Genomic DNA, 72,089 nt, shown 5'->3' on the forward strand with positions numbered 1-72,089 from the left:
AAAAGCAGCCAGCACAGGCACAAAAGGAGCTGAAGCTTCCAGAGCATGCACTGAACACTGAGTGCCCCACAAGGTGGGGATCAAGGCCGGCAATGATAGCAAGAGTCCTGGAGCAGCAGAGGCCCAACTGATCCCCACGTTGAGGCTGCGGAGGATGCACCCAGCACTTCAAAGAAAAAGAAGACATTGGGGAGCTTCTTCAAGACCGCTAGGGGAACCACACCAAGATTCTCTCCGCACCAGGAACAACAAGCTGTAGCCTCTGAGCTACAGTCTTACATAGTGTGCCAACCGTGACAGTGAGGAGGACCCGCTGGACTGGTGGAGGGAACACCAGAGAATCTACCCACGACTCTCAAAGCTGGCAAAAAAATACTTGTGCATTCCGGCCACAAGTTCCCCCTCAGAGAGGGTCTTTAGCACTGTGGGAACTGTAGTGACCTGCCTTCGCTCATCTCTCAAGCCAGAAAATGTCGACAGGCTGGTGTTTCTTGCCAAAAACCTGTAGGCCTACCACCTCGTTATTGCCTTTTCTGCATAGGCCTGAATTGTTTTCATTTGGTTGCATTCTGTGGTGGCATATTTATTTTTAGTCAGCCCTTTATTTTGGATAAAAGTTGTATTTATATTTTGCTTCAGGTGAATAAGAACTGTATAAGTTTTATTTTGATGCAAAGATTTGCACATTAGCCGGAATGTAGCACAACAATGGAAGTGGAAGCAGTGTTCTTGTTCATTTAAACGTGAAAGTGCAATAAAAACATGTTGTCGCTAAAATTAATGAATAATCGTGATCTCAATATTGATCAAAATAATCGTGATTATGATTTTGGCCATAATCGTGCAGCCCCACTTTTGAATAAAGACAGGAAAAAAAGCACCATATTTCTTCCCCTGCGTTATGTGCCATGTGGTGTGTCAGATTTACCTTTTGTATACAAACAGAACCACTAAAGCCGGTTGTCTACGAGTAATTATGTGCAACTTCAGAGCCGACCTGTGCTGAAAGGTTTCTCTCCTGTGTGGATTCTCATGTGTCTCTTAAAATTTGAGCCCCGGTTAAACGATTTCTGACAAACTGAGCAGCTGAAAGGTTTCTCTCCTGTGTGGGTTCTAATGTGTGTCTTTAAAGTTGAACCCTGGTTAAAAGATTTCTTACAGACTGAGCAGCTGTAAGGTTTCTCTCCTGTGTGGGTTCTCATGTGTTTCTTTAAAGTTGAACCATGGTTAAAAGATTTCTTACAAACTTTGCAGCTGAAAGGTTTCTCTCCTGTGTGGATTATCATGTGTGTCTGTAAATGTGAACGCCGGTTAAAAGATTTCTTACAAACTTTGCAGCTGAAAGATTTCTCTCCTGTGTGGATTATCATGTGTGTCTGTAAATGTGAACACTGGTTAAAAGATTTCTTACAGACTGAGCAGCTGTAAGGTTTCTCTCCTGTGTGGGTTCTAATGTGTGTCTTTAAAGTTGAACCCTGGTTAAAAGATTTCTTACAGACTGAGCAGCTGTAAGGTTTCTCTCCTGTGTGGGTTCTCATGTGTGTCTTCAGATCTCCACTTCTGCTAGTTGTTTTCCCACACTCAGAGCATGTAAATAGTTTCTCACCAGCACTACATCTTGAATCACTGACATGGACTTCATCAGGTTTCAAAGAGTTTAAACCTGACTGAGGTTCATCACTGACATCAGTGTCAGAAGAGTCTCCAGTCTTCTCATCAGTATCTGGTTCCATCTGTTCAGTTTGTCTTTGATGACGCTGTGAGGACTGAGCTTCCTCTTCAGTCTTCACAGGAGTGAATGAGAACTTGACATCAGCCTCCTCCAGACCTTGAAGCTGCTCTCCCTGTCCAGAGTTCTTCCTGTTCCTCTTTAATGTGTGGGGGCTCTGGGTCCTCCTGTTCCTCTTTAATGTGTGGGGGTTCTGGGTCCACCTGTTCCTCTTTAATGTGTGGGGGTTCTGGGTCCACCTGTTCCTCTTTAATGTGTGGGGGTTCTGGGTCCTCCTGCTCCTCTTTAATGTGTCGGGGCTCTTGGTCCTCCTGTTCCTCTTTAATGTGTGGGGGCTCTGGGTCCTCTTGTTCCTCTTTAATTTGTCGGGGCTCTGGGTCCTCTTGTTCCTCTTTAATTTGTCGGGGCTCTGGGTCCTCCTGTTCCTCTTTAATGTGTGGGGGCTCTGTGTCCTCTTGTTCCTCTTTAATGTGTGGGGGCTCTGGGTCCTCCTGGTCCAGACTGGAGCTCCACTCCTGCTGCTCAGGGGGAACCTCTTCTTGAACCACTAACAGCTGCTGGACGTCTGCAGGAAAACAGTAAACACACACAGAGACGTTGCGAAGAAATATTCGTATTGAACAAATAGTCTCCTGTAGATACACTTTATTTCCTGCCATCATTCCCTCTTACACTCCCTGAGCAGTTACCAAACAAACATGCCGACACAAATTGTAAAGGCAATGCACCAGCAGCAATGAGGTCATCAATAGTTTAAGTGGCAAAAAAGTGAGATACTACCAACATTGTTAAAGTATTCAACGAACCTGCATCCTCCATAAAGTGATAGATAGATATGTACTTTATTTATCCACAGGGGGAAATTTGTATCAAAGTGCGGCTGAGATGTGATCATGTGGGCAGTTCTAGTTGACTAATGTACGTAAACCTGCCACCGTAGAAACAGTGGCTAGAACCTTCAGAAGCAGCCACAACGTAACCGTGGACGTGAATCATCGGTGCGCTCCGTTTCTGAACCAATAGCACTCCACCTTGGTAGTCAGCCGTAGAGAACATCCACGTAAAGATGAAACTGAAATGTGACAATAACAACAATGACACAATCTGTACAAACAAATTTTGTCTAGAGACTGCTGTGTCATGATAACAAGGAATATCTATGTTGTATGATTGTTTAATTCAGTGTGGGTTTGTAGCACAAAGGCAGTAAAACTGCTTGTGCCAAAGCACACTGCATATAATCCATCGGGCTTAATCATACTAATAATAATAATAATAATCATCTTAATCCAAAAATTTGGCGAGCTTCTCCTCACACAGCATTGCCAACAGCGGCAATACATCAAACGTGCGGCCTGATCGGGAATCGTGTGCTATCTATTTTTTTAGACAGATTTGCCCAGCGGCTTTCCCAAAAATCGGAGCAAAATTTCCCATTTCACTTGAATGGGGTTTCGGCGTGAAGAGAGCAAAAAAAAAAAAAAAAACTTAACTTCGGGCCCATATTGACGAGCCGTACATTAACGTAGAAACATGATTCAAAGTTTAAAACGTAGACAAAACGCTGCACTTTATTGAGCCAAACGGACATTTTGATAGCTATCAGTTTTCATGAAGTCACAGATTAAGTTTCAGGAAAATTTTGGGTCCGTTTCAGATTTTATAATGGGTGTGTATTGCACGGCTCGTTAAGAGCTAGAGTGAGGGCATAACTGTCAGAGTGGAGCAGAGCAGGAACATCTTCTGTGATTCTTCCAAACAAATTGCTGCAGCTCCCACAATGTTTACTCTTTATACAACATTTTTGGCACAAAAGCTTGGAAATGTTGTGCTGCTCGCAGTCAACTGTCTGTGGAATCCAACGGACTAATGCTGCGTTCACACCGTTCGCGTTGATTTTTTGACGCGCGTCGAGATTACATACAAAGTCTATGCACAGACGCGATGAGACTGGCGCGCCGCGATTTTGCGATGGCGCGTTGGACGCGTTATTGCAGTGCGGTGGACGCGGTGGACGCCGCAAAATCGCGAACGCGCGAGTTGAAATTTTTCAACTTCAGCGACATAATCGCGTGACGCTGTGGCGCGATAGCCTATCAGCATTGAGTTGCTCCCCCTGTCATCACTGGCTTCCTGCCGTTGTTGAATCAGGAAATAAATCCTGTAGCCGTCTGTGTTCACCCAGAGCTCTACGATACCTCATATCAACAGAGACCGGACCAAACTATGTGTATGCATGTGTGTGTGTAAACCATACGGTACAAACAATGAATAGACGCTGCCGTATTTACATCTACGTGACGTTATTGAGTGCTGGTGGAGCTGCTACGATGTTAGCATAGCCTAGCACCGATCCATCAGAGCTCCATTGAGAAGACAAGTAGCCTACAAATCGGGATCATTACGTAGTTATTTCGGAGTCCCTTTTTGTCAGTTTATTGCCGTTGAATCACAGCCAAATCAGTTTATTTAGTGTTCCTACAGCTGTAGTAAACAGCGACCGGTGGCTTGCTAGACACAGTGAATACAGCTCGATACAATCCACGGAGCTCCTCTGAACAATATTATGAACCAGACATGACGGCGTTTGGCATTCCGATGTTTGAGGGACTTCAACAACACGTACAAAGCAGCAATTGTCCTTATTCCTTTCACGGTTGACAGCGGAAATAAATGGCGGCCATGTGAACGGCTTCCAGGACGATAAACCACGCCCCCTCTCCGGCACTACGAGATTTTGCGGCGTTTGGTGTGAACACGACCGGCGGCGCGTTGGACGCGATTGAGCAGTGCGTTGGACGCTTTTTTGCAGTGCGTCAAAAAATTAACGCGACCGGTGTGAACGCAGCATTACTCCTCGGTTACTCCTCCTGCAAAAGTCCAGCAACATGAGTCTGTTTTCGCTTGTTACATGCATACTGTCTTTTCAAAATAAACTTCCATCTTCACAGGAAACAACTAAGGTTTATGCTTCATTTACTTGCATAGTGAGTTTGATGTTTTCACTTTATATTTCATCTTAATTCATGGATTAATTATTTATCCATAACTAAAAATAATTAGCTCAAGATCCACCCTCAGGCTCCACCAGCATGTAGCCATTTTGCATCAATTGTGTTTCATTTAGTGCACGTTTGTCTGCATTGTGACCTAGGGCTGGGCGATAAATCGATTTAATCGATTAATTCGAATGTGTGCTTTAAGGCGATGTGTTTTATTGAAAATCGAGAAAATCGCCCCCACCCCTCCCCCCGTTGGGTTCCCGTAGTAGAGTGCGCGCGCATTGTTTACAAACTAAAACAATGGCGGCCAGCAGCTTCACTGCTGGCCGCCGCCGCCGCCACCTCACAACAACAACCCAGCATTTTGGAGCCATTCACCAACTGTACTCCGCATGAGAAGAAGAGTGCCCGGTGGAAAGCCATCACGGATGCAGTCGCGATGTATATCGCAAAAGATATGGTGCCCATATACACCGTGGAAAAGCCGGGGTTTATTCACCGTCTCAAAGCTTTGGACCCCAGGTACGTGCTACCAAGCCGTAAACATTTTTCTGACGTTGCCTTGCCTCGGCTGTACAATAGTACACGCCAAAGGATCTCTGTGGAGCTGGAGGGGATGTCATTCTACTCCGCAACAACTGACCTGTGGTCCAGCAGGTTGACCCAGACACCGATCCACTTGACTGGTGGAAGCGTCACCAACTTAACTTTCCAAGGATAAGTACTTTAGCAAAGAAATACCTCTCTGTGCCAGCTACAAGTGCCCCCTCTGAGAGGCTTTTCAGTGTGTGGGGGGGGCATTGTTACATGCCACCGTGCATGCCTGAAGCCAGAGGTAGTAGACAGGCTTGTCTTCCTGGCAAAAAATATTTAGAAAAAACATGCACTACTGTTTAATACTGTTGGTTATGTTGTGAATGCACTTGATTTTGTTTACATGCACTTATTTACTGTGCAAAATATGTTATGTTGATGTTAGATCAGATGTTGCACTTTTGAAAATGTGAATGTTAAAGGGTCACATACATTTTATTTCATGCTGTGTTTGTATCAGTGTATTCAGTTAGAAAAGCTTACTGTAAAAAGTTACATTTGCACAGTTGTTTACAATGGAAGGCTACTATTTAATGCCATTTAATGTTATGTTTAATTTAATTTTATATTTAAATGATTCAGGCAAACAAAAGAGTGACCAAATACTTTTTGTATACTACAGGCACCTTTCTACAATGTTCAGGTTTTGTTTGCACTTTATTTTTATCAACCTACTTGGGAAAATCATCACAAAATAAAAGAACAAATTGTTTTCAACAGCTTCTGTCATCTGCAAAAAATTTTGGGGGAAAAAAATCGATTTAAATCGTGAATCGGATTTTTTGTAAAAAAATCGGAGATTTTTTTTTTAGGCCATATCGCCCAGCCCTATTGTGACCTCATGATCATATAGGCTTGTTGTCAAACTAGGCTACGGCTACTCGTGTTAGCTGTCGATGGGTGAGCTTGGGGGTGTTCATGTTTATAATCACATTTGCTTACCTGTCGTTCTTTGAACTCTCAAATAAACTCTTGTGTGACATGAACATATGAATCAGTTCACAGTTTTTGCTTCGTAAAATATCTTAATTGACTGTCTGTCAGGTATTATTAATTTCCAGCAACGCTCAAGTCAAAGAATAAAGACACTTTAGGCACAATTTAGGTGTATTTTGCCTTTAACTCACGAGATGCAGGTAGCATGTTTTATACTTCATGTGAATACAATTAATTTGATCTCATTTCCATTATGCAATATGTATACTTTGTTGGCATCTTATTCTGAAAAATGTTCGTCTGAAGAAACCGGATGCTGTCTCGCGTTAATATTTCAGCTAACTTTCCTTCCTTCGCGCGCTCCCGATCTGTGCAGTTTGAATGAGTTTACCGTGAATTTATTTATGTATTTCTTGGTTTATTTGAACGGGACAGTGCACACTAATAAAAACATTTCTGCAAATGTGCCAGAGTTAGCCAAAAGGCTATTTTTCATCTGTAGTCCCAAGAGGCAGATTTTACACAATAAACCTAAAAACAATGTAAGATTAAAGTTAAAAGGTTAAACAATATTGACACTTAACAATGCGTGGACAAACAATGAAAAAAGAGAATAACTATGTTAAAACATGGACTAAAAACAGTATTATGCTGTAGTTGTTTAGATGCTAAAAAACATCCACGTGAGAGGCACAAAACATAAAAGCATACAGAGTATGTGAACTACATAAATCACTCAGACACAGCTAAACAACAATAAAAGACATGCATGCAGGTAGAGGACGGTCCACCGGCAATTTCAGCACATAGATCCACTAAAATGTAAGTGTCTGCTGACTTGAACGCAGTCTGATGTGACCATGAACATATTCATCATTTTAGAATTCAACACGCTGCAAAACCCACGTGGTGTTATCAAAGCGAAACTTTACTTTAAGTGTAAATATTTCTGTCATCTAGAAGCTGAGAGAACAGATCAGAAGAAGAAAAAGATTCATTGAATCAACAGAGTCTCACTCCAAACTACATAGAAACGTTATCAGCCGGAGCATGAACAGAAGAAATAAAGTGAACCAACCTGCTCTGTGTAACCGCAGCTGAGGGTTGAAAACAGCGTCCAGCAGTTTACGTTGTCGCTCGTTCTGCTCTTTTAAAGCAGAAACTTCCTCCTCGTACTCTGCTATCGTTCTTTCAAACACACCAAATATCTCTTCATCAGCAGCAGTTAGTCGCTGGTTGAGTAAACATCTCAGCATTTGGACTTCAGACATCTTCACTAAACCACAGACACGTTTCTTCCAGACAAACTCCGGAAGATATACCGAGACGGACTGTTGTGCGTTAATAAAAGGTCCGAGTAGCACCAACAAGCTTGTGAACATTTAGTTCCACATGGAAATTTAAAAAGTATGTGAATACCGAAACAGTTGTACTTGTATGATACAATTGATCAAATATATACTATTACAACGAAGCATAATGACCATTTAAACATTGATATTCCGTTTGTCTTTTCCATATCTACACCACCTTCTGCTCCAGAGAGTGGATCAGACAACAGACTGACAATATTTCACAGGTTTGTACTTTATTCACTCAATTAAAAACATCTGCTCAGGTGATACAAGCATCCACAAAAGCGCATGTCCTCTTTGGATGTGACCTTAATTTGACCTAAATTAGAAACAAATATCCCGGTGAAGGAGGTGAGCAGCATCCTCCACCTTCTCTTTAACTACCTCCACCTGGACATGGCGCACTGCGGCCTGAAGGGGGCAGTAGATGGCAGTGGTGGAAGAAGGACTCTGGTCTATTTCTTGTATGAAAGAAGTAATGCACCAGTGTGTAGAAATACTCAAAATCCTTCTTACAAAAAAAGTTCAACTGTATCAGCAATAAAATGTACTGAACGTACCAAAAGTAAAAGTACGCATTATGCAGAATGGCCCAAATCAGAATATGAGTAAAACTATTATGAGTAAAACTATTACATTCACATGATATTCAAATGCACTTACCAAATCAACTTCATATTTTTCTTTCCTTTTCAACCTCTAACAAATACCAGTCTATGTCAGGCCACACAAGCGTCCATGGAGCCACCACCGGGTAACCTGCTTAGGTGCTTATCCGTAATTTGCCATCAGTTGCTTTCTCCTTAAATCCAGCGGTGTGTCTCCCATTTCTACCTGCAGGCCAGGTTATGCTGCAACTTGGTGGGTAACCTACAAAATAAAAGCCTCTATAAATTATTCCCATCTTCAGTTACAATGCCCTCCAGAATCATTGACACCCTTCGTGAATATGAGCAAAACAGGCTGTGAAAACAATTCTTTGCTGTTTATCCTCTTGGTCTTTCACTCAAAATATTCACAAAAATCTTTTCATTGAAGTAAAATTATTGAAAGAAAAAATAAATAAATAAATATTTTTCTCCAAAACATGTGTGCCACAATTATTGGCACCCCTAGAAAATCTCATGATTAAACTCTAACTGAAGTATAATTCCAGTCATATTTTACATTTTTAAGTTCACCTGTTTGATTAGGAACTCTTAAGTCAACCATGACTTCCTGTTTCACTGGGGTATAAATATGAGGTGACACAGGCCAAATTCCCTTTGTCATTCATCACCATGGGAAAGACCCGAGAACACAGTGACGATGTGCGACGAAAAGTTGTTGAGCTGCACAAATCAGGAAAAGGATATAAGAAAATCTCTAAACAGTTGAAAAATACCCATTTCCAATATCAGGGCAATAATTAAGAAGTTTAAAGCAACAGGAGATGTGAAGAATCAGCCTGGAAGAGGACGTGTGTGTACATTGACCCCACGCACCGTGAGGAGGATGGTTCGACTGGCAAAAGAATCTCCAAGGATCACAGCTGGAGAATTGCAGAGGTTAGTTGAGTCTTGGGGTCAGAAAGTCTCCTAAACTACGAACAGACGCCACCTACATCACCACAAGTCTCTGCTGTCAATCAACAACAAACTAAAGCGCCTACAGTTTGCCAAACGTTACTGGGACTTTCAATGGGACCGGGTTATATGGTCAGATGAGACCAAAATAAAGCTTTTTGGCAACAAACATCAAAGGTGGTTTGGCGTAGACAGGAAGATAGCCATACAGAGAAGCACCTCATACCCACTGTGAAGTATGGTGCTGGATCTTTGATGTTGTCGGGCTGTTTTTCTTCCAAAGGCCCTGGACATCTTGTTAGGATACACGGTATCGTGGACTCCATCAAATACCAGCAGATATTAAATGAAAACCTAACAGCCTCTGCCAGGAAGCTTAAAATGGGCCGTGGTTGGAGCTTCCAGCAGGACAATGATCCGAAGCACACCTCAAAATCTACACAAAAATGGTTCACCGACCACAGAATAAAGGTTTTGCCACGGCCATGAATGAATGAATGAATGAATTTTATTTATATAGCGCTTTTCACAGACAGTACTATCACAAAGTGCTTAACAGAGCAGACATTTAAAAGCATAAAAAACACAATGTGACCCTACGGTCAATAAATTACATACACAGAGTGAATAAAAAATGTTAAAGAATAAAATAAAAATAAAATAAAAATGTAAAACAAATGTTAAGAGCAGGTCTAGGACATGGGTTTACTTTTACACAAACGCCAGCCTAAACAGGTGGGTTTTTAGCTGGCTTTTAAAAGTATCCACAGTATCTGCGAGGCGTAGAGTTGCAGGCAGAGCATTCCAGAGCCTCGGGGCCACTGCCTCAAAGGCTCGGTCACCACGGGTCTTAAATCGTGTGCGTGGGACTGACAGAAGACCTAGAGCATTTGACCTGAGAGTGCGGGCGGGTGAATAGGGGCGAAGTAGATCAGCTACATAAGTCGGAGCCTGACCATGAAGTGCTCTGTAAGTGATGGTGAGAATTTTGAAGTGTATCCGAGATGCTACAGGAAGCCAGTGGAGAGATCGGAGTACGGGGGTGATGTGAGACCGTCGGTTTGTCCTGGTGAGTAATCTGGCGGCCATCACAGTCCCCCGACCTAAACCCCATAGAACATATGTGGGATGAGCTGAAGAGGAGAGTCCAGCGTCGACCTCGGAATCTGAAGAGATTCTGCATGGAGGAATGGACTCATATCCAGTGTCATGTGTTCACCAACCTCATCACGCATTATAGGAGAAGACTCAGAGCTGTTATCTTGGCAAAGGGAGGCGGCACAAAATATTAAATGAACGGGTGCCAATAATTGTGGCACATATATTTTTGAGAAATATATTTGTTTCAAGGTAAGAATTTAATGTTTCTTTCAATTATCTTACTTCAGTTAAAGGTTCGTTTTTGTGAATATTTTGAATGAAAGATCATGAGGATAAACAATAAAGACATTTTTCCACATCTCGTTTTGCTAATTTAATAACGGGTGCCAATAACTCTGGAGGGCACTGTACCTTCCATCTTTTCCACATGTAATGGGTGTGGGTTGGACATGGAAAAAAGAAAACTCAATTGATTGTTTTCAAACATTTATTTACTTCTGCAGAAGACAAAATTCAACCCATTAACTGCCTTCTGATCTTTTTCTGCTCCCTCAGCAATAAGTCAAATGACAATGTGTGACTTCATTCTTGTTTTTTTTTTACATTTAGATCCATTATTTTGATATTGCAGTATGTACTAAGCTCAGGATGCACATTACTAGAAAAGGGATATTAAAATTACCAGGAAAACATCGAACCTAAATCATAACACATTTCCTAAAAACCATTAACAACAATATATACAAGAGGAAAAACAGGGACACCTGGTGGGTAAAGTGAAAAGGTGCGTAGGACTGGCTGACTAAACAGACAACAGAAACTATAACATTACACAACACAACGGAAAACACACACTTAGAGAAGTCAATGCATCAACACATTAATTGTCTTCTGGTATTTTTCTATAGTTCTGGATCTAAACATGCAAAATAACTTTATACAAGAAGATATTTACATCAGCAAAAGTTTTATTCGAACGGTAAAAACAACACGATGAAGTTGGGTACCGTTAAAATATTAACAGAAAGCAACGTGTCTTAAATGTTAAACCCTTCCAATAAATCACCTCAACGTGGTTTAGGGCCGTGTGTGTGACCTGTGACCTGTGTTCTCAGACCAAGAATTCACTCAACATCTGAAAAGAGTTGTGGCAGCTGGGCCGAAAAAAGGGAAACCGGGGCCCCTTTCTGGAGCCAGACCTGGGGGTGGAGCTTGCTGGTGAGGGTCTGGTTTCCGGGACGTGAGATATATGGTTCGACCAGGAACAACCCGAAAAATCTACATTGAGCCGCCGCCCTATTGGTCACTGATAACCGCTCGAAGGGATATGCGGAGGGGTGATTGGGTAGAAGAGCTAAAGGGGATTCTTTCCTGTGTGAGTTTTCATGTGTAGCTTTAGATCTGCGTTGCGCATAAATCTTTTATCACAAACTGAGCAGCTGAAAGGTTTCTCTCCTGTGTGGATTCTCATGTGTTTCTTAAAACTTTTGTTATGAATTACAAACTCAGACCAAATGTATGATTGAAGGATTGCCTCTGCACGGCTCGCAACATGGGTGCGACAGTTCACAACAATATTTTCTTCCAGGTGAGCGTGTCACGGACCCCTCTAGAAAACCAACACTAAATAGAAAATAAAAACTCAATCAGTCTACTGGATCAAACTAAAGACAGTACTAAGCTCCCTGCCAACGTGAGGAGGCGTCACCTTAAACAAAGCATGGATCTCTCAGAGCAATCAAGGTTTATTGTGTCACTAATCGTAAGCGGGGGCTAATTGTGTGTGAGGACATGGTTTTGAGGGAAACAATTGAAAATCTGAACGTGGAATCAATAAGCAACGCTCTCAAATTAAAACATGCTTTTGAATAAAGATAGAAAAAAAGCACCATATTTCTTCTCTTGCATTATGTGCCATGTGGTGTGTCAGATTTACCTTTTGTATACAAACAGAACCACTAAAGCCGGTTCTCTCTTGTATGAGTAATTATGTGTGACTTCAGAGCTGACTTGTGCCGATATCTTTTATCACAAACTGAGCAGCTGAAAGGTTTCTCTCCTGTGTGGATTCTCATGTGTATCTGTAAATGTGAACGATCGCTAAAAGAGTTCTTACAAACTTTGCAGCTGTAAGGTTTCTCTCCTGTGTGGGTTCTCATGTGTGTCTTTAAATTTGAACGATCGCTAAAAGATTTCTTACAAACTTTGCAGCTGTAAGGTTTCTCTCCTGTGTGGGTTCTCATGTGTATCTTTAAATTTGAACAATTGTGAAACGATTTCTTACAAACTTTACAATTGAAAGGTTTATCTCCTGTGTGGTTTCTCATGTGTCTCTTTAAATTTGAACAATTGTTAAAAGAATTCTTACAAACTGAGCAGCTGTAAGATTTCTCTCCTGTGTGGATTATCATGCGTCTCTTTAAATGTGAATCCCGGTTAAAAGATTTCTTACAAACTGAGCAGCTGTAAGGTTTCTCTCCTGTGTGGGTTCTCATGTGTCTCTTCAGATCTCCACTCTTGCCAAATGTTTTCCCACACTCAGAGCATGTAAACAGTTTCTCACCAGCACTACATCTTGAATCACTGACATGGACTTCATCAGGTTTCAAAGAGTTTAAACCTGACTGAGGTTCTCTGGTCTTCTTCCAATCACCACTGTCATCAGTGTCAGAAGATTCTCCAGTCTTCTCATCAGTATCTGGTTCTGGATGTATATCCGGATCTGAGTTCCTGTCTGGTTCTGGTCCTCCACAGTCCTCTCCATCAGCATCTGTTTCCATCTGTTCAGTTTGTCTTTGATGAAGCTGTGAGGACTGAGCTTCCTCTTCATCATCTTCACTCTTCACAGGAGTGAATGACAACTTGACATCAGCCTCCTCCAGACCTTGAAGCTGCTCTCCCTCCTGACTGGTCCAGTGTTCCTCCTGTTCCACTTTAATGTGTGGGGTTCTGGGTCCTCCTGTTCCTCTTTCATGTTTGGGGGCTCTGGGTCCTCCTGTTCCACTTTAATGTGTGGGGGTTCTGGGTCCTCCTGTTCCTCTTTCATGTTTGGGGGCTCTGGGTCCTCCTGTTCCTCTTTAATGTGTGGGAGCTCTGGGTCCTCCTGTTCATCTTTAATGTGTGGGGGTTCTGGGTCCTCCTGTTCCATGTGTGGGGGCTCTGGGTTCTCCTGGTCCAGACTGGAGCTCCCCTCCTGCTGCTCAGGGGGAACCTCTTCTTTAACCACCAACAGCTGCTGGACGTCTGCAGGAAAACAGTAAACACACACAGAGACGTGACAAATAAATATTCGTATTGAGCAAATAGTCTCCTGTAGATACACTTTATTTCCTGCCATCATTCCCTCTTACACGCCCTGTGCACAGTTACCAAACAGACATGCTGACACAAAATGTAAAGACACAACGCACCAGCAACATTGTTAAGAAGCCAACGAACCTGCATCCTCCATAAAGTGATAGATAGATATGTACTTTATTTATCCACAGGGGGAAATTTGTATCAAAGTGCGGCTGAGATGTGATCATGTGGGCAGTTATAGTTGACTAATGTACGTAAACCTGCCACCGTAGAAACAGTGGATAGAACCTTCAGAAGCAGCCAGAACGTAACTGTGGACGTGCATCATCGGTGCGCTCCGTTTCTGAACCAATAGCACTCCACCATGGTAGTCAGCCGTAGAGAACATCCACGTAAAGATGATGGAACTGAAATGTGACAACAACAATGACACAATCTGAACTAATAAACTAATAAACTAATAAACAGCGGCAATACATCAAGCGTACAGCCTGATCGGGAATCGTGTGCCATCTATTTTTTTAGACAGATTTGCCCAGCGGCTTTCCCAAAAATCGGAGCAAAATTTCCCATTTCACTTGAATGGGGTTTCGGCGTGAAGAGAGCAAAAAAAACAAAACACTTAACTTCGGGCCCATATTGACGAGCCGTACATTAACGTAGAAACATGATTCAAAGTTTAAAACGTAGACAAAACGCTGCACTTTATTGAGCCAAACGGACATTTTGATAGCTATCAGTTTTCATGAAGTCACAGATTAAGTTTCAGGAAAATTTTGGGTCTGTTTCAGATTTTATAATGGTGTATATTGCACAGCTCATTAAGAGCTAGAGTGAGAGCATAACTGTCAGAGTGGAGCAGAGCAGGAACATCTTCTGTGATTCTTCCAAACAAATTGCTCCAGCTCCCACAATGTTTACTCTTTATACAACATTTTTGGCACAAAAGCTTGGAAATGTTGTGCTGGTCGCAGTCAAGTGTCTATGGAATCCAACGGACTTACACATTTGGCTCAAAGAGCCGCAGAGAGACGAACTCCAACCAACTGCTCCATTAGACCCCATGTTAAATCTCACCACTAATTTCTCAAAGAAAGCAGACGGTACCAGTTTTGTATATTGCTCTGGAGCTCACATTTTTAACAACCACAAACATAAAAATCACATTACCGCGTTTGGCAGAGTCTTATCTTTCTCACGGTATACATATTATGGAACTCAGACTCCTGCTAATTTGTTAAAATGAGGTTTTGTTCAAAATCACTGTAATGTGTCTTAAATCAGTCTGCCTCTAACACCAGGCCTCACCATGGCAACCAGTTACACACACACACTCTCCGTCTCTCTACACGCACACACACACACACACACATGACTTGGAGATATTCAGTCAAAGGCATTGTTAAACCTCCTGTGTCTGTCTCTCTCTCTATCATACAGTAATTCAGGTATTAGATATTTTTAGAGAACACCCCCCCCCCCCCCCCATTTCAAAATAAAAGCCCCAGAGAGTGAATTCTAACTGGAATGCTTGTGATGAAGCTCCTCACTTTTCCTGCAAAAGTCCAGCAACATGAGTCTGTTTTCGCTTGTTACATGCATACTGTCTTTTCAAAATAAACTTCCATCTTCACAGGAAACAACTAAGGTTTATGCTTCATTTACTTGCATAGTGAGTTTGATGTTTTCACTTCATATTTTATCTTAATTCATGGAATAATAATTTATCCATAACTAAAAATAATTAGCTCAAGATCCACCCTCAGGCTCCACCAGCATGTAGCCATTTTGCATCAATTGTGTTTCATTTAGTGCACGTTTGTGTGCATTGTGACCTCATGATCATATAGGCTTGTTGTCAAACTAGGCTAAGGCTACTCGTGTTAGCTGTCGATGGGTGAGCTTGGGGGTGTTCATGTTTATAGTCACATTTGCTTACCTGTCGTTCTTTGAACTCTCAAATAAACTCTTGTGTGACATGAACATATGAATCAGTTCACAGTTTTTGCTTCATAAAACATCTTAATTGACTGTCTGTCAGGTATTATTAATTTCCAGCAACCCTCAAGTCAAAGAACAAAAACACTTTACGCACAATTTAGGTGTATTTTGCCTTTAACTCACGAGATGCAGGTAGCATGTTTTATACTTCATGTGAATACAATTAATTTTATCTCATTGCCATTATGCAATATGTATACTTTGTTGGCATCTTATTCTGAAAAATGTTCGTCTGAAGAAACCGGATGCTGTCTCGCGTTAATATTTCAGCTAACTTTCCTTCCTTCGCGCGCTCCCGATCTGTGCAGTTTGAATGAGTTTACCGTGAATTTATTTATGTATTTCTTGGTTTATTTGAACGGGACAGTGCACACTAATAAAAACATTTCTGCAAATGTGCCAGAGTTAGCCAAAAGGCTATTTTTCATCTGTAGTCCCAAGAGGCAGATTTTACACAATAAACCTAAAAACAATGTAAGATTAAAGTTAAAAGGTTCAACAATATTGACACTTAACAATGCGTGGACAAACAATGAAAAAAAGAGAATAACTATGTTAAAACATGGACTAAAAACAGTATTATGCTGTAGTTGTTTAGATGCTAAAAAACATCCACATGAGAGGCACAAAACATAAAAGCATACAGAGTATGTGAACTACATGAATCACTCAGACACAGCTAAACAACAATAAAAGACATGCATGCAGGTAGAGGACGGTCCACCGGCAATTTCAGCACATAGATCCACTAAAATGTAAGTGTCTGCTGACTTGAACGCAGTCTGATGTGACCATGAACATATTCATCATTTTAGAATTCAACACGCTGCAAAACCCACGTGGTGTTATCAAAGCGAAACTTTACTTTAAGTGTAAATATTTCTGTCATCTAGAAGCTGAGAGAACAGATCAGAAGAAGAAAAAGATTCATTGAATCAACCGAGTCTCACTCCAAACTACATAGAAACGTTATCAGCCGGAGCATGAACAGAATAAATAAAGTGAACCAACCTGCTCTGTGTAGCCGCAGCTGAGGGTTGAAAACAGCGTCCAGCAGTTTCCGTTGTCGCTCGTTCTGCTCTTTTAAAGCAGAAACTTCCTCCTCGTACTCTGCTATCGTTCTTTCAAACATATCAAATATCTCTTCATCAGCAGCAGTTAGTCGCTGGTTGAGTAAACATCTCAGCATTTGGACTTCAGACATCTTCACTGAACCACAGACACGTTTCTTCCAGACAAACTCCGGAAGATATACCGAGACGGACTGTTGTGCGTTAATAAAAGGTCCGAGTAGCACCAACAAACTTGTGAACATATAGTTCCACATGGAAATTTAAAAAGTATGTGAATACCGAAACAGTTGTACTTGTATGATACAATTGATCAAATATATACTATTACAACGAAGCATAATGAACATTTAAACATTGACATTCCGTTTGTCTTTTCCATATCTACGCCACCTTCTGCTCCAGAGAGTGGATCAGACAACAGACTGACAATATTTCACACAAAACAAAACAAACATAAAAAACATCTCCACACATACCACATTGACCTATATTTTATCCTCCATGTTTTACATTATAGTATGTGGAGTCATAGTACAGTATGTCCAAATAATTGAAATATAAGTCATAATATAGTATGTCGAAGAAAGTCATTGTAGACTACACCTATAAAGTCTAAGACTCAGTGCTCCAGACTGTCCTGCTTTCTGCCAACGACGACATTCCTGCTGCACAGTCACTGGATTCTTTACATAGCTTAAGGTGAGTATGTATTCACACAGTTATGTGTTGTGTAGTGAGATTTCCATTCGTGAAGGTTTGTACTTTATTCACTCAATTAAAAACATCTGCTCAGGTGATACAAGCATCCACAAAAGCGCATGTCCTCTTTGGATGTGACCTTAATTTGATTCCAGTCATATTTTACATTTTTAAGTTCACCTGTTTGATTAGGAACTCTTAAGTCAACCATGACTTCCTGTTTCACTGGGGTATAAATATGAGGTGACACAGGCCAAATTCCCTTTGTCATTCATCACCATGGGAAAGACCCGAGAACACAGTGACGATGTGCGACGAAAAGTTGTTGAGCTGCACAAATCAGGAAAAGGATATAAGAAAATCTCTAAACAGTTGAAAAATACCCATTTCCAATATCAGGGCAATAATTAAGAAGTTTAAAGCAACAGGAGATGTGAAGAATCAGCCTGGAAGAGGACGTGTGTGTACATTGACCCCACGCACCGTGAGGAGGATGGTTCGACTGGCAAAAGAATCTCCGAGGATCACAGCTGGAGAATTGCAGAGGTTAGTTGAGTCTTGGGGTCAGAAAGTCTCCTAAACTACGAACAGACGCCACCTACATCACCACAAGTCTCTGCTGTCAATCAACAACAAACTAAAGCGCCTACAGTTTGCCAAACGTTACTGGGACTTTCAATGGGACCGGGTTATATGGTCAGATGAGACCAAAATAAAGCTTTTTGGCAACAAACATCAAAGGTGGTTTGGCGTAGACAGGAAGATAGCCATACAGAGAAGCACCTCATACCCACTGTGAAGTATGGTGCTGGATCTTTGATGTTGTCGGGCTGTTTTTCTTCCAAAGGCCCTGGACATCTTGTTAGGATACATGGTATCGTGGACTCCATCAAATACCAGCAGATATTAAATGAAAAGCTAACAGCCTCTGCCAGGAAGCTTAAAATGGGCCGTGGTTGGACCTTCCAGCAGGACAATGATCCGAAGCACACCTCAAAATCTTCACAAAAATGGTTCACCGACCACAGAATAAAGGTTTTGCCACGGCCATCACAGTCCCCCGACCTAAACCCCATAGAACATATGTGGGATGAGCTGAAGAGGAGAGTCCAGCGTCGACCTCGGAATCTGAAGAGATTCTGCATGGAGGAATGGACTCAGATCCAGTGCCATGTGTTCACCAACCTCACCACGCATTATAGGAGAAGACTCAGAGCTGTTATCTTGGCAAAGGGAGGCGGCACAAAATATTAAATGAACGGGTGCCAATAATTGTGGCACATATATTTTTGAGAAAAATATTTGTTTCAAGGTAAGAATTTAATGTTTCTTTCAATTATGTTACTTCAGTTAAAGGTTCGATTTTTGTGAATATTTTGAATGAAAGATCATGAGGATAAACAATAAAGACATTTTTCCACATCTCGTTTTGCTCATTTTTACTAACGGGTGCCAATAATTCTGGAGGGCACTGTACCTTCCATCTTTTCCACATGTAATGGGTGTGGGTTGGACATGGAAAAAGAAAACTCAATTGAATGTTTTCAAACATTTATTTACTTCTGCAGAAGACAAAATTCAACCCATTAACTGCCTTCTGATCTTTTTCTGCTCCCTCAGCAATAAGTCAAATGACAATGTGTGACTTCATTCTTGTTTATTTTTTACATTTAGATCCATTATTTTGATATTGCAGTATGTACTAAGCTCAGGATGCACATTACTAGAAAAGGGATATTAAAATTACCAGGAAAACATCGAACCTAAATCATAACACATTTCCTAAAAACCATTAACAACAATATATACAAGAGGAAAAACAGGGACACCTGGTGGGTAAAGTGAAAAGGTGCGTAGGACTGGCTGACTAAACAGACAACAGAAACTATAACATTACACAACACAACGGAAAACACACACTTAGAGAAGTCAATGCATCAACACATTAATTGTCTTCTGGTATTTTTCTATAGTTCTGGATCTAAACATGCAAAATAACTTTATACAAGAAGATATTTACATCAGCAAAACTGGGCTGAAAAAAGGGAAACCGGGGCCCCTTTCTGGAGCCAGACCTGGGGGTGGAGCTTGCTGGTGAGGGTCTGGTTTCCGGGACGTGAGATATATGGTTCGACCAGGAACAACCCGAAAAATCTACATTGAGCCGCCGCCCTATTGGTCACTGATAACCGCTCGAAGGGATATGCGGAGGGGTGATTGGGTAGAAGAGCTAAAGGGGATTCTTTCCTGTGTGAGTTTTCATGTGTAGCTTTAGGTCTGCGTTGCGCATAAATCTTTTATCACAAACTGAGCAGCTGAAAGGTTTCTCTCCTGTGTGGATTCTCATGTGTTTCTTAAAACTTTTGTTATGAATTACAAACTCAGACCAAATGTATGATTGAAGGATTGCCTCTGCACGGCTCGCAACATGGGTGCGACAGTTCACAACAATATTTTCTTCCAGGTGAGTCTGTCCCGGACCCCTCTAGAAAACCAACACTAAATAGAAAATAAAAACTCAATAAGTCTACTGGATCAAACTAAAGACAGTACTAAGCTCCCTGCCAACGTGAGGAGGCGTCACCTTAAACAAAGCATGGATCTCTCAGAGCAATCAAGGCTTATTGTGTCACTAATCGCAAGCGGGGGCTAATTGTGTGTGAGGACAAGGTTTTGAGGGAAACAATTGAAAATCTGAACGTGGAATCAATAAGCAACGCTCTCAAATTAAAACATGCTTTTGAATAAAGATAGAAAAAAAGCACCATATTTCTTCTCTTGCATTATGTGCCATGTGGTGTGTCAGATTTACCTTTTGTATACAAACAGAACCACTAAAGCCGGTTCTCTCATGTATGAGTAATTATGTGTGACTTCAGAGCTGACTTGTGCCGATATCTTTTATCACAAACTGAGCAGCTGAAAGGTTTCTCTCCTGTGTGGATTCTCATGTGTATCTGTAAATGTGAACGATCGCTAAAAGATTTCTTACAAACGTTGCAGCTGTAAGGTTTCTCTCCTGTGTGGGTTCTCATGTGTGTCTTTAAATTTGAACGATCGCTAAAAGATTTCTTACAAACTTTGCAGCTGTAAGGTTTCTCTCCTGTGTGGGTTCTCATGTGCGTCTGTACAGTTGAACAATCGTAAAAAGATTTCTTACAAACTGAGCAGCTGAACGGTTTATCTCCTGTGTGGTTTCTCATGTGTATCTTTAAATTTGAACAATTGTTAAACGATTTCTTACAAACTTTACAATTGAAAGGTTTATCTCCTGTGTGGATTCTCATGTGTCTCTTTAAATTTGAACAATTGTTAAAAGATTTCTTACAAACTTTGCAGCTGAAAGGTTTCTCTCCTGTGTGGGTTCTCATGTGTGTCTTCAGATCTCCACTTGTGTCAGTTGTTTTCCCACACGCCGAGCATGTAAACAGTTTCTCACCAGCACTACATCTTGAATCCCTGACATGGACTTCATCAGGTTTCAAAGAGTTTAAACCTGACTGAGGTTCTCTGGTCTTCTTCCAATCACCACTGTCATCAGTGTCAGAAGATTCTCCAGTCTTCTCATCAGTATCTGGTTCTGGATGTCTATCTGGATCCGAGTTCCTGTCTGGTTCTGGTCCTCCACAGTCCTCTCCATCAGCATCTGTTTCCATCTGTTCAGTTTGTCTTTGATGAAGCTGTGAGGACTGAGCTTCCTCTTCATCATCTTCACTCTTCACATGAGTGAATGAGAACTTGACATCAGCCTCCTCCAGCCCCTGAAGCTGCTCTCCCTCCTGACTGGTCCAGTGTTCCTCTTTAATGTGTGGGGGCTCTGGGTCCTCCTGTTCCTCTTTAATGTGTGGGGGCCCTGGGTCATCCTGTTCCTCTTTAATGTGTGGGGGCTCTGGGTCCTCCTGTTCCTCTTTAATGTGTGGGGGATCTGGGTCCTCCTGTTCCTCTTTAATGTGTGGGGGCTCTGGGTCATCCTGTTCCTCTTTAATGTGTGGGGGCTCTGGGTCATCCTGTTCCTCTTTAATGTGTGGGGGCTCTGGGTCATCCTGTTCCTCTTTAATGTGTGGGGGCTCTGGGTCCTCCTGTTCCTCTTTAATGTGTGGGGGCTCTGGGTACTCCTGTTCCTCTTTAATGTGTGGGGACTCTGGGTCCTCCTGTTCCTCTTTCATGTGTGGGGGCTCTCGGTCCTCCTGTTCCTCTTTCATGTGTGGGGACTCTGGGTCCTCCTGATCCAGACTGGAGCTCCACTCCTGCTGCTCAGGGACATCTGCAGGAAACCAGTAAACACACAGAGATGTTACAAATAAATATTAGTATTGAGCAAATAGTCTCCTGTAGATACACTTTATTTCCTGCCATCATTCCCTCTTACACTCCCTGAGCAGTTACCAAACAAACATGCCGACACAAATTGTAAAGACAACGCACCAGCAGCAATGAGGTCATCAATAGTTTACATGGCAAAAAAGTGAGATACTACCAACATTGTTAAAGTATTCAACGAACCTGCATCCTCCATAAAGTGATAGATAGATATGTACTTTATTTATCCACAGGGGGAAATTTGTATCAAAGTGCGGCTGAGATGTGATCATGTGGGCAGTTATAGTTGACTAATGTACGTAAACCTGCCACCGTAGAAACAGTGGATAGAACCTTCAGAAGCAGCCACAACGTAACTGTGGACGTGCATCATCTGTGCGCTCCGTTTCTGAACCAATAGCACTCCACCTTGGTAGTCAGCCATAGAGAACATCCACGTAAAGATGATGGAACTGAAATGTGACAATAACAACAATGACACAATCTGTACAAATAAACTTTGTCTAGAGACTGCTCTCAGGAACCTGGAGGTCAAGGTTGAACCTCCCCACCCTCCTGGTCCCAGGGTGGTCCCTGTTATTATTGATATATTTTAAATCATCCTATCGATGTTCATATTTCTATGATTATCAATAATTTAATTTTCATACTTGCAAGTAACCAGGTCTGTATGTGTCATGATAACAAGGTATATCTATGTTGTATGATTGTTTAATTCAGTGTGGGTTTGTAGCACAAAGGCAGTAAAACTGCCTGTGCCAAAGCACACTGTATATAATCCATCGGGCTTAATCATACTAATAATAATAATAATAATCATCTTAATCCAAAAGTTTGGCGCGCTTCTCCTCACACAGCATTGCCTACAGCGGCAATACATCAAACGTGCGGCCTGATCGGGAATCGTGTGCTATCTATTTTTTTAGACAGATTTGCCCAGCGGCTTTCCCAAAAATCGGAGCAAAATTTCCCATTTCACTTGAATGGGGTTTCGGCGTGAAGAGAGCAAAAAAAACAAAACACTTAACTTCGGGCCCATATTGATGAGCCGTACATTAACGTAGAAACATGATTCAAAGTTTAAAATGTAGACAAAACGCTGCACTTTATTGAGCCAAACGGACATTTTGATAGCTATCAGTTTTCATGAAGTCACAGATTAAGTTTCAGGAAAATTTTGGGTCTGTTTCAGATTTTATAATGGTGTATATTGCACAGCTCATTAAGAGCTAGAGTGAGGGCATAACTGTCAGAGTGGAGCAGAGCAAACTCCAACCAACTGCTCCATTAGACCCCATGTTAAATCTCACCACTAATTTCTCAAAGAAAGCAGACGGTACCAGTTTTGTATATTGCTCTGGAGCTCACATTTTTAACAACCACAAACATAAAAATCACATTACCGCGTTTGGCAGAGTCTTATCTTTCTCACGGTATCCATATTATGGAACTCAGACTCCTGCTAATTTGTTAAAAGGAGGTTTTGTTCAAAATCACTGTAATGTTTCTTAAATCAGTCTGCCTCTAACACCAGGCCTCACCGTGGCAACCAGTTACACACACGCACTCTCCGTCTCTCTACACACACACACACACACACATGACTTGGAGATATTCAGTCAAAGGCATTGTTAAACCTCCTGTGTCTGTCTCTCTCTCTATCATACAGTAATTCAGGTATTAGATATTTTTAGAGAACACCCCCCCCCCCCCATTTCAAAATAAAAGCCCCAGAGAGTGAATTCTAACTGGAATGCTTGTGATGAAGCTCCTCACTTTTCCTGCAAAAGTCCAGCAACATGAGTCTGTTTTCGCTTGTTACATGCATACTGTCTTTTCAAAATAAACTTCCATCTTCACAGGAAACAACTAAGGTTTATGCTTCATTTTCTTGCATAGTGAGTTTGATGTTTTCACTTTATATTTCATCTTAATTCATGGAATAATAATTTATCCATAACTAAAAATAATTAGCTCAAGATCCACCCTCAGGCTCCACCAGCATGTAGCCATTTTGCATCAATTGTGTTTCATTTAGTGCACGTTTGTGTGCATTGTGACCTCATGATCATATAGGCTTGTTGTCAAACTAGGCTACGGCTACTCGTGTTAGCTGTCGATGGGTGAGCTTGGGGGTGTTCATGTTTATAATCACATTTGCTTACCTGTCGTTCTTTGAACTCTCAAATAAACTCTTGTGTGACATGAACATATGAATCAGTTCACAGTTTTTGCTTCGTAAAATATCTTAATTGACTGTCTGTCAGGTATTATTAATTTCCAGCAACGCTCAAGTCAAAGAATAAAGACACTTTACGCACAATTTAGGTGTATTTTGCCTTTAACTCACGAGATGCAGGTAGCATGTTTTATACTTCATGTGAATACAATTAATTTGATCTCATTTCCATTATGCAATATGTATACTTTGTTGGCATCTTATTCTGAAAAATGTTCGTCTGAAGAAACCGGATGCTGTCTCGCGTTAATATTTCAGCTAACTTTCCTTCCTTAGCGCGCTCCCGATCTGTGCAGTTTGAATGAGTTTACCGTGAATTTATTTATTTATTTCTTGGTTTATTTGAACGGGACAGTGCACATTAATAAAAACATTTCTGCAAATGTGCCAGAGTTAGCCAAAAGGCTATTTTTCATCTGTAGTCCCAAGAGGCAGATTTTACACAATAAACCTAAAAACAATGTAAGATTAAAGTTAAAAGGTTAAACAATATTGACACTTAACAATGCGTGGACAAACAATGAAAAAAAGAGAATAACTATGTTAAAACATGGACTAAAAACAGTATTATGCTGTAGTTGTTTAGATGCTAAAAAACATCCACGTGAGAGGCACAAAACATAAAAGCATACAGAGTATGTGAACTACATAAATCACTCAGACACAGCTAAACAACAATAAAAGACATGCATGCAGGTAGAGGACGGTCCACCGGCAATTTCAGCACATAGATCCACTAAAATGTAAGTGTCTGCTGACTTGAACGCAGTCTGATGTGACCATGAACATATTCATCATTTTAGAATTCAACACGCTGCAAAACCCACGTGGTGTTATCAAAGCGAAACTTTACTTTAAGTGTAAATATTTTCTGTCATCTAGAAGCTGAGAGAACAGATCAGAAGAAGAAAAAGATTCATTGAATCAACAGAGTCTCACTCCAAACTACATAGAAACGTTATCAGCCGGAGCATGAACAGAAGAAATAAAGTGAACAAACCTGCTCTGTGTAACCGCAGCTGAGGGTTGAAAACAGCGTCCAGCAGTTTCCGTTGTCGCTCGTTCTGCTCTTTTAAAGCAGAAAGTGCCTCCTCGTACTCTGCTATCGTTCTTTCAAACATATCAAATATCTCTCCATCAGCAGCAGTTAGTCGCTGGTTGAGTAAACATCTCAGCATTTGGACTTCAGACATCTTCACTCAACCACAGACACGTTTCTTCCAGACAAACTCCGGAAGATATACCGAGACGGACTGTTGTGCGTTAATAAAAGGTCCGAGTAGCACCAACAAGCTTGTGAACATATAGTTCCACATGGAAATTTAAAAAGTATGTGAATACCGAAACAGTTGTGCTTGTATGATACAATTGATCAAATATATACTATTACAATGAAGCATAATGACTATTTAAACATTGACATTCCGTTTGTCTTTTCCATATCTACACCACCTTCTGCTCCAGAGAGAGGATCAGACAACAGACTGACAATATTTCACACAAAACAAAACAAACATAAAAAACATCTCCACACATACCACATTGACCTATATTTTATCCTCCATGTTTTACATTATAGTATGTGGAGTCATAGTACAGTATGTCCAAATAATTGAAATATAAGTCATAATATAGTATGTCGAAGAAAGTCATTGTAGACTACACCTATAAAGTCTAAGACTCAGTGCTCCAGACTGTCCTGCTTTCTGCCAACGACGACATTCCTGCTGCACAGTCACTGGATTCTTTACATAGCTTAAGGTGAGTATGTATTCACACAGTTATGTGTTGTGTAGTGAGATTTCCATTCGTGAAGGTTTGTACTTTATTCACTCAATTAAAAACATCTGCTCAGGTGATACAAGCATCCACAAAAGCGCATGTCCTCTTTGGATGTGACCTTAATTTGATTCCAGTCATATTTTACATTTTTAAGTTCACCTGTTTGATTAGGAACTCTTAAGTCAACCATGACTTCCTGTTTCACTGGGGTATAAATATGAGGTGACACAGGCCAAATTCCCTTTGTCATTCATCACCATGGGAAAGACCCGAGAACACAGTGACGATGTGCGACGAAAAGTTGTTGAGCTGCACAAATCAGGAAAAGGATATAAGAAAATCTCTAAACAGTTGAAAAATACCCATTTCCAATATCAGGGCAATAATTAAGAAGTTTAAAGCAACAGGAGATGTGAAGAATCAGCCTGGAAGAGGACGTGTGTGTACATTGACCCCACGCACCGTGAGGAGGATGGTTCGACTGGCAAAAGAATCTCCAAGGATCACAGCTGGAAAATTGCAGAGGTTAGTTGAGTCTTGGGGTCAGAAAGTCTCCTAAACTACAAACAGACGCCACCTACATCACCACAAGTCTCTGCTGTCAATCAACAACAAACTAAAGCGCCTACAGTTTGCCAAACGTGACTGGGACTTTCAATGGGGCCGCGTTATATGGTCAGATGAGACCAAAATAAAGCTTTTTGGCAACAAACATCAAAGGTGGTTTGGCGTAGACAGGAAGATAGCCATACAGAGAAGCACCTCATACCCACTGTGAAGTATGGTGCTGGATCTTTGATGTTGTCGGGCTGTTTTTCTTCCAAAGGGCCTGGACATCTTGTTAGGATACATGGTATCATGGACTCCATCAAATACCAGCAGATATTAAATGAAAACCTAACAGCCTCTGCCAGGAAGCTTAAAATGGGCCGTGGTTGGACCTTCCAGCAGGACAATGATCCGAAGCACACCTCAAAATCTACACAAAAATGGTTCACCGACCACAGAATAAAGGTTTTGCCACGGCCATCACAGTCCAACGACCTAAACCCCATAGAACATATGTGGGATGAGCTGAAGAGGAGAGTCCAGCGTCGACCTCGGAATCTGAAGAGATTCTGCATGGAGGAATGGACTCGGATCCAGTGCCATGTGTTCACCAACCTCACCACGCATTATGGGAGAAGACTCAGAGCTGTTATCTTGGCAAAGGGAGGCGGCACAAAATATTAAATGAACGGGTGCCAATAATTGTGGCACATATATTTTTGAGAAACATATTTGTTTCAAGGTAAGAATTTAATGTTTCTTTCAATTGTGTTACTTCAGTTAAAGGTTCGATTTTTGTGAATATTTTGAATGAAAGATCATGAGGATAAACAATAAAGACATTTTTCCACATCTCGTTTTGCTCATTTTCACTAACGGGTGCCAATAATTCTGGAGGGCACTGTACCTTCCATCTTTTCCACATGTAATGGGTGTGGGTTGGACATGGAAAAAAGAAAACTCAATTGAATGTTTTCAAACATTTATTTACTTCTGCAGAAGACAAAATTCAACCCATTAACTGCCTTCTGATCTTTTTCTGCTCCCTCAGCAATAAGTCAAATGACAATGTGTGACTTCATTCTTGTTTTTTTTGTACATTTAGATACATTCTTTTGATATTACAGTATGTACTAAGCTCAGGATGCACATTACTAGAAAAGGGATATTAAAATTACCAGGAAAACATCGAACCTAAATCATAACACATTTCCTAAAAACCATTAACAACAATATATACAAGAGGAAAAACAGGGACACCTGGTGGGTAAAGTGAAAAGGTGCGTAGGACTGGCTGACTAAACAGACAACAGAAACTATAACATAACACAACACAACGGAAAACACACACTTAGAGAAGTCAATGCATCAACACATTAATTGTCTTCTGGTATTTTTCTATAGTTCTGGATCTAAACATGCAAAATAACTTTATACAAGAAGATATTTACATCAGCAAAACTTTTATTCGAATGGTAAAAACAACACTATGAAGTTGGGTACCGTTAAAATAGTAACAGAAAGCAACGTGTCTTAAATGTTAAACCCTTCCAATAAATCACCTTAACGTGGTTTAGGGCCGTGTGTGTGACCTGTGACCTGTGTTCTCAGGCCAAGAATTCACTCAACATCTGAAAAGAGTTGTGGCAGCTGGGCCGGAAAAAGGGAAACCGGGGCCCCTTTCTGGAGCCAGACCTGGGGGTGGAGCTTGCTGGTGAGGGTCTGGTTTCCGGGACGTGAGACATATGGTTCGACCAGGAACAACCCGAAAAATCTACATTGAGCCGCCGCCCTATTGGTCACTGATAACCGCTCGAAGGGATATGCGGAGGGGTGATTGGGTAGAAGAGCTAAAGGGGATTCTTTCCTGTGTGAGTTTTCATGTGTAGCTTTAGATCTGCGTTGCGCATAAATCTTTTATCACAAACTGACCAGCTGAAAGGTTTCTCTCCTGTGTGGATTCTCATGTGTTTCTTAAAACTTTTGTTATGTTCTGAATCACAAACTCAGACCAAATGTATGATTGAAGGATTGCCTCTGCACGGCTCGCAACATGGGTGCGACAGTTCACAACAATATTTTCTTCCAGGTGAGCGTGTCCCGGACCACTCTAGAAAACCAACACTAAATAGAAAATAAAAACTCAATCAGTCTACTGGATCAAACTAAAGACAGTACTAAGCTCCCTGCCAACGTGAGGAGGCGTCACCTTAAACAAAGCATGGATCTCTCAGAGCAATCAAGGTTTATTGTGTCACTAATCGTAAGCGGGGGCTAATTGTGTGTGAGGACAAGGTTTTGAGGGAAACAATTGAAAATCTGAACGTGGAATCAATAAGCAACGCTCTCAAATTAAAACATGCTTTTGAATAAAGGTAGGAAAAAAGCACCATATTTCTTCCCCTGCGTTATGTGCCATGTGGTGTGTCAGATTTACCTTTTGTATACAAACAGAACCACTAAAGCCGGTTCTCTCATGTATGAGTAATTATGTGTGACTTCAGAGCTGACTTGTGCCGATATCTTTTATCACAAACTGAGCAGCTGAAAGGTTTCTCTCCTGTGTGGATTCTCATGTGTATCTGTAAATGTGAACGATCGCTAAAAGATTTCTTACAAACTTTGCAGCTGTAAGGTTTCTCTCCTGTGTGGGTTCTCATGTGTGTCTTTAAATTTGAATGATCGCTAAAAGATTTCTTACAAACTTTGCAGCTGTAAGGTTTCTCTCCTGTGTGGGTTCTCATGTGCGTCTGTACAGTTGAACGATCGCTAAAAGATTTCTTACAAACTGAGCAGCTGAAAGGTTTCTCTCCTGTGTGGGTTCTCGTGTGTCTCTGTAAAAGTGAATCATGGTTAAAAGATTTCTTACAAACTTTGCAGCTGTAAGGTTTCTCTCCTGTGTGGTTTCTCATGTGTATCTTTAAATTTGAACAATTGTTAAAAGATTTCTTACAAACTTTGCAGCTGAAAGGTTTCTCTCCTGTGTGGATTATCATGTGTTTCTGTAAAGTTGAACGCAGGCTAAAAGATTTCTTACACACCGAGCAGCTGAAAGGTTTCTCTCCTGTGTGGGTTCTCATGTGTGTCTTCAGATCTCCACTTGTGTCAGTTGTTTTCCCACACTCCGAGCATTTAAACAGTTTCTCACCAGCACTACATCTTGAATCCCTGACATGGACTTCATCAGGTTTCAAAGAGTTTAAACCTGACTGAGGTTCTCTGGTCTTCTTCCAATCACCACTGTCATCAGTGTCAGAAGATTCTCCAGTCTTCTCATCAGTATCTGGTTCTGGATGTCTATCTGGATCCGAGTTCCTGTCTGGTTCTGGTCCTCCACAGTCCTCTCCATCAGCATCTGTTTCCATCTGTTCAGTTTGTCTTTGATGAAGCTGTGAGGACTGAGCTTCCTCTTCATCATCTTCACTCTTCACATGAGTGAATGAGAACTTGACATCAGCCTCCTCCAGCCCCTGAAGCTGCTCTCCCTCCTGACTGGTCCAGTGTTCCTCTTTAATGTGTGGGGGCTCTGGGTCCTCCTGTTCCTCTTTAATGTGTGGGGGCTCTGGGTCCTCCTGTTCCTCTTTAATGTGTGGGGGCTCTGGGTCCTCCTGTTCCTCTTTAATGTGTGGGGGCCCTGGGTCATCCTGTTCCTCTTTAATGTGTGGGGGCTCTGGGTCCTCCTGTTCCTCTTTAATGTGTGGGGGCTCTGGGTACTCCTGTTCCTCTTTAATGTGTGGGGACTCTGGATCCTCCTGTTCCTCTTTAATGTGTGGGGGCTCTGGGTCATCCTGTTCCTCTTTAATGTGTGGGGACTCTGGGTCCTCCTGATCCAGACTGGAGCTCCACTCCTGCTGCTCAGGGACATCTGCAGGAAACCAGTAAACACACAGAGATGTTACAAATAAATATTAGTATTGAGCAAATAGTCTCCTGTAGATACACTTTATTTCCTGCCATCATTCCCTCTCACACTCCCTGTGCACAGTTACCAAACAGACATGCCGACACAAATTGTAAAGACAACGCACCAGCAGCAATGAGGTCATCAATCGTTTACATGGCAAAAAAGTGAGATACTACCAACATTGTTAAAGTATTCAACGAACCTGCATCCTCCATAAAGTGATAGCTATGTACTTTATTTATCCACAGGGGGAAATTTGTATCAAAGTGCGGCTGAGATGTGATCATGTGGGCAGTTATAGTTGACTAATGTACGTAAACCTGCCATGGTAGAAACAGTGGATAGAACCTTCAGAAGCAGCCACAACGTAACCGTGGACGTGCATCATCTGTGCGCTCCGTTTCTGAACCAATAGCACTCCACCTTGGTAGTCAGCCGTAGAGAACATCCACGTAAAGATGATGGAACTGAAATGTGACAATAACAACAATGACACAATCTGTACAAATAAACTTTGTCTAGAGACTGCTCTCAGGAACCTGGAGGTCAAGGTTGAACCTCCCCACCCTCCTGGTCCCAGGGTGGTCCCTGTTATTGATATATTTTAAATAATCCTATCGATGTTAATATTTCTATGATTGTCAATAATTAAATTTTCATACTTGCAAGTAACCAGGTCTGTATGTGTCATGATAACAAGGTCAATTGTAAGAAATTTGAGCAAAAAACTGTAGTTAGTAGATATAATAAAAGTGTTTCATAATTCATAATTAAGAATTCATAATTAGTCATAATCATAAGGGTTTTGGAATGCATAATTAAGATAAACATAAAGTGATATAGGATTAAGTAGCTAAAAGTGCATAGGGGAATTTGGCCAATAGAAATTGAGATAGACGGAAGGGGAGGAGTCGTGAATGAATATGTGGGCGGGTTAGAAGTGTTTTTCTGCCTCTTTTAGCGTGTGGATCTGCAGGACGGCTGTGTCCTGGGACCAGAGGTAGTTTTTTCCAAAGTGGGTTAATATTGTAATATTTCGTAGGAGTATGTACTCCAATGTTTAACTGTAATCATATTTGCATCAGTGGAATTAAATTCCTTATAATTGTAAACCAGTTTTGGTAGCGTTATTATTGCAGCGTGTGATGACGGCACAAAGCAGCGGACACGTGTGCTCCAGCCTTCTCTCTGTGGGGCTAGAGATTTAGCCTCAACAAATTTGGCGACCACGAAGGGACATTCTTACCGGCCTCGCTGTGTGTGCTGAAGGCAGCGCTGGTCAAGCAGACATCCTGGGCCCATAATATCGGTAGGCAGAGCCGTTTCATGAAATCTGTGAGGTAGCTTTTAGGACATTTAGGGGAATTTCTGCTTGGCTAAATGTTGCTAACAGGTAGCTCTGCGTTGCTGGTGAGGACGTTCCATGGGGAAGGCCGCGTTCCACTGAGGTAAGTACGATTTACTGTCTGAAGTATGGTGAACTAAGGGACTAGTCCAGTGTATAAGGATCCTAAGAATAAATTAAAGGCAGACAGCGCTGTAATTAAATCACCACATTGGAATCAAACGGTTATCGACAGGACGAACTGCTTGCTTATGCTGAGAGACCCTTCGGCTCAACATAAGTATTGCCAGGTCTGCAGATAACTAGTTTAAAACAGTTATGTAGCTTGGCGAACTGAAATATCGTGGCTTTGAGGGGCTTAGGGGTGCAATCCTTTGCAGGCTTAGTCCACGAGTTTTGGGCCTTGAGCATAAGCTGTTTAGAGAAGCTAGGCTAGCGGGAGACTATCTCGCTTGTTTTGGCCGTGCATTAAAAATAGCGATCATGTGGGTGATTCGGAAGAAGTAGAATAGTGGACTTTTGGGGAAACTAGACTGACTGAGGAGAGTGGTTGTGTCGCTGGAAGTGCAGAACTCGTGATCATAACGTAACAATGAACTCAGGTCTGGAGGAGCTAATAGCCTGTTAACCGGAGGATTTAAGGTTTAATAAAACCGGACAATAAGTCCAATAATACGTGTGACCAGTCTGTGTTTTAGCAGCGTGGAAATACGTTTAAAATGATGAATAACATTGCATAATCTGTAGCCGCGCTGTGAGGAGCTAACGCTAGCTACGTGTAGCTCCGGTTTTGCGGTACTCTGTATGTAAAATAAACGTGCTTATAAAATAAAATAACCAGTAGAGTGTGAGAGGAGACAGAGGGCGTACCAGTGGAATTAAAGTGTGGGATTTTGGTGAAACTTGTGTGCGTATGCTTTATTAGAAGCTCCGTTTTTGTCGTTAGCATAGCGGTTAGCATATCCGTTACCAAAACAGCCAGTTTCAGGATTCAAAGTTCAAAGTTCAAAGTTCACTTTATTGTCAAAGTTTCCACATGTGTTATGCATACAGAAAATTCGAAATGCCGTTTCTCGCAGTCCCACAGTGTAATATAGACATGAACATATAATAGAATAAAATAGAATAAAGTTAAGAACATAAGGGCCTAGATAAAGGATTAACAAGTAGCAGCAGAGAATAAAAAGTGACTGGTGCTGGATGAGGGAAGGGTGTGTGAGGGGGGTATTTGTTCGTAGCAGCAGAGAATAAAAAATTAAAATAAATAATAGAAAAAGTGACTGGTGCTGGATGAGGGAAGGGGTGTGAGGGGGAGTAGATGTCCTGGTATGTTCCATTTGAGGCAGTGGGGAAAGGTGGGTGAGGGGGAGGGTAGAGAGGTCAGGGGAGAGAGGGGGAGCGAGAGGAGAGAGGGAGGGAGAGAGTTCAGCATCCTGACCGCCTGGTGGAAGAAGCTGTTCCTCAGCCGGGTAGAGCTCGAACGGAGACTGCGGAACCTTCTCCCTGAAGGCAGGAGGCTGAAGAGGCTGTTGGAGGGGTGGGTGGGGTCACCCGCAATGCCGAGTGCTTTGCGGGTGAGGCGGGTGTTGTAAATGTCCTGTAGTGTAGGGAGTGAGACTCCGATGATCCTCTGGGCAGAGTTCACAATGCGCTGCAGGCTCTTGCGGTTGGAGGCGGTGCAGCTTCCGAACCACAGCGTGATGCAGCTGCTGAGGATGCTCTCAGTGGCGCCTCGGTAGAATGAGAGCATGATGGGGGGGGGGGGGGCTCCTGCTCGCTTGAGCTTCCTGATGAAGTACAGGCGTTGCTGGGCCTTCTTTGCCAGTGCAGTGGTGTTGCTGTTCCAGGTGAGGTCATCTGTGATTGTCACACCCAGGAATTTGGTGCTGCTCACCTGCTCCACAGCAGCACCATTGATGGTCAGAGGGAGGGGGGGTTGGGAGTGGGTTCTCCTGAAGTCAACAACAATCTCCTTTGTTTTCCCCACATTGAGGAAGAGATTGTTATTTTGGCACCAACGGACCAGCTGGTTCACTTCCTTCCTGTAGTTAGTCTCATCGTTGTGGCTGATGAGACCTACCACGGTAGTGTCGTCAGCGAACTTCACGATGTGGTTGGAGCTGTAGTTGGGTTTACAGTCATGGGTCAGCAGGGTGAAGAGAAGGGGGCTGAGCACACAACCTTGGGGGGCCCCCGTACTCAGTGTTAGTGTGTTCGAAGTGTTGTTGTTGACCCGAACAGCTTGTGGTCTCTCTGTGAGGAAGTCCAACAACCAGTTGCAGAGAGAGGGGCTGAGGCCCAGGTCTGTAAGTTTACACACAAGCTGCTGGGGGATGATTGTATTGAATGCTGAGCTGAAATCTATGAACAGCATTCTGACGTAGGAGTTCTTAGTGTCCAGGTGTGTGAGGGCTGGGTGTAGAGCGGAGGAGATTGCATCCTCTGTGGACCGTTTAGTTCGGTAAGCAAACTGAAACGGGTCCAGGGAGGGAGGAAGGGTGGATTTGATCTGCTTCATGACCAGCCTTTCGAAACACTTCATGATGGTAGAAGTCAATGCGACGGGGCGGTAGTCGTTGAAGCAGGCTGGAGATGACTTCTTCGGCACAGGAATGATGGTGGTTTCCTTGAAGCACGTGGGAACAACAGCCTGGCTCAGGGAGGTGTTAAAGATGTCGGTGAGGACATCCGTGAGCTCCTCTGCGCAGTCCCTCAGCACACGACCAGGAATGTTGTCAGGTCCCGCAGCCTTGCGGGTATTAATCCTCAGCAGTGTGCTCCTCACACTGGCTGGGGACAGGCACAGAGCCTGGTCGTCGGTGGGGGGGGTGGTTTTCTGCGCAGGTGTGTTGTTCTGTGCTTCGAAGCGTGCAAAGAAGCCATTGAGGTTGTTAAGCAGGGAGGTGTGACTGTCACAGGTCTGTGGCGGTAGTTTGTAGTCCGTTATGGTCCTAATGCCCTGCCACAGGCTCCGTGAGTCCCTGCTGTCTTTGAAATGTCCTGTGATTTTCCTGGTGTACAGTCGTTTAGCTTTCCTGATGCCACGGCACAGGTCAGCCCTGGCTGCTCCCAGCCCAGCTGGGTCTCCAGCTCTGAAGGCGGTGTCGCGAGCCTTGAGCAGTGTGCGGACCTCCCCTGTCAGCCATGGCTTCTGGTTGGCTCGGATGGTGATGGCTCTGGTGGTAGTTACATCATCAATGCACTTGGTGATGTAACCTGTGACTGTCTCTGTGTATTCTTGAATGTTAATGTGATGGTTGTAGGTGGCTGCCTGCTTGAACATGTCCCAGTCTGTAGTACCAAAGCAGTCCTGAAGTGCAGCAGTACTGTCCTCTGGCCACACCCGTACCTGTTTTGAAACCGGTTTGGTAACCTTTACCCTTGCTCTGTAGGCCGGTTTCAGCAAGACAGTGAGGTGGTCGGAGAGGCCAATGTGGGGGAGGGGGGACGCCTTGTACGCTCCCTTGATCGATGTGTAGACTAGGTCTAATTTGTTGTTTTCCCTGGTTGGAAAATCAACATGCTGGTATATTTTAGGCAGAACAGTTTTTAGGTTAGCATGGTTGAAGTCTCCAGCAACGATGAGAATGCCGTCCGGGTGTGCTGTCTGTTGCTCACTGATGGCTCTGTAAAGTTCACTGAGTGCCTCCTCTCTGTCCTTGTTGTTGGGGCTCGGAGGTATATAAACAGCCACCAGTAGAATGGCTGAAAACTCCCTCGGCAGGTAAAAAGGACGGCACTTTAAAACCATAAACTCCACCAGCGGGGAACAGTGTTGGTTAACAACAATAGCGTCTCGACACCAAGCATCACTGATGTAAACACACACACCGCCGCCGCGGGACTTTCCCACGCTAACTATGTCTCTGTCTGCTCGGTAGCATGTTAGCTTGTCCAGTTGAATAGCGGAGTCCGGGATGTTGTGGTGGAGCCATGTTTCCGTGAACACGTAAACACAGCAGTCCCTCACCTCACGCTTGGTTCTGAGTAGCCGTATATTGTCCATCTTGTTGTCCAGTGAACGGACATTTGCCATGAGTAATGTTGGAATTGCCGGCTTGTGTGGGCTAGCCGTTAGCCTAGCCCGGATACCTCCACGCTTTCCCCGCTTTTGCTTCCTCTCGCACCGCTTGCGATGTCTCCTTACCGGGTGGGGGTTGACACAATGGGGGGAGCAGAGAAGTCCCAGGCTGCTAAGATCCACGGAGAGTTTGGCTTCCAAGTTGAAGAAAGTTGTACTTTTTCCAAGAAGAAACTCACGGCTGTATTGTTGTGTTTTGCGATATAAGTCCGTCGGGCATGACGAACACAGCGGCAGACTAGACAAACTAGACGAAAAAGACGAAAAAGACGAAAACACTGTTTTTCCGGGACCGCGACTGGCCGCTGCGACTGCTCGCGCCGCCAACATGTTTAACTACTACTACTAGGATAACTTCCGGTCTGTGAGAAAAATAGTAGAATAAATGCAAAACGCCAGAAAACCAACTAGCGGCCAGGAGGAGTAACTGCTAGGAGGAGTAACTGCTAGATAATCGTAAATAAGTGTTTAGAATCTGTGAATTTTTCAGAGATTCATTGTCTAAGAGCTGTGAGCTTATATCCTGACCTTAGTTTTAATTAAGCATTATAACTTTAGTCGTTGACTTTGGTTTTAATTCAGCATTTTAACAAATATTAATGGTTTCAGTTGTGCTTCTTCAATTCTTGAACTTAATTGTGATTCATTATTTTGCAGACCAGAGTGTAAGTGCAGTTCAACAGTTTGACTTGCATTGGTATTTCTGATTGAATATCTTTGAACACAGTTATTGATTTTTTAAAGTTGAATTTAATATTTAATTGATTAATTATTCATTGTTTTTTAATTTCATTTTACTTCCAATTTTAAACCTTTCGAATTCTGATGTGGAACTGGATTGTGATTTTGATTCTGATTTAGATGTTGAGTTTGATTTCGGAATTCTAACTTCAATTTTGGATTCGAGATTCCTTCACATATCCAGTATTGACTAATTTTGGTACATTTACTATTTTACATCGTTCCTAAGAATCAATTTTGACACGGACGGCGCAAACATATTTGAGAGATCGTTGACCTCTCTTACACTACAGACATATGCTAACATTTACTGCTGAACTTTTGGCAGTTTTGTGGTTGTTTTAGTCAAGGTGCGTGGTTGAGTGGATCCAGATCTGGGAAGTGGAGCAGTGGATCCCAGTTTTGGAGTCAACGGCGGCACACCATACAGCACAGAGGGTGAGTTGACTTTGATTCATGTGATGACAAGCGTGCACATTTAATACACACATTTGAATACTCCTAGGCTGCATAATGTTTACATTAAAGAAGCAGAGGAAGGAAGTAGGAGAACTGGTAAGAAGACTAAAATGTGAAGTAAGAGGAGTAGAACGCATCAGAAAAGATTTGCAACAGCAGATAGAGGAAAGACGAGCAGAAAGTAAAGAAGACGAGGATATAAAGAGAATGCAGCGGCGACTGCTGAAACTGCAAGTAGCAGAGGTCGACAGAGAATTAAATAGAAAAGTTCAGGCCAAGAAACAGATGATAGCAGCAGAAGCCCAGCAGCAACAAAATCCAGCAGTACCAGCCTACACGGTGGTGTACTATCAGCCTCCACCACGATGCAGAAGTGGTGCATTCAACAGAGGGAGAGGTAACGATAAAGGGGGGCAGGGGGGTCGTGTAAGTAAAGGAGTGTGCTACGTATGTGGGAGAGAAGGTCATTGGCAGAGAGATTGCCCACATAAAAGAAGAGGACGACAGCCCAATGCACCACCACAACATGCTCCGTTCCCACCACAACATCAGCAGTACCTACGACCAGGTCCATCTGGACCTCCTCCCGTGAGACATCAACAGATGCCCATGCTGTCACCAGGACCATGGGGAGGTTCAGTGTATAGCCAAGATACATAGATGGTTGCCATGTGATCCCTTACAGCAGAGATATCGAGGTGAAGGGGGGACATGGTAAGGTGTCAAACATTTTTTGTAGATCCACATTTAGAATAGTTTTCAGTAAAGGTGCTACTCACAATTTTTGAGATTTAATAACGTCATGATAAACCACAACTTTGAATTTAAATACAGCACAATCCAAGTCCTCTAACTCAGTGATAGGTCCTAGCCTAGACTTGCTAACTCTAGAAATTGAGAAATATACGGGAGCTCTAACTAACATGAGCCGAGTTTTGTTTTCTCAGGTGACAAACGCAGAAGCAGCAGCTGACGAAAGGAAGCAGGCTGACGTGTCACCAGGCAGTCTGGTGTGGCTAAGAGTCCACAAGCGCAGGTGGAGTGAACCAAGGTGGACAGGTCCATGGGAGGTAGTATTGGCAACCTCACATGCAGAAAAGGTAAAATGGGAGCGACTTGGCACCACCTCACTCACTGTGCAGCAGCGAAGGTAACGAGTGAGACACTCGCAGGGACAGGATTGAACATCAAACAGGCAAAATTTGAAGCTAAAGACACCTCAAAAGAGGGGTTTAGACAGTACTGAAGATGACGTTTCCCCCACAGTTTAAGCGAGGGCGTCCTGTAGGAGACTCTAGGTTCAGTGGGTTATGGAAGTCTGTAATTATTTTCTTCCTGATTTCAGTAGTTTCCCTCTTAGTATGGGGAATTAACCACAGACAGGAACCAGAACACATGCATGACTACATCAAGATTCGACATCTAGCCTCAGTAGCTAATCAAACCGATCTTAGACCACGTAGAGGCTTCTCTGACGACACTCTCGTATGAAAATGTAACTCTCACTCTTATGTTCAAAGAAGGTACAACATCAACGGTCCAGTTCGACTTCTGTGAAGTAGTTTCCTGTCCCAAGTATGAACACACCTACGGGTGGATGTCCAAAACCTTGTGCATCATAACTGACCAGTGTGGGCCCGCCACACATAAGTATGGGAAGCTGTTATCATATTATGACTGTGATGTGTACAAAGGGGGTGGGTAGATGTAATCCTTTAAGACTTACCTTAACAGACCCAAAATTGACTGACTGAGGACTTTACGTAGTACAGGGAAAGGCAACTACTGATAGTCCTGCCCCACAAGGGCTCATTAGGATTATTGTTAAGCCTGTCAAAAAGACCAGGTTCGACATACGACTGACGCAGAGAATGAGGTACCGGGGGTTGGAAACTGGAATGGCAGATGGGAATTTATGGTGGGTACAACATACGGCTTCAAGTCAGAAGTACAGATTGTATTGTGTGTTTAGGATCTAGACCCCTAGCAACACCAGTTCCTTCAAGATTCAGACTCCTAAGTCCTGAATTTAGTTGTATTTTAACTCTGTTTACTGATGACACTTTGCCCCTCCATCACACTTGTCAGGGGCTACACTGGGATTACCCACCTGTAGAATATAATACCCCACCTCTGTTCAAGGTTACAGAGGGTCCATTTGATTGTATAGTCTCAGATACAGCTAAGGGGCCCAATGTAGGTAGTATTATTGCAAATTATAGCAAATTGTAGCCACAGTCACAATGCTAGCGACTATCTATATAACAGTGTGTTAAGACAGACAGCACCTAGAGCTGATTTATGGTGGTGGTGTGGAGGAAGAACCATATATCCAATCCTGCCTAAAGATTGGACAGGTAGATGTGCGTTGGTGCAACTTATATGGTCATTCTATATCTTGCCTGTCACTGATGCAACTTATAGAGAACTCATCTCTCCACGCCCACATGCTAACAGAAGATCCAAAAGAGATGCCGGTGGCCCGAAGGGAGCCTTTGATGACCAAGTGTACATAAGATGTCATAAGAGTGCCAAGGGGGGTGTCTAATGACTTTCAAGCCAGAAATCAAATAGCAGCAGATTTAGAATCTGATTTCTCTCAGAGAGTGATGATTAATAAAAATGTCGATTGGATCAACTACATTTACTATAACCAACAGCGTTTTGTAACCTTCACCAGGGACGCCATATCAGGACTGCATGCACAGCTGGCGAAGACTAGTTTAATGACCTTGCAGAACAGAATGGCATTAGATATGATTTAGCAGAGAAAGGTGGCGTGTGCCAGATGTTTGGGTCTGCGTGCTGTACTTTCATTCCAAATAACACAGCTCCTGATGGATCGGTGACCAGGGCTCTGGAGGGACTGACAGCACTCAGCCAAGAGCTAGCGGACAACTCTGGTGTCACGAATCCGTTCACCGACTGGTTGGGAAGTATGTTTGGCAAGTGGAAACATACATTTTTGTCAATCGTAATTACTCTGTGTGCTGTCGTCGTAGGCCTCCTAGTTGTCTGTGGATGGGGGTTCCCTTGCATCCGTGGACCTCTACAGGGGTTTATTGCTTCACCGATGAGCCAGACACCAGTCCAGGGCAACCAGTTATGTGTCGAGGATGAGGGAGAATTGGAGCTTCTGATGGCCACAGTCTAGATGAGGCCACCAGCGGTGCCATAGCAGAACTTCACAAGCGGTTCCTGACCATCCTCTCGGAGATCCTGAAGGACCTGATAAGGCCCAGATGGACTTCTAAAACATCCGGCTGTATCATGATCCTGCCAGCCCCAAGTCATGGAAGGCAGTGATTTTCAACGCACTCGATTTTGAAACGAACTGAACAGGAATACTTGAAATGATATCTGTATGCATGAATTGTTTGCCTCTGTTTAGATAGATAGGGAGCCTCTCCCTGGATTGAGTAGGGGGGAGGTCTCCAGGGACATTGAGTAACTAACTACATTTGAGTAACTAACTACATTTGAGTAACTAACTACATTTGAATAACTAACTACATTTGAGTAACTAACTACATTTGAGTAACTAACTACATTTGAATAACTAACTACATTTGAATAACTAACTACATTTGAGTAACTAACTACATTTGAGTAACTAACTACATTTGAGTAACTAACTACATTTGAGTAGCTAACTCACAGTGAACTGTGAGTTAGGGGGGAATTGTAAGAAATTTGAGCAAAAAACTGTAGTTAGTAGATATAATAAAAGTGTTTCATAATTCATAATTAAGAATTCATAATTAGTCATAATCATAAGGGTTTTGGAATGCATAATTAAGATAAACATAAAGTGATATAGGATTAAGTAGCTAAAAGTGCATAGGGGAATTTGGCCAATAGAAATTGAGATAGACGGAAGGGGAGGAGTCGTGAATGAATATGTGGGCGGGTTAGAAGTGTTTTTCTGCCTCTTTTAGCGTGTGGATCTGCAGGACGGCTGTGTCCTGGGACCAGAGGTAGTTTTTTCCAAAGTGGGTTAATATTGTAATATTTCGTAGGAGTATGTACTCCAATGTTTAACTGTAATCGTATTTGCATCAGTGGAATTAAATTCCTTATAATTGTAAACCAGTTTTGGTAGCGTTATTATTGCAGCGTGTGATGACGGCACAAAGCAGCGGACACGTGTGCTCCAGCCTTCTCTCTGTGGGGCTAGAGATTTAGCCTCAACACTATCTATGTTGTATGATTGTTTAATTCAGTGTGGGTTTGTAGCACAAAGGCAGTAAAACTGCCTGTGCCAAAGCACACTGTATATAATCCATCGGGCTTAATCATACTAATAATAATAATAATAATAATAATCATCTTTATCCAAAAGTTTGGCGCGCTTCTCCTCACACAGTGTTGCCAACAGCGCAATACATCAAACGTGCGGCCTGATCGGGAATCGTGTGCTATCTATTTTTTTAGACAGATTTGCCCAGCGGCTTTCCCAAAAATCGGAGCAAAATTTCCCATTTCACTTGAATGGGGTTTCGGCGTGAAGAGAGCAAAAAAAACAAAACACTTAACTTTGGGCCCATATTGACGAGCCGTACATTAACGTAGAAACATGATTCAAAGTTTAAAACGTAGACAAAACGCTGCACTTTATTGAGCCAAACGGACATTTTGATAGCTATCAGTTTTCATGAAGTCACAGATTAAGTTTCAGGAAAATTTTGGGTCTGTTTCAGATTTTATAATGGGTGTGTATTGCACGGCTCGTTAAGAGCTAGAGTGAGGGCATAACTGTCAGAGTGGAGCAGAGCAGGAACATCTTCTGTGATTCTTCCAAACAAATTGCTCCAGCTCCCATAATGTTTACTCTTTATACAACATTTTTGGCACAAAAGCTTGGAAATGTTGTGCTGGTCGCAGTCAACTGTCTGTGGAATCCAACGGACTAATGCTGCGTTCACACGGGTCGCGTTGATTTTTTGACGCACGTCGAGATTACATACAAAGTCTATGCACAGACCCGATGAGACTGGCGCGGCGCGATTTTGCGATGGCGCGGCGGACGCGTTATTGCAGTGCGGTGGACGCGTTGGACGCCGCAAAATCGCCAACGCGCGAGTTGAAATTTTTCAACTTCAGCGACATAATCGCGTGACGCTGTGGCGCGATAGCCTATCAGCATTGAGTTGCTCCCCCTGTCATCACTGGCTTCCTGCCGTTGTTGAATCAGGAAATAAATCCTGTAGCCGTCTGTGTTCACCCAGAGCTCTACGATACCTCATATCAACAGAGACCGGACCAAACTATGTGTATGCATGTGTGTGTGTAAACCATACGGTACAAACAATGAATAGACGCTGCCGTATTTACATCTACGTGACGTTATTGAGTGCTGGTGGAGCTGCTACGATGTTAGCATAGCCTAGCACCGATCCATCAGAGCTCCATTGAGAAGACAAGTAGCCTACAAATCGGGATCATTACGTAGTTATTTCGGAGTCCCTTTTTGTCGGAGAAGACAAGTACAAATCGGCATCATTATGTAGTTATTTCGGAGTCCCTTTTTGTCGGTTTATTGCCGTTGAATCACAGCCAAATGAGTTTATTTAGTGTTCCTACAGCTGTAGTAAACAGCGACCGGTGGCTTGCTAGACACAGTGAATACAGCTCGATACAATCCACGGAGCTCCTCTGAACAATATTATGAACCAGACATGACGGCGTTTGGCATTCCGATGTTTGAGGGACTTCCACAACACGTACAAAGCAGCAATTGTCCTTATTCCTTTCACGGTTGACAGCGGAAATAAATGGCGGCCATGTGAACGGCTTCCAGGATGATAAACCACGCCCCCTCTCCGGCACTACGAGATTTTGCGGCGTTTGGTGTGAACACGACCGGCGGCGCGTTGGACGCGATTGAGCAGTGCGTTGGACGCTTTTTTGCAGTGCGTCAAAAAATTAACGCGACCGGTGTGAACGCAGCATTACTCCTCGGTTACTCCTCCTGCAAAAGTCCAGCAACATGAGTCTGTTTTCGCTTGTTACATGCATACTGTCTTTTCAAAATAAACTTCCATCTTCACAGGAAACAACTAAGGTTTATGCTTCATTTACTTGCATAGTGAGTTTGATGTTTTCACTTTATATTTCATCTTAATTCATGGAATAATAATTTATCCATAACTAAAAATAATTAGCTCAAGATCCACCCTCAGGCTCCACCAGCATGTAGCCATTTTGCATCAATTGTGTTTCATTTAGTGCACGTTTGTGTGCATTGTGACCTCATGATCATATAGGCTTGTTGTCAATCTAGGCTACGGCTACTCGTGTTAGCTGTCGATGGGTGAGCTTGGGGGTGTTCATGTTTATAATCACATTTGCTTACCTGTCGTTCTTTGAACTCTCAAATAAACTCTTGTGTGACATGAACATATGAATCAGTTCACAGTTTTTGCTTCGTAAAATATCTTAATTGACTGTCTGTCAGGTATTATTAATTTCCAGCAACCCTCAAGTCAAAGAATAAAGACACTTTACTCACAATTTAGGTGTATTTTGCCTTTAACTCACGAGATGCAGGTAGCATGTTTTATACTTCATGTGAATACAATTAATTGTATCTCATTGCCATTATGCAATATGTATACTTTGTTGGCATCTTATTCTGAAAAATGTTCGTCTGAAGAAACCGGATGCTGTCTCGCGTTAATATTTCAGCTAACTTTCCTTCCTTCGCGCGCTCCCGATCTGTGCAGTTTGAATGAGTTTACCGTGAATTTATTTATGTATTTCTTGGTTTATTTGAACGGGACAGTGCACACTAATAAAAAAAATTCTGCAAATGTGCCAGAGTTAGCCAAAAGGCTATTTTTCATCTGTAGTCCCAAGAGGCAGATTTTACACAATAAACCTAAAAACAATGTAAGATTAAAGTTAAAAGGTTAAACAATATTGACACTTAACAATGCGTGGACAAACAATGAAAAAAAGAGAATAACTATGTTAAAACATGGACTAAAAACAGTATTATGCTGTAGTTGTTTAGATGCTAAAAAACATCCACGTAAGAGGCACAAAACATAAAAGCATACAGAGTATGTGAACTACATGAATCACTCAGACACAGCTAAACAACAATAAAAGACATGCATGCAGGTAGAGGACGGTAGACCGGTAATTTCAGAACATAGATCCACTAAAATGTAAGTGTCTGCTGACTTGAACGCAGTCTGATGTGACCATGAACATATTCATCATTTTAGAATTCAACACGCTGCAAAACCCACGTGGTGTTATCAAAGCGAAACTTTACTTTAAGTGTAAATATTTCTGTCATCTAGAAGCTGAGAGAACAGATCAGAAGAAGAAAAAGATTCATTGAATCAACCGAGTCTCACTCCAAACTACATAGAAACGTTATCAGCCGGAGCATGAACAGAATAAATAAAGTGAACCAACCTGCTCTGTGTAACCGCAGCTGAGGGTTGAAAACAGCGTCCAGCAGTTTACGTTGTCGCTCGTTCTGCTCTTTTAAAGCAGAAACTTCCTCCTCGTACTCTGCTATCGTTCTTTCAAACATATCAAATATCTCTCCATCAGCAGCAGTTAGTCGCTGGTTGAGTAAACATCTCAGCATTTGGACTTTAGACATTTTCACTAAACCACAGACACGTTTCTTCCAGACAAACTCCGGAAGATATACCGAGACGGACTGTTGTGCGTTAATAAAAGGTCCGAGTATCACCAACAAGCTTGTGAACATATAGTTCCACATGGAAATTTAAAAAGTATGTGAATACCGAAACAGTTGTACTTGTATGATACAATTGATCAAATATATACTATTACAACGAAGCATAATGACTATTTAAACATTGACATTCCGTTTGTCTTTTCCATATCTACGCCACCTTCTGCTCCAGAGAGTGGATCAGACAACAGACTGACAATATTTCACACAAAACAAAACAAACATAAAAAACATCTCCACACATACCACATTGACCTATATTTTATCCTCCATGTTTTACATTATAGTATGTGGAGTCATAGTACAGTATGTCCAAATAATTGAAATATAAGTCATAATATAGTATGTCGAAGAAAGTCATTGTAGACTACACCTATAAAGTCTAAGACTCAGTGCTCCAGACTGTCCTGCTTTCTGCCAACGACGACATTCCTGCTGCACAGTCACTGGATTCTTTACATAGCTTAAGGTGAGTATGTATTCACACAGTTATGTGTTGTGTAGTGAGATTTCCATTCGTGAAGGTTTGTACTTTATTCACTCAATTAAAAACATCTGCTCAGGTGATACAAGCATCCACAAAAGCGCATGTCCTCTTTGGATGTGACCTTAATTTGATTCCAGTCATATTTTACATTTTTAAGTTCACCTGTTTGATTAGGAACTCTTAAGTAAACCATGACTTCCTGTTTCACTGGGGTATAAATATGAGGTGACACAGGCCAAATTCCCTTTGTCATTCATCACCATGGGAAAGACCCGAGAACACAGTGACGATGTGCGACGAAAAGTTGTTGAGCTGCACAAATCAGGAAAAGGATATAAGAAAATCTCTAAACAGTTGAAAAATACCCATTTCCAATATCAGGGCAATAATTAAGAAGTTTAAAGCAACAGGAGATGTGAAGAATCAGCCTGGAAGAGGACGTGTGTGTACATTGACCCCACGCACCGTGAGGAGGATGGTTCGACTGGCAAAAGAATCTCCAAGGATCACAGCTGGAAAATTGCAGAGGTTAGTTGAGTCTTGGGGTCAGAAAGTCTCCTAAACTACGAACAGACGCCACCTACATCACCACAAGTCTCTGCTGTCAATCAACAACAAACTAAAGCGCCTACAGTTTGCCAAACGTTACTGGGACTTTCAATGGGACCGGGTTATATGGTCAGATGAGACCAAAATAAAGCTTTTTGGCAACAAACATCAAAGGTGGTTTGGCATAGACAGGAAGATAGCCATACAGAGAAGCACCTCATACCCACTGTGAAGTATGGTGCTGGATCTTTGATGTTGTCGGGCTGTTTTTCTTCCAAAGGCCCTGGACATCTTGTTAGGATACATGGTATCGTGGACTCCATCAAATACCAGCAGATATTAAATGAAAACCTAACAGCCTCTGCCAGGAAGCTTAAAATGGGCCGTGGTTGGAGCTTCCAGCAGGACAATGATCCGAAGCACACCTCAAAATCTACACAAAAATGGTTCACCGACCACAGAATAAAGGTTTTGCCACGGCCATCGCAGTCCCCCGACCTAAACCCCATAGAACATATGTGGGATGAGCTGAAGAGGAGAGTCCAGCGTCGACCTCGGAATCTGAAGAGATTCTGCATGGAGGAATGGACTCAGATCCAGTGCCATGTGTTCACCAACCTCACCACGCATTATAGGAGAAGACTCAGAGCTGTTATCTTGGCAAAGGGAGGCGGCACAAAATATTAAATGAACGGGTGCCAATAATTGTGGCACATATATTTTTGAGAAAAATATTTGTTTCAGGATAAGAATTTAATGCTTTTTCAATTGTGTTACTTCAGTTAAAGGTTCGATTTTTGTGAATATTTTGAATGAAAGATCATGAGGATAAACAATAAAGACATTTTTCCACATCTCGTTTTGCTCATTTTCACTAACGGGTGCCAATAATTCTGGAGGGCACTGTACCTTCCATCTTTTCCACATGTAATGGGTGTGGGTTGGACATGGAAAAAAGAAAACTCAATTGAATGTTTTCAAACATTTATTTACTTCTGCAGAAGACAAAATTCAACCCATTAACTGCCTTCTGATCTTTTTCTGCTCCCTCAGCAATAAGTCAAATGACAATGTGTGACTTCATTCTTGTTTTTTTTGTACATTTAGATACATTATTTTGATATTACAGTATGTACTAAGCTCAGGATGCACATTACTAGAAAAGGGATATTAAAATTACCAGGAAAACATCGAACCTAAATCATAACACATTTCCTAAAAACCATTAACAACAATATATACAAGAGGAAAAACAGGGACACCTGGTGGGTAAAGTGAAAAGGTGCGTAGGACTGGCTGACTAAACAGACAACAGAAACTATAACATAACACAACACAACGGAAAACACACACTTAGAGAAGTCAATGCATCAACACATTAATTGTCTTCTGGTATTTTTCTATAGTTCTGGATCTAAACATGCAAAATAACTTTATACAAGAAGATATTTACATCAGCAAAACTTTTATTCGAATGGTAAAAACAACACTATGAAGTTGGGTACCGTTAAAATATTAACAGAAAGCAACGTGTCTTAAATGTTAAACCCTTCCAATAAATCACCTTAACGTGGTTTAGGGCCGTGTGTGTGACCTGTGTTCTCAGACCAAGAATTCACTCAACATCTGAAAAGAGTTGTGGCAGCTGGGCCGAAAAAAGGGAAACCGGGGCCCCTTTCTGGAGCCAGACCTGGGGGTGGAGCTTGCTGGTGAGGGTCTGGTTTCCGGGACGTGAGATATATGGTTCGACCAGGAACAACCCGAAAAATCTACATTGAGCCGCCGCCCTATTGGTCACTGATAACCGCTCGAAGGGATATGCGGAGGGGTGATTGGGTAGAAGAGCTAAAGGGGATTCTTTCCTGTGTGAGTTTTCATGTGTAGCTTTAGATCTGCGTTGCGCATAAATCTTTTATCACAAACTGACCAGCTGAAAGGTTTCTCTCCTGTGTGGATTCTCATGTGTTTCTTAAAACTTTTGTTATGTTCTGAATCACAAACTCAGACCAAATGTATGATTGAAGGATTGCCTCTGCACGGCTCGCAACATGGGTGCGACAGTTCACAACAATATTTTCTTCCAGGTGAGCGTGTCCCGGACCACTCTAGAAAACCAACACTAAATAGAAAATAAAAACTCAATTAGTCTACTGGATCAAACTAAAGACAGTACTAAGCTCCCTGCCAACGTGAGGAGGCGTCACCTTAAACAAAGCATGGATCTCTCAGAGCAATCAAGGTTTATTGTGTCACTAATCGCAAGCGGGGGCTAATTGTGTGTGAGGACATGGTTTTGAGGGAAACAATTGAAAATCTGAACGTGGAATCAATAAGCAACGCTCTCAAATTAAAACATGCTTTTGAATAAAGATAGAAAAAAAGCACCATATTTCTTCTCTTGCATCATGTGCCATGTGGTGTGTCAGATTTACCTTTTGTATACAAACAGAACCACTAAAGCCGGTTCTCTCATGTATGAGTAATTATGTGTGACTTCAGAGCTGACTTGTGCCGATATCTTTTATCACAAACTGAGCAGCTGAAAGGTTTCTCTCCTGTGTGGATTCTCATGTGTATCTGTAAATGTGAACGACTGTCAAACCATTTCTTACAGACAGAGCAGCGGAGAGGGTTCTCTTCTGTGTGGGTTCTCATGTGTGTGTTTAAATTTGAACGATCGCTAAAAGATTTCTTACAAACTTTGCAGCTGTAAGGTTTATCTCCTGTGTGGTTTCTCATGTGTCTCTTTAAATTTGAACAATTGTTAAAAGATTTCTTACAAACTTTGCAGCTGAAAGGTTTCTCTCCTGTGTGGATTATCATGTGTCTCTTTAAATGTGAACCATCGCTAAAAGATTTCTTACAAACTTTGCAGCTGAAAGGTTTCTCTCCTGTGTGGTTTCTCATGTGTATCTTTAAATTTGAACAATTGTTAAACGATTTCTTACAAACTTTACAATTGAAAGGTTTCTCTCCTGTGTGGTTTCTCATGTGTCTCTTTAAATTTGAACGCAGGCTAAAAGATTTCTTACAAACCGAGCAGCTGAAAGGTTTCTCTCCTGTGTGGATTCTCATGTGTTTCTTCAGATCTGCCTTTCTGCCAGTTGTTTTCCCACACTCCGAGCATTTAAACAGTTTCTCACCAGCACTACATCTTGAATCACTGACATGGACTTCATCAGGTTTCAAAGAGTTTAAACCTGACTGAGGTTCTCTGGTCTTCTTCCAATCACCACAGTCATCAGTGTCAGAAGATTCTCCAGTCTTCTCATCAGTATCTGGTTCTGGATGTCTATCTGGATCTGAGTTCCTGTCTGGTTCTGGTCCTCCACAGTCCTCTCCATCAGCATCTGTTTCCATCTGTTCAGTTTGTCTTTGATGAAGCTGTGAGGACTGAGCTTCCTCTTCATCATCTTCACTCTTCACATGAGTGAATGAGAACTTGACATCAGCCTCCTCCAGCCCCTGAAGCTGCTCTCCCTCCTGACTGGTCCAGTGTTCCTCTTTAATGTGTGGGGAGTCTGGGTCCTCCTGTTCCTCTTTCATGTGTGGGGGCTCTGGGTCCTCCTGTTCCTCTTTCATGTGTGGGGGCTCTGGGTCCTCCTGTTCCTCTTTCATGTGTGGGGACTCTGGGTCCTCCTGTTCCTCTTTCATGTGTGGGGGCTCTGGGTCCTCCTGTTCCTCTTTCATGTGTGGGGGCTCTGGGTCCTCCTGTTCCTCTTTCATGTGTGGGGGCTCTGGGTCCTCCTGTTCCTCTTTCATGTGTGGGGACTCTGGGTCCTCCTGATCCAGACTTGAGCTCCACTCCTGCTGCTCAGGGACATCTGCAGGAAACCAGTAAACACACACAGAGACGTTACAAATAAATATTAGTATTGAGCAAATAGTCTCCTGTAGATACACTTTATTTCCTGCCATCATTCCCTCTTACACTCCCTGAGCAGTTACCAAACAAACATGCCGACACAAATTGTAAAGACAACGCACCAGCAGCAATGAGGTCATCAATAGTTTACATGGCAAAAAAGTGAGATACTACCAACATTGTTAAAGTATTCAACGAACCTGCATCCTCCATAAAGTGATCATGTGGGCAGTTATAGTTGACTAATGTACGTAAACCTGCCACCGTAGAAACAGTGGATAGAACCTTCAGAAGCAGCCACAACGTAACTGTGGACGTGCATCATCTGTGCGCTCCGTTTCTGAACCAATAGCACTCCACCTTGGTAGTCAGCCATAGAGAACATCCACGTAAAGATGATGGAACTGAAATGTGACAATAACAACAATGACACAATCTGTACAAATAAACTTTGTCTAGAGACTGCTCTCAGGAACCTGGAGGTCAAGGTTGAACCTCCCCACCCTCCTGGTCCCTGTTATTATTGATATATTTTAAATCATCCTATCAATGTTCATATTTCTATGATTATCAATAATTTAATTTTCATACTTGCAAGTAACCAGGTCTGTATGTGTCATGATAACAAGGTATATCTATGTTGTATGATTGTTTAATTCAGTGTGGGTTTGTAGCACAAAGGCAGTAAAACTGCCTGTGCCAAAGCACACTGTATATAATCCATCGGGCTTATTCATACTAATAATAATAATAATCATCTTAATCCAAAAGTTTGGCGCGCTTCTCCTCACACAGCATTGCCAACAGCGGCAATACATCAAACGTGCGGCCTGATCGGGAATCGTGTGCTATCTATTTTTTTAGACAGATTTGCCCAGCGGCTTTCCCAAAAATCAGAGCAAAATTTCCCATTTCACTTGAATGGGGTTTCGGCGTGAAGAGAGCAAAAAAAACAAAACACTTAACTTCGGGCCCATATTGACGAGCCGTACATTAACGTAGAAACATGATTCAACGTTTAAAATGTAGACAAAACGCTGCACTTTATTGAGCCAAACGGACATTTTGATAGCTATCAGTTTTCATGAAGTCACAGATTAAGTTTCAGGAAAATTTTGGGTCTGTTTCAGATTTTATAATGGGTGTGTATTGCACGGCTCATTAAGAGCTAGAGTGAGGGCATAACTGTCAGAGTGGAGCAGAGCAAAAAAATCTTCTGTGATTCTTCCAAACAAATTGCTCCAGCTCCCACAATGTTTACTCTTTATACAACATTTTTGGCACAAAAGCTTGGAAATGTTGTGCTGGTCGCAGTCAAGTGTCTATGGAATCCAACGGACTTACACATTTGGCTCAAAGAGCCGCAGAGAGACATGAACTCCAACCAACTGCTCCATTAGACCCCATGTTAAATCTCACCACTAATTTCTCAAAGAAAGCAGACGGTACCAGTTTTGTATATTGCTCTGGAGCTCACATTTTTAACACCACAAACATAAAAATCACATTACCGCGTTTGGCAGAATCTTATTTTTCTCACGGTATCCATATTTTGGAACTCAGACTCCTGTTAATTTGTTAAAAGGAGGTTTTGTTCAAAATCACTGTAATGTGTCTTAAATCAGTCTGCCTCTAACACCAGGCCTCACCATGGCAACCAGTTACACACACGCACTCTCCGTCTCTCTACACGCACACACACACACACATGACTTGGAGATATTCAGTCAAAGGCATTGTTAAACCTCCTGTGTCTGTCTCTCTCTCTATCATACAGTAATTCAGGTATTAGATATTTTTAGAGAACACCCCCCCCCCCCCCCCATTTCAAAATAAAAGCCCCAGAGAGTGAATTCTAACTGGAATGCTTGTGATGAAGCTCCTCACTTTTCCTGCAAAAGTCCAGCAACATGAGTCTGTTTTCGCTTGTTACATGCATACCGTCTTTTCAAAATAAACTTCCATCTTCACAGGAAACAACTAAGGTTTATGCTTCATTTACTTGCATAGTGAGTTTGATGTTTTCACTTCATATTTTATCTTAATTCATGGAATAATAATTTACCCATAACTAAAAATAATTAGCTCAAGATCCACCCTCAGGCTCCACCAGCATGTAGCCATTTTGCATCAATTGTGTTTCATTTAGTGCACGTTTGTGTGCATTGTGACCTCATGATCATATAGGCTTGTTGTCAAACTAGGCTACGGCTACTCGTGTTAGCTGTCGATGGGTGAGCTTGGGGGTGTTCATGTTTATAATCACATTTGCTTACCTGTCGTTCTTTGAACTCTCAAATAAACTCTTGTGTGACATGAACATATGAATCAGTTCACAGTTTTTGCTTCATAAAATATCTTAATTGACTGTCTGTCAGGTATTATTAATTTCCAGCAACCCTCAAGTCAAAGAATGGAGTGGTCTCGTGTGACGTCACAGTTTAGCTGTCGGCCATGTTGGAGTACACACAAAGCCACTGGCATGTACGGCTGAGTCGCAGAACCTATCGGTGGTGAACTTTTGTGCTGTCTTTGGTTGTGGCAGCAGAGCTGATAGAGACAAGAAATCATTCTTTCGTTTGCCAGCGGTCATTACACATCAAGGAAATGACACGAAGGAGCTATCCAAGCGACGTCGCGAGAAATGGCTGTCACGCATCTCTCGAGATATAAAGGAATGGAATTTGGCGTACACTAGAGTATGTGCGGATCACTTTATAAGTGGTCAGTGATTTTATTTACAAATTAGTTTGTGAACAGTATTTAATAAAGGAAATATAAATTAAACTTTTACATGAGAAGGTTACCGAAGCTTCATCGGCCCGTGACAGCAGTCGGTGCCAGAGACGTGTCGAGCGTGTACAACAGGCGAAACACAGAGATGCAGCCTCAGCATTGCTTGATATGAGTTTAACGTCAGATCATATATATATGTATGTATATATATATATATATGTGTGGGGGGGGATGAAGTTAGGAGTTAGTTGAAAGTGAATTCCTACACACACGCACACAATGACGTGCATGTACAATGTAAACAAACACACGTGTCTGTTTGCGCTGAGTAAACATTGAATATTGCTAAATATCGGACCAGATCTGTATATATTTACCCTTCCAATGACGAGATGAGAATTCCCGACGACCGTTGCTTTGACGTCTCGGACCCATCCACTGACAAACTGATTATAAGCGTCGAGCCCTTTGTAGCACTCCAGCTCGTATTTTGTGTAAGGACTGGGGGTGTTCACGAGATACGTGTAGATGTTGGCGTAGTTTACCGATGGAAGATAAGTAGGATCGGCACTGAAACGATCTGCACTCATCGTATAGGGATCCAAGTTACCAATATCCTTCAATTTGGCCAGGTAGCGAACCTTTGATGCACTATCCAGTGATTCAAAGTATTGTATTTTCGCCGCACTTCCTTGCTTACGCGCCGCCATGTAGGTTCTGTATGTACTCCAACATGGCCGACCGACCTCGTAACTAAGGAGATCGTGACGTCGGTGAGACCACTCCATAAAGACACTTTACGCACAATTTAGGTGTATTTTGCCTTTAACTCACGAGATGCAGGTAGCATGTTTTATACTTAATGTGAATGTAATTAATTTGATCTCATTTCCATTATGCAATATGTATACTTTGTTGGCATCTTATTCTGAAAAATGTTCGTCTGAAGAAACCGGATGCTGTCTCGCGTTAATATTTCAGCTAACTTTCCTTCCTTCGCGCGCTCCCGATCTGTGCAGTTTGAATGAGTTTACCGTGAATTTATTTATGTATTTCTTGGTTTATTTGAACGGGACAGTGCACACTAATAAAAACATTTCTGCAAATGTGCCAGAGTTAGCCAAAAGACTATTTTTCATCTGTAGTCCCAAGAGGCAGATTTTACACAATAAACCTAAAAACAATGTAAGATTAAAGTTAAAAGGTTAAACAATATTGACACTTAACAATGCGTGGACAAACAATGAAAAAAAGACAATAACTATGTTAAAACATGGACTAAAAACAGTATTATGCTGTAGTTGTTTAGATGCTAAAAAACATCCACGTAAGAGGCACAAAACATAAAAGCATACAGAGTATGTGAACTACATGAATCACTCAGACACAGCTAAACAACAATAAAAGACATGCATGCAGGTAGAGGACGGTCCACCGGCAATTTCAGAACATAGATCCACTAAAATGTAAGTGTCTGCTGACTTGAACGCAGTCTGATGTGACCATGAACATATTCATCATTTTAGAATTCAACACGCTGCAAAACCCACGTGGTGTTATCAAAGCGAAACTTTACTTTAAGTGTAAATATTTCTGTCATCTAGAAGCTGAGAGAACAGATCAGAAGAAGAAAAAGATTCATTGAATCAACAGAGTCTCACTCCAAACTACATAGAAACGTTATCAGCCGGAGCATGAACAGAAGAAATAAAGTGAACCAACCTGCTCTGTGTAACCGCAGCTGAGGGTTGAAAACAGCGTCCAGCAGTTTACGTTGTCGCTCGTTCTGCTCTTTTAAAGCAGAAACTTCCTCCTCGTACTCTGCTATCGTTCTTTCAAACACACCAAATATCTCTTCATCAGCAGCAGTTAGTCGCTGGTTGAGTAAACATCTCAGCATTTGGACTTCAGACATCTTCACTAAACCACAGACACGTTTCTTCCAGACAAACTCCGGAAGATATACCGAGACGGACTGTTGTGCGTTAATAAAAGGTCCGAGTAGCACCAACAAGCTTGTGAACATTTAGTTCCACATGGAAATTTAAAAAGTATGTGAATACCGAAACAGTTGTACTTGTATGATACAATTGATCAAATATATACTATTACAACGAAGCATAATGACCATTTAAACATTGATATTCCGTTTGTCTTTTCCATATCTACACCACCTTCTGCTCCAGAGAGTGGATCAGACAACAGACTGACAATATTTCACAGGTTTGTACTTTATTCACTCAATTAAAAACATCTGCTCAGGTGATACAAGCATCCACAAAAGCGCATGTCCTCTTTGGATGTGACCTTAATTTGACCTAAATTAGAAACAAATATCCCGGTGAAGGAGGTGAGCAGCATCCTCCACCTTCTCTTTAACTACCTCCACCTGGACATGGCGCACTGCGGCCTGAAGGGGGCAGTAGATGGCAGTGGTGGAAGAAGGACTCTGGTCTATTTCTTGTATGAAAGAAGTAATGCACCAGTGTGTAGAAATACTCAAAATCCTTCTTACAAAAAAAGTTCAACTGTATCAGCAATAAAATGTACTGAACGTACCAAAAGTAAAAGTACGCATTATGCAGAATGGCCCATATCAGAATATGAGTAAAACTATTATGAGTAAAACTATTACATTCACATGATATTCAAATGCACTTACCAAATCAACTTCATATTTTTCTTTCCTTTTCAACCTCTAACAAATACCAGTCTATGTCAGGCCACACAAGCGTCCATGGAGCCACCACCGGGTAACCTGCTGAGGTGCTTATCCGTAATTTGCCATCAGTTGCTTTCTCCTTAAATCCAGCGGTGTGTCTCCCATTTCTACCTGCAGGCCAGGTTATGCTGCAACTTGGTGGGTAACCTACAAAATAAAAGCCTCTATAAATTATTCCCATCTTCAGTTACAATGCCCTCCAGAATCATTGACACCCTTCGTGAATATGAGCAAAACAGGCTGTGAAAACAATTCTTTGCTGTTTATCCTCTTGGTCTTTCACTCAAAATATTCACAAAAATCTTTTCATTGAAGTAAAATTATTGAAAGAAAAAATAAATAAATAAATATTTTTCTCCAAAACATGTGTGCCACAATTATTGGCACCCCTAGAAAATCTCATGATTAAACTCTAACTGAAGTATAATTCCAGTCATATTTTACATTTTTAAGTTCACCTGTTTGATTAGGAACTCTTAAGTCAACCATGACTTCCTGTTTCACTGGGGTATAAATATGAGGTGACACAGGCCAAATTCCCTTTGTCATTCATCACCATGGGAAAGACTCGAGAACACAGTGACGATGTGCGACGAAAAGTTGTTGAGCTGCACAAATCAGGAAAAGGATATAAGAAAATCTCTAAACAGTTGAAAAATACCCATTTCCAATATCAGGGCAATAATTAAGAAGTTTAAAGCAACAGGAGATGTGACGAATCAGCCTGGAAGAGGACGTGTGTGTACATTGACCCCACGCACCGTGAGGAGGATGGTTCGACTGGCAAAAGAATCTCCAAGGATCACAGCTGGAAAATTGCAGAGGTTAGTTGAGTCTTGGGGTCAGAAAGTCTCCTAAACTACGAACAGACGCCACCTACATCACCACAAGTCTCTGCTGTCAATCAACAACAAACTAAAGCGCCTACAGTTTGCCAAACGTGACTGGGACTTTCAATGGGACCGGGTTATATGGTCAGATGAGACCAAAATAAAGCTTTTTGGCAACAAACATCAAAGGTGGTTTGGCATAGACAGGAAGATAACCATACAGAGAAGCACCTCATACCCACTGTGAAGTATGGTGCTGGATCTTTGATGTTGTCGGGCTGTTTTTCTTCCAAAGGCCCTGGACATCTTGTTAGGATACATGGTATCATGGACTCCATCAAATACCAGCAGATATTAAATGAAAACCTAACAGCCTCTGCCAGGAAGCTTAAAATGGGCCGTGGTTGGAGCTTCCAGCAGGACAATGATCCGAAGCACACCTCAAAATCTACACAAAAATGGTTCACCGACCACAGAATAAAGGTTTTGCCACGGCCATCGCAGTCCCCCGACCTAAACCCCATAGAACATATGTGGGATGAGCTGAAGAGGAGAGTCCAGCGTCGACCTCGGAATCTGAAGAGATTCTGCATGGAGGAATGGTCTCAGATCCAGTGCCATGTGTTCACCAACCTCATCACACATTATAGGAGAAGACTCAGAGCTGTTATCTTGGCAAAGGGAGGCGGCACAAAATATTAAATGAAGGGGTGCCAATAATTGTGGCACATACATTTTTGAGAAAAATATTTGTTTCAAGGTAAGAATTTAATGTTTCTTTCAATTATGTTACTTCAGTTAAAGGTTCGATTTTTGTGAATATTTTGAATGAAAGATCATGAGGATAAACAATAAAGACATTTTTCCACATCTCGTTTTGCTCATTTTTACTAACTGGTGCCAATAATGCTGGAGGGCACTGTACCTTCCATCTTTTCCTTATGTAATGGGTGCGGGTTGGACATGGAAAAAAGAAAACTCAATTGAATGTTTTCAAACATTTATTTACTTCTGCAGAAGACAAAATTCAACCCATTAACTGCCTTCTGATCTTTTTCTGCTCCCTCAGCAATAAGTCAAATGACAATGTGTGACTTCATTCTTGTTTTTTTTGTACATTTAGATCCATTATTTTGATATTACAGTATGTACTAAGCTCAGGATGCACATTACTAGAAAAGGGATATTAAAATTACCAGGAAAACATCGAACCTAAATCATAACACATTTCCTAAAAACCATTAACAACAATATATACAAGAGGAAAAACAGGGACACCTGGTGGGTAAAGTGAAAAGGTGCGTAGGACTGGGTGACTAAACAGACAACAGAAACTATAACATAACAAAACACAACGGAAAACACACACTTAGAGAAGTCGATGCATCAACACATTAATTGTCTTCTGGTATTTTTCTATAGTTCTGGATCTAAACATGCAAAATAACTTTATACAAGAAGATATTTACATCAGCAAAACTGGGCTGAAAAAAGGGAAACCGGGGCCTCTTTCTGGAGCCAGACCTGGGGGTGGAGCTTGCTGGTGAGGGTCTGGTTTACGGGACGTGAGATATATGGTTCGACCAGGAACAACCCGAAAAATCTACATTGAGCCGCCGCCCTATTGGTCACTGATAACCGCTCGAAGGGATATGCGGAGGGGTGATTGGGTAGAAGAGCTAAAGGGGATTCTTTCCTGTGTGAGTTTTCATGTGTAGCTTTAGATCTGCGTTGCGCATAAATCTTTTATCACAAACTGACCAGCTGAAAGGTTTCTCTCCTGTGTGGATTCTCATGTGTTTCTTAAAACTTTTGTTATGAATTACAAACTCAGACCAAATGTATGATTGAAGGATTGCCTCTGCACGGCTCGCAACATGGGTGCGACAGTTCACAACAATATTTTCTTCCAGGTGAGCGTGTCCCGGACCCCTCTAGAAAACCAACACTAAATAGAAAATAAAAACTCAATAAGTCTACTGGATCAAACTAAAGACAGTACTAAGCTCCCTGCCAACGTGAGGAGGCGTCACCTTAAACAAAGCATGGATCTCTCAGAGCAATCGAGGTTTATTGTGTCACTAATCGTAAGCGGGGGCTAATTGTGTGTGAGGACAAGGTTTTGAGGGAAACAATTGAAAATCTGAACGTGGAATCAATAAGCAACGCTCTCAAATTAAAACATGCTTTTGAATAAAGATAGAAAAAAAGCACCATATTTCTTCTCTTGCATTATGTGCCATGTGGTGTGTCAGATTTACCTTTTGTATACAAACAGAACCACTAAAGCCGGTTCTCTCATGTATGAGTAATTATGTGTGACTTCAGAGCTGACTTGTGCCGATATCTTTTATCACAAACTGAGCAGCTGAAAGGTTTCTCTCCTGTGTGGGTTCTCATGTGTGTCTTTAAATTTGAACGATCGCTAAAAGATTTCTTACAAACTTTGCAGCTGAAAGGTTTCTCTTCTGTGTGGATTCTCATGTGTGTCTTTAAATTTGAACGCTGGTTAAAAGATTTCTTACAAACCGAGCAGCTGAAAGGTTTCTCTTCTGTGTGGATTCTCATGTGTTTCTGTAAATTTGAACGCTGGTTAAAAGATTTCTTACAAACCGAGCAGCTGAAAGGTTTCTCTCCTGTGTGGATTATCATGTGTATCCGTAAAGTTGAACGCAGGCTAAAAGATTTCTTACAAACCGAGCAGCTGAAAGGTTTCTCTCCTGTGTGGGTTCTCATGTGTGTCTTCAGATCTCCACTTGTGCCAGTTGTTTTCCCACACTCCGAGCATGTAAACAGTTTCTCACCAGCACTACATCTTGAATCACTGACATGGACTTCATCAGGTTTCAAAGAGTTTAAACCTGACTGAGGTTCTCTGGTCTTCTTCCAATCATCACTGCCATTAGTGTCAGATGATTCTCCAGTCTTCTCATCAGTATCTGGTTCTGGATGTCTATTTGGATCCGAGTTCCTGTCTGGTTCTGGTCCTCCACAGTCCTCTCCATCAGCATCTGTTTCCATCTGTTCAGTTTGTCTTTGATGAAGCTGTGAGGACTGAGCTTCCTCTTCATCATCTTCACTCTTCACGGGAGTGAATGAGAACTTGACATCAGCCTCCTCCAGCCCCTGAAGCTGCTCTCCCTCCTGACTGGTCCAGTGTTCCTCCTGTTCCACTTTAATGTGTGGGGGCTCTGGGTCCTCCTGTTCCACTTTAATGTGTGGGGGCTCTGGGTCCTCCTGTTCCACTTTAATGTGTGGGGGCTCTGGGTCCTCCTGTTCCTCTTTAATGTGTGGGGGCTCTGGATCTTCCTGTTCCTCTTTCATGTGTGGGGACTCTGGATCCTCCTGTTCCTCTTTCATGTGTGGGGACTCTGGATCCTCCTGTTCCTCTTTCATGTGTGGGGACTCTGGATCCTCCTGTTCCTCTTTCATGTGTGGGGGCTCTGGGTCCTCCTGTTCCTCTTTCATGTGTGGGGGCTCTGGATCTTCCTGTTCCTCTTTCATGTGTGGGGACTCTGGATCCTCCTGTTCCTCTGTCATGTGTGGGGACTCTGGGTCCTCCTGATCCAGACTTGAGCTCCACTCCTGCTGCTCAGGGACATCTGCAGGAAACCAGTAAACACAGAGATGTTACAAATAAATATTAGTATTGAGCAAATAGTCTCCTGTAGATACACTATATTTCCTGCCATCATTCCCTCTTACACTCCCTGTGCACAGTTACCAAACAAACATGCCGACACAAATTGTAAAGACAACGCACCAGCAGCAATGAGGTCATCAATAGTTTACATGGCAAAAAAGTGAGATACTACCAACATTGTTAAAGTATTCAACGAACCTGCATCATCCATAAAGTGATAGATAGATATGTACTTTATTTATCCACAGGGGGAAATTTGTATCAAAGTGCGGCTGAGATGTGATCATGTGGGCAGTTATAGTTGACTAATGTACGTAAACCTGCCATGGTAGAAACAGTGGCTAGAACCTTCAGAAGCAGCCACAACGTAACCGTGGACGTGCATCATCTGTGCGCTCCGTTTCTGAACCAATAGCACTCCACCATGGTAGTCAGCCGTAGAGAACATCCACGTAAAGATGATGGAACTGAAATGTGACAATAACAACAATGACACAATCTGTAGAAATAAACTTTGTCTAGAGACTGCTCTCAGGAACCTGGAGGTCAAGGTTGAACCTCCCCACCCTCCTGGTCCCAGGGTGGTCCCTGTTATTATTGCTATATTTTAAATCATCCTATCGATGTTCATATTTCTATGATTATCAATAATTTAATTTCATACTTGCAAGTAACCAGGTCTGTATGTGTCATGATAACAAGGTCTATCTATGTTGTATGATTGTTTAATTCAGTGTGGGTTTGTAGCACAAAGGCAGTAAAACTGCCTGTGCCAAAGCACACTGTATATAATCCATCGGGCTTAATCATACTCATAATAATAATCATCTTTATCCAAAAGTTTGGCGCGCTTCTCCTCACACAGTGTTGCCAACAGCGGCAATACATCAAACGTACGGCCTGATCGGGAATCGTGTGCTATCTATTTTTTTAGACAGATTTGCCCAGCGGCTTTCCCAAAAATCGGAGCAAAATTTCCCATTTCACTTGAATGGGGTTTCGGCGTGAAGAGAGCAAAAAAAACAAAACACTTAACTTCGGGCCCATATTGACGAGCCGTACATTAACGTAGAAACATGATTCAAAGTTTAAAACGTAGACAAACCGCTGCACTTTATTGAGCCAAACGGACATTTTGATAGCTATCAGTTTTCATGAAGTCACAGATTAAGTTTCAGGAAAATTTTGGGTCTGTTTCAGATTTTATAATGGGTGTGTATTGCACGGCTGGTTAAGAGCTAGAGTGAGGGCATAACTGTCAGAGTGGAGCAGAGCAGGAACATCTTCTGTGATTCTTCCAAACAAATTGCTCCAGCTCCCATAATGTTTACTCTTTATACAACATTTTTGGCACAAAAGCTTGGAAATGTTGTGCTGGTAGCAGTCAACTGTCTGTGGAATCCAACGGACTAATGCTGCGTTCACACCGTTCGCGTTGATTTTTTGACGCGCGTCGAGATTACATACAAAGTCTATGCACAGACCCGATGAGACTGGCGCGCCGCGATTTTGCGATGGCGCGGTGCGTTGGACGCACTATTGCAGTGCGGTGGACGCGTTGGACGGCGCAAAATCGCCAACGCGCGAGTTGAAATTTTTCAACTTCAGCGACATAATCGCGTGACGCTGTGGCGCGATAGCCTATCAGCATTGAGTTGCTCCCCCTGTCATCACTGGCTTCCTGCCGTTGTTGAATCAGGAAATAAATCCTGTAGCCGTCTGTGTTCACCCAGAGCTCTACGATACATCATATCAACAGAGACCGGACCAAACTATGTGTATACATGTGTGTGTGTAAACCATACGGTACAAACAATGAATAGACGCTGCCGTATTTACGTCTACGTGACGTTATTGAGTGCTGGTGGAGCTGCTACGATGTTAGCATAGCCTAGCACCGATCCATCAGAGCTCTATTGAGAAGACAAGTAGCCTACAAATCGGGATCATTACGTAGTTATTTCGGAGTCCCTTTTTGTCGGAGAAGACAAGTACAAATCGGCATCATTACGTAGTTATTTCGGAGTCCCTTTTTGTCGGTTTATTGCCGTTGAATCACAGCCAAATCAGTTTATTTTGTGTTCCTACAGCTGTAGTAAACAGCGACCGGTGGCTTGCTAGACACAGTGAATACAGCTCGATACAATCCACGGAGCTCCTCTGAACAATATTATGAACCAGACATGACGGCGTTTGGCATTCCGATGTTTGAGGGACTTCAACAACACGTACAAAGCAGCAATTGTCCTTATTCCTTTCACGGTTGACAGCGGAAATAAATGGCGCCATGTGAACGGCTTCCAGGACGATAAACCACGCCCCCTCTCCGGCACTACGAGATTTTGCGGCGTTTGGTGTGAACACGACCGGCGGCGCGTTGGACACGATTGTGCAGTGCGTTGGACGCTTTTTTGCAGTGCGTCAAAAAATCAACGCCACCGGTGTGAACGCAGCATTACTCCTCGGTTACTCCTCCTGCAAAAGTCCAGCAACATGAGTCTGTTTTCGCTTGTTACATGCATACTGTCTTTTCAAAATAAACTTCCATCTTCACAGGAAACAACTAAGGTTTATGCTTCATTTACTTGCATAGTGAGTTTGATGTTTTCACTTTATATTTCATCTTAATTCATGGATTAATTATTTATCCATAACTAAAAATAATTAGCTCAAGATCCACCCTCAGGCTCCACCAGCATGTAGCCATTTTGCATCAATTGTGTTTCATTTAGTGCACGTTTGTGTGCATTGTGACCTCATGATCATATAGTCTTGTTGTCAAACTAGGCTACGGCTACTCGTGTTAGCTGTCGATGGGTGAGCTTGGGGGTGTTCATGTTTATAATCACATTTGCTTACCTGTCGTTCTTTGAACTCTCAAATAAACTCTTGTGTGACATGAACATATGAATCAGTTCACAGTTTTTGCTTCGTAAAATATCTTAATTGACTGTCTGTCAGGTATTATTAATTTCCAGCAACGCTCAAGTCAAAGAACAAAGACACTTTACGCACAATTTAGGTGTATTTTGCCTTTAACTCACGAGATGCAGGTAGCATGTTTTATACTTAATGTGAATGTAATTAATTTGATCTCATTTCCATTATGCAATATGTATACTTTGTTGGCATCTTATTCTGAAAAATGTTCGTCTGAAGAAACCGGATGCTGTCTCGCGTTAATATTTCAGCTAACTTTCCTTCCTTCGCGCGCTCCCGATCTGTGCAGTTTGAATGAGTTTACCGTGAATTTATTTATGTATTTCTTGGTTTATTTGAACGGGACAGTGCACACTAATAAAAACATTTCTGCAAATGTGCCAGAGTTAGCCAAAAGGCTATTTTTCATCTGTAGTCCCAAGAGGCAGATTTTACACAATAAACCTAAAAACAATGTAAGATTAAAGTTAAAAGGTTAAACAATATTGACACTTAACAATGCGTGGACAAACAATGAAAAAAAGAGAATAACTATGTTAAAACATGGACTAAAAACAGTATTATGCTGTAGTTGTTTAGATGCTAAAAAACATCCACGTAAGAGGCACAAAACATAAAAGCATACAGAGTATGTGAACTACATGAATCACTCAGACACAGCTAAACAACAATAAAAGACATGCATGCAGGTAGAGGACGGTCCACCGGCAATTTCAGCACACAGATCCACTAAAATGTAAGTGTCTGCTGACTTGAATGCAGTCTGATGTGACCATGAACATAGTAATCATTTTAGAATTCAACACGCTGCAAAACCCACGTGGTGTTATCAAAGCGAAACTTTACTTTAAGTGTAAATATTTCTGTCATCTAGAAGCTGAGAGAACAGATCAGAAGAAGAAAAAGATTCATTGAATCAACCGAGTCTCACTCCAAACTACATAGAAACGTTATCAGCCGGAGCATGAACAGAATAAACAAAGTGAACCAACCTGCTCTGTGTAGCCGCAGCTGAGGGTTGAAAACAGCGTCCAGCAGTTTACGTTGTCGCTCGTTCTGCTCTTTTAAAGCAGAAACTTCCTCCTCGTACTCTGCTATCGTTCTTTCAAACATATCAAATATCTCTCCATCAGCCGCAGTTAGTCGCTGGTTGAGTAAACATCTCAGCATTTGGACTTTAGACATCTTCACTCAACCACAGACACGTTTCTTCCAGACAAACTCCGGAAGATATACCGAGACGGACTGTTGTGCGTTAATAAAAGGTCCGAGTAGCACCAACAAGCTTGTGAACATATAGTTCCACATGGAAATTTAAAAAGTATGTGAATACCGAAACAGTTGTACTTGTATGATACAATTGATCAAATATATACTATTACAACGAAGCATAATGACTATTTAAACATTGACATTCCGTTTGTCTTTTCCATATCTACGCCACCTTCTGCTCCAGAGAGTGGATCAGACAACAGACTGACAATATTTCACAGGTTTGTACTTTATTCACTCAATTAAAAACATCTGCTCAGGTGATAGAAGCATCCACAAAAGCGCATGTCCTCTTTGGATGTGACCTTAATTTGACCTAAATTAGAAACAAATATCCCGGTGAAGGAGGTGACCAGCATCCTCCACCTTCTCTTTAACTACCTCCACCTGGACATGGCGCACTGCGGCCTGAAGGGGGCAGTAGATGGCAGTGGTGGAAGAAGGACTCTGGTCTATTTCTTGTATGAAAGAAGTAATGCACCAGTGTGTAGAAATACTCAAAATCGTTCTTACAAAAAAAGTACAACTGTATCAGCAATAAAATGTACTTAACGTACCAAAAGTAAAAGTATGCATTATGCAGAATGGCCCAAATCAGAATATGAGTAAAACTATTATGAGTAAAACTATTACATTCACATAATATTCAAATGCACTTACCAAATCAACTTCATATTTTTCTTTCCTTTTCAACCTCTAACAAATACCAGTCTATGTCAGGCCACACAAGCGTCCATGGAGCCACCACCGGGTAACCTGCTGAGGTGCTTATCTGTAATTTGCCACCAGTTGCTTTCTCCTTAAATCCAGCGGTGTGTCTCCCATTTCTACCTGCAGGCCAGGTTATGCTGCAACTTGGTGGGTAACCTAGAAAATAAAAGCCTCTATAAATTATTCCCATCTTCAGTTACAATGTCCTCCAGAATCATTGACACCCTTCGTGAATATGAGCAAAACAGGCTGTGAAAACAATTCTTTGCTGTTTATCCTCTTGGTCTTTCACTCAAAATATTCACATAAATCTTTTCATTGAAGTAAAATTATTGAAAGAAAAAATAAATAAATAAATATTTTTCTCCAAAACATGTGTGCCACAATTATTGGCACCCCTAGAAAATCTCATGATTAAACTCTAACTGAAGTATAATTCCAGTCATATTTTACATTTTTAAGTTCACCTGTTTGATTAGGAACTCTTAAGTCAACCATGACTTCCTGTTTCACTGGGGTATAAATATGAGGTGACACAGGCCAAATTCCCTTTGTCATTCATCACCATGGGAAAGACCCGAGAACACAGTGACGATGTGCGACGAAAAGTTGTTGAGCTGCACAAATCAGGAAAAGGATATAAGAAAATCTCTAAACAGTTGAAAAATACCCATTTCCAATATCAGGGCAATAATTAAGAAGTTTAAAGCAACAGGAGATGTGAAGAATCAGCCTGGAAGAGGACGTGTGTGTACATTGACCCCACGCACCGTGAGGAGGATGGTTCGACTGGCAAAAGAATCTCCAAGGATCACAGCTGGAGAATTGCAGAGGTTAGTTGAGTCTTGGGGTCAGAAAGTCTCCTAAACTACGAACAGACGCCACCTACATCACCACAAGTCTCTGCTGTCAATCAACAACAAACTAAAGCGCCTACAGTTTGCCAAACGTTACTGGGACTTTCAATGGGACCGGGTTATATGGTCAGATGAGACCAAAATAAAGCTTTTTGGCAACAAACATCAAAGGTGGTTTGGCGTAGACAGGAAGATAGCCATACAGAGAAGCACCTCATACCCACTGTGAAGTATGGTGCTGGATCTTTGAGGTTGTCGGGCTGTTTTTCTTCCAAAGGCCCTGGACATCTTGTTAGGATACATGGTATCATGGACTCCATCAAATACCAGCAGATATTAAATGAAAACCTAACAGCCTCTGCCAGGAAGCTTAAAATGGGCCGTGGTTGGAGCTTCCAGCAGGACAATGATCCGAAGCACACCTCAAAATCTACACAAAAATGGTTCACCGACCACAGAATAAAGGTTTTGCCACGGCCATCACAGTCCAACGACCTAAACCCCATAGAACATATGTGGGATGAGCTGAAGAGGAGAGTCCAGCGTCGACCTCGGAATCTGAAGAGATTCTGCATGGAGGAATGGACTCAGATCCAGTGCCATGTGTTCACCAACCTCATCACGCATTATAGGAGAAGACTCAGAGCTGTTATCTTGGCAAAGGGAGGCGGCACAAAATATTAAATGAACGGGTGCCAATAATTGTGGCACATATATTTTTGAGAAACATATTTGTTTCAAGGTAAGAATTTAATGTTTCTTTCAATTGTGTTACTTCAGTTAAAGGTTCGATTTTTGTGAATATTTTGAATGAAAGATCATGAGGATAAACAATAAAGACATTTTTCCACATCTCGTTTTGCTCATTTTTACTAAAGGGTGCCAATAATTCTGGAGGGCACTGTACCTTCCATCTTTTCCACATGTAATGGGTGTGGGTTGGACATGGAAAAAAGAAAACTCAATTGAATGTTTTCAAACATTTATTTACTTCTGCAGAAGACAAAATTCAACCCATTAACTGCATTCTGATCTTTTTCTGCTCCCTCAGCAATAAGTCAAATGACAATGTGTGACTTCATTCTTGTTTTTTTTTTACATTTAGATACATTCTTTTGATATTACAGTATGTACTAAGCTCAGGATGCACATTACTAGAAAAGAGATATTATATTACCGGGAAAACATCTGACCTAAATCATAACAACACATTTCCTCAAAACCATTAAAAACAATATATACAAGAGGAAAAACAGGGACACCTGGTGGGTAAAGTGAAAAGGTGCGTAGGACTGGGTGACTAAACAGACAACAGAAACTATAACATAACACAACACAACGGAAAACACACACTTAGAGAAGTCAATGCATCAACACATTAATTGTCTTCTGGTATTTTTCTATAGTTCTGGATCTAAACATGCAAAATAACTTTATACAAGAAGATATTTACATCAGCAAAACTTTTATTCGAATGGTAAAAACAACACTATGAAGTTGGGTACCGTTAAAATAGTAACAGAAAGCAACGTGTCTTAAATGTTAAACCCTTCCAATAAATCACCTTAACGTGGTTTAGGGCCGTGTGTGTGACCTGTGTTCTCAGACCAAGAATTGACTCAACATCTGAAGAGAGTTGTGGCAGCTGGGCCGAAAAAAGGGAAACCGGGGCCCCTTTCTGGAGCCAGACCTGGGGGTGGAGCTTGCTGGTGAGGGTCTGGTTTCCGGGACGTGAGATATATGGTTCGACCAGAACAACCCGAAAAATCTACATTGAGCCGCCGCCCTATTGGTCACTGATAACCGCTCGAAGGGATATGCGGAGGGGTGATTGGGTAGAAGAGCTAAAGGGGATTCTTTCCTGTGTGAGTTTTCATGTGTAGCTTTAGATCTGCGTTGCGCATAAATCTTTTATCACAAACTGACCAGCTGAAAGGTTTCTCTCCTGTGTGGATTCTCATGTGTTTCTTAAAACTTTTGTTATGTTCTGAATCACAAACTCAGACCAAATGTATGATTGAAGGATTGCCTCTGCACGGCTCGCAACATGGGTGCGACAGTTCACAACAATATTTTCTTCCAGGTGAGCGTGTCCCGGACCACTCTAGAAAACCAACACTAAATAGAAAATAAAAACTCAATAAGTCTACTGGATCAAACTAAAGACAGTACTAAGCTCCCTGCCAATGTGAGGAGGCGTCACCTTAAACAAAGCATGGATCTCTCAGAGCAATCAAGGTTTATTGTGTCACTAATCGCAAGCGGGGGCTAATTGTGTGTGAGGACAAGGTTTTGAGGGAAACAATTGAAAATCTGAACGTGGAATCAATAAGCAACGCTCTCAAATTAAAACATGCTTTTGAATAAAGGTAGGAAAAAAGCACCATATTTCTTCCCCTGCGTTATGTGCCATGTGGTGTGTCAGATTTACCTTTTGTATACAAACAGAACCACTAAAGCCGGTTGTCTACGAGTAATTATGTGTAACTTCAGAGCCGAGCTGTGCTGAAAGGTTTCTCTCCTGTGTGGATTCTCATGTGTCTCATTAAAATTGAACCCTGGTTAAAAGATTCCTTACAGACCGAGCAGCTGAAAGGTTTCTCTCCTGTGTGGATTCTCATGTGTCTCATTAAAATTGAACCCTGGTTAAAAGATTCCTTACAGACCGAGCAGCTGAAAGGTTTCTCTCCTGTGTGGATTCTCATGTGTCTCATTAAAATTGAACCCTGGTTAAAAGATTTCTTACAAACCGAGCAGCTGAAAGGTTTCTCTCCTGTGTGGATTCTCATGTGTCTCATTAAAATTGAACCCTGGTTAAAAGATTCCTTACAGACCGAGCAGCTGAAAGGTTTCTCTCCTGTGTGGATTCTCATGTGTCTCATTAAAATTGAACCCTGGTTAAAAGATTCCTTACAGACCGAGCAGCTGAAAGGTTTCTCTCCTGTGTGGATTCTCATGTGTCTCATTAAAATTGAACCCTGGTTAAAATATTTCTTACAGACCGAGCAGCTGAAAGGTTTCTCTCCTGTGTGGATTATCATGTGTTCCTGTAAATTTGAACGCTGGTTAAAAGATTTCTTACAAACCGAGCAGCTGAAAGGTTTCTCTCCTGTGTGGATTATCATGTGTTTCTGTAAATTTGAACGCTGGTTAAAAGATTTCTTACAAACAGAGCAGCTGAAAGGTTTCTCTCCTGTGTGGATTATCATGTGTTTCTGTAAATTTGAACGCTGGTTAAAAGATTTCTTACAAACTGAGCAGCTGAAAGGTTTCTCTCCTGTGTGGATTCTCATGTGTTTCTGTAAATTTGAACGCTGGTTAAAAGATTTCTTACAGACTGAGCAGCTGAAAGGTTTCTCTCCTGTGTGGGTTCTCATGTGTGTCTTCAGATCTCCACTCTTGCCAGTTGTTTTCCCACACTCAGAGCATGTAAACAGTTTCTCACCAGCACTACATCTTGAATCACTGACATGGACTTCATCAGGTTTCAAGGAGTTTAAACCTGACTGAGGTTCTCTGGTCTCCTTCCCATCATCACTGACATCAGTGTCAGAAGATTCTCCAGTCTTCTCATCAGTATCTGGTTCTGGATCCGAGTTCCTATCTGGTTCTGGTCCTCCACAGTCCTCTCCATCAGCATCTGTTTCCATCTGTTCAGTTTGTCTTTGATGAAGCGGTGAGGACTGAGCTTCCTCTTCTTCATCTTCACTCGTCACAGGAGTGAATGAGAACTTGACATCAGCCTCCTCCAGACCTTGAAGCTGCTCTCCCTCCTGACTGGTCCAGTGTTCCTCCTGTTCCTCTTTAATGTGTGGGGGTTCTGGATCCTCCTGTTCCTCTTTAATGTGTGGGGGTTCTGGGTCCTCCTGTTCCTCTTTAATGTGTGGGGGTTCTGGGTCCTCCTGTTCCTCTTTAATGTGTGGGGGTTCTGGGTCCTCCTGTTCCATGTGTGGGGGCTCTGGGTTCTCCTGGTCCAGACTGGAGCTCCCCTCCTGCTGCTCAGGGGGAACCTCTTCTTTAACCACTAACAGCTGCTGGACGTCTGCAGGAAAACAGTAAACACACACAGAGACGTTACAAATAAATATTCGTATTGAGCAAATAGTCTCCTGTAGATACACTTTATTTCCTGCCATCATTCCCTCTTACACTCCCTGTGCACAGTTACCAAACAGACATGCCGACACAAAATGTAAAGACACAACGCACCAGCAGCAATGATGTCATCAATAGTTTACATGGGAAAAAAGTGAGATACTACCAACATTGTTAAGAAGCCAACGAACCTGCATCCTCCATAAAGTGATAGATAGATATGTACTTTATTTATCCACAGGGGGAAATTTGTATCAAAGTGCGGCTGAGATGTGATCATGTGGGCAGTTCTAGTTGACTAATGTACGTAAACCTGCCATCGTAGAAACAGTGGATAGAACCTTCAGAAGCAGCCACAACGTAACTGTGGATGTGCATCATCTGTGCGCTCCGTTTCTGAACCAATAGCACTCCACCATGGTAGTCAGCCGTAGAGAACATCCACGTAAAGATGATGGAACTGAAATGTGACAATAACAACAATGACACAATCTGTACAAATAAACTTTGTCTAGAGACTGCTCTCAGGAACCTGGAGGTCAAGGTTGAACCTCCCCACCCTCCTGGTCCCAGGGTGGTCCCTGTTATTATTGATATATTTTAAATCATCCTATCGATGTTCATATTTCTATGATTATCAATAATTTAATTTTCATACTTGCAAGTAACCAGGTCTGTATGTGTCATGATAACAAGGAATATCTATGTTGTATGATTGTTTAATTCAGTGTGGGTTTGTAGCACAAAGGCAGTAAAACTGCCTGTGCCAAAGCACACTGTATATAATCCATCGGGCTTAATCATACTAATAATAATAATAATAATCATCTTAATCCAAAAGTTTGGCGCGCTTCTCCTCACACAGCATTGCCAACAGCGGCAATACATCAAACGTGCGGCCTGATCGGGAATCGTGTGCCATCTATTTTTTTAGACAGATTTGCCCAGCGGCTTTCCCAAAAATCGGAGCAAAATTTCCCATTTCACTTGAATGGGGTTTCGGCGTGAAGAGAGCAAAAAAAACAAAACACTTAACTTTGGGCCCATATTGACGAGCCGTACATTAACGTAGAAACATGATTCAAAGTTTAAAACGTAGACAAAACGCTGCACTTTATTGAGCCAAACGGACATTTTGATAGCTATCAGTTTTCATGAAGTCACAGATTAAGTTTCAGGAAAATTTTGGGTCTGTTTCAGATTTTATAATGGTGTATATTGCACGGCTCGTTAAGAGCTAGAGTGAGGGCATAACTGTCAGAGTGGAGCAGAGCAGGAACATCTTCTGTGATTCTTCCAAACAAATTGCTCCAGCTCCCATAATGTTTACTCTTTATACAACATTTTTGGCACAAAAGCTTGGAAATGTTGTGCTGGTCGCAGTCAAGTGTCTATGGAATCCAACGGACTTACACATTTGGCTCAAAGAGAAATGAACTCCAACCAACTGCTCCATTAGACTCCATGTTAAATCTCACCACTAATTTCTCAAAGAAAGCAGACGGTACCAGTTTTGTATATTGCTCTGGAGCTCACATTTTTAACACCACAAACATAAAGATCACATTACCGCGTTTGGCAGAATCTTATCTTTCTCACGGTATCCATAGTTTGGCACTCAAGACTCCTGCTAATTTGTTAAAAGGAGGTTTTGTTCAGTCTGCCTCTAACACCAGGCCTCACCATGGCAACCAGTTACACACACGCACTCTCCGTCTCTACACGCACACATGACTTGGAGGTATTCAGTCAAAGGCATTGTTAAACCTCCTGTGTCTGTCTCTTTATGTCTGTCTCTCTCTATCATACAGTCATTAGGTATTTTTAGAGAACACTCCCCCGCCCCCGCCCCCCCCCCATTTCAAAATAAAAGCCCCAGAGAGTGAATTCTAACTGGAATGCTTGTGAAGAAGCCTGTCATTTTATAACCTCTGTTTGTGTGTCAAACATTATGAATATGTCTCCTCTCCACCACCCAGTCCCACCCTTTCAAAATAAAAGCCCCACAGAGTAACTGTATCTTAACATGAAGCTCAGAATAAGATTTGTACAGAAATGATGGGAGTGTCAGCGCCCATCATTTCCAAAGGCTTCTCAAACAAAGATGTATTTGTCCAGTTGTTACGTGATATCGGGGGGTGACCCCTCACGGTTTTTAATTCAATAATAAAAAAAAATTGAAAAATTAATTAATTAATTTTTTTTTATTTTTTTATTATTAGAATAAGTATCAGTGTGGTTTGGGCATTTCAAGAATGCCATCAGTAATGTACCGAGCTGGATCAAACACAACTTACCTCAGGGGATGAAGGGGATCATCTGAGGTGTGACCCCTCTCCAGGGCTGACTTCTCAAGAAAATATGAAGAAAAGGGCTTGGTCGAAGAAACTAATTCGTTATTTATTTATTTGCATTTAAATCAAAGTATAATCTCTTTGTCCAAAATGCAGAGGAAAATCGTTAACTGAAAAATATAAGAAAAAATCACCTAAGTATTCAAAAACCCCTTCAGAGCAGTTTACAGACAAAGGATCTGTAAAAAGCTGACTCAGCCTGCAGACGGGCTGGCTGTGTAGCTTACGGAGGAAAAAGTTAATGATTCACCCAGCGCAGGACTGGACAGAGTGAGCCTTCTCTCCTGACTAGACTTCAAAAAACCTTCTAAGTTTTCTTAAAAACCTCCGACAGTCAAAGTCCGGAGATTCTGTAAAAAGTTAAAGTTTTCCTCCGTGCAGGCCGGAGCCCGCACGGGATTAGAGACTCCTTCTCCAAAAGCGTCTTCCAGGTCCTGCTCCAAGTGTGTTTCTGCTGTTTCAAAACTGCCCTTATATACTCGTCCGGGCTTCAGATGTCTGACTTCAAACGGATTCCTACCCTTCACATCACT

Source organism: Melanostigma gelatinosum, assembly GCF_949748355.1.
Source record: "Melanostigma gelatinosum genome assembly, chromosome: 11".
NCBI lineage: Eukaryota > Metazoa > Chordata > Actinopteri > Perciformes > Zoarcidae > Melanostigma > Melanostigma gelatinosum.